The sequence below is a fragment of the Balaenoptera borealis genome (assembly GCF_965194805.1).
Source record: "Balaenoptera borealis genome assembly, chromosome: 7".
Classification (NCBI taxonomy): Eukaryota; Metazoa; Chordata; class Mammalia; order Artiodactyla; family Balaenopteridae; genus Balaenoptera; species Balaenoptera borealis.
In genome coordinates, this window is record NC_138864.1 from 104,154,764 (window position 1) to 104,226,852 (window position 72,089).

General features: G+C 34.6%; 1 long non-coding RNA gene across 1 annotated transcript; it reads right to left on the bottom strand.

The window, feature by feature from the left end:
* Window positions 1-9,795: 9,795 nt before the first annotated feature.
* Window positions 9,796-41,879, bottom strand: LOC309632537. The gene is made up of 2 exons (XR_014246962.1): window positions 21,704-41,879; window positions 9,796-21,603 (listed from the first exon to the last, which is right to left on the bottom strand). It is a non-coding gene; the product is annotated as an uncharacterized lncRNA (long non-coding RNA).
* Between the last annotated feature and the right edge of the window lie 30,210 nt (window positions 41,880-72,089).

Genomic DNA, 72,089 nt, shown 5'->3' on the forward strand with positions numbered 1-72,089 from the left:
ACATATTATAGTGATAATAATCAAGTATTATATTGCCTTTTAGACTCATAGCTGCTAACATCTTAGATTCCCTAGCCTTATTTGCTTTTTCTGTGTAATGTGTATTCCTTTTGAATTGATCTTTATTAAAAAGTTTAACAATAAATAAAATATTCAGAAGGTATAAACTGCCACTCTTGCACCCCATTGCACTCTGATGTAAACATTAATAAATATCTGCTGTTATGCTTATGTGCCATTCTTCAAGTTCATATACACATTGAGTCATTCATTTAAAAATATTTGAATTATCTAGATATACATAACTGTGTTTTTGTTTTTTAAAAACTGGGATCACATTATACATATTACTCTATCACTTGTATTTTTCACTAAGATACACACAATATGTGTATGTATGTATATATGTATATGTATGTGTATATAGTGCATTTCTCCACTGCCAAATAATCTGTCCTGGCATTTCTGTATTTATTATATCATCAGCTAATGATTTTCTCCTTCTAGATCGCCTATGTTCAGTTTATACTCTTTGAACTCTTTATGTTTTCTCTTATCTTTTTCATTCTTAATCTCTAACTTATTATGTGTTGATTATGTCTTCATTAACAAACCTTTCCATGGGTACTGTTTTAGGTGCTTAAAATATAGAAAGGTATGTAGATGTGTACTTGCCTTCTTGGAACTTATATTCTTGTTGTCAGATAATATTTCCATTTGATCTTTCAGAATATTAATTCAGATTTTAGTGGTGGCATTCTGTTTTTCAGTTTGTTTATTCAGTCTGTTCGTGTAAAAGTCATGTTTTCATTTTCCTTTTTTAATGCTGGCAAGCTTTTTGCACTGTAATTTTATGTCACTGGGAGTTTTTATTATAGTTTCCCTAAAACGTGTTTTTGTTTTTTCCATTCATTATAGTTCTATAGGAGCCAATAATTTTGTATTTTCAGCTGGATTTTCCTCCCTCAGGTTACTGATCCTCCTTCAGTGAGCTGATTTATATTATTTTTCTTTAATTAGAGTTTATTTTGTATTCTTTCATTAGCTCTACAAGGCAGGCTTATGGGATCACTTGGATAATAACAAACCTGTAAAAGTAGATGCTGGAACAATATCTGCCTGAGTTAAAACTAGCTGGTCAGGTATTACCCAGTAGCTGAGATGCAGAGAGAGGCTGACTAACTCTCCTGGGGCTTCAGGGTAGAATATATGGCTTTCTTCTCTTGATACCGTTTCCCTAGCTCTTGCCTAGTGCCCAGAGGATGAATCTATTCACTTGCCTTCTCCACTGGAGATCTTGGTTGAAATCATGGTCATAAGGTATACTCTAGGCTCTCTGAGTTGTTCTTTTTTTTTTTTTTAATCTTATTTCATTTTATTTATTTTTAATTTTTATTAGAGTATAGTTGCTTTACAATGTTGTGTTAGTTTCTGCTGTGCAGCAAAGTGAATCAGTTATACATATATTCACTCTTTTTTAGATTTCCTTCCCATTTAGGTCACCACAAATCAAAAAATGATCTCATTTCATTTAAAAATGAAATCCATTCATGCTTATCTCAAGTTCAACTGAGAATTAAATATTTGTGCAGCAAAAAAAAAAATCTAACACAGATTAGACATTAAAGAAATAAATTTTACGCCTGGAATGAACACAAAACACAACGTTGTAAATGAACTACAATTTAAAAAATTTAAAAAAAAAAAAAGAAAAATTTTTCTCCATTTGTGATTTCAAAAATAACACTTCCATACACACACACACACAAAAAAGCAATCATGTATATAATAATTTTGTTACTGTTGCATTTGTGTTTGAGCCAGATCATGGCACTCAGTAAGAAAATATCTTTTAATTCTTGTATAAGTTTGTATCTTTTTTTTTTTTTAACATCTTTATTGGAGTATAATTGCTTTACAATGTAGTGTTAGTTTCTGCTGTATAACAAAGTGAGTTGTTCTTTTAATCCAGAGAGACGGGTGCAGGGTTAGTATTTCAGGGACATAAGTTCACTATTTTCCCATAATTCCGTCTTTTGCATCTTTCTTTACCCCATCCTGCTCTTTCTTCTCTGTGCAAAAGAAACTTGATCTGAGCTAGCAAAATAATTGGATATATTTTAACCACAGTGGTCTGAAATATATGATTTGATTAGATTGATAATTTTCATCTAATAGATCCACTGATTATGGTTTAGTATTTTCCCCCCATTGTACATATATATAAGACTTTTACTTTAAAAATATATAAAAAAGCATCAGAGAACAAAGTCAGGCTTACTAGCTGATGCACAGGAGCCATATCTTCAATAACATAATTTGTGAAGGTGTATCTCTGCATATTTGTGAGAGCAGCCTTGCATGTGTACAGCTTAGGGGGAGGTGCCAACCAATACTTCAATGTATTCTTTTCACATTAGCACAGATCACAGCTGGCAGAAATGTATTGGCTTTTTAGATTTATGTTTTTTGAGGTCCTCACATCGGTTAGGTAATAAAATGGGCAGATATTAAAGAACCAGGTTGGGTTATAGAAACTGAAAGCAAAATGTCATTTCATGATGAATGAGAAAATACGGCTGAAACTTCCTTCCTTTAGGGGTTTGTTCTAGTAAGGACAGAGCACAACTAAATAGTATTTGTTGCTCAAAGGAATATTTTCATATACAGTAAGCAGCATCATTCTCCCTGCTAGTGTTGCTTGTGTTTTCCAAAGCCGTTGTATTTTATGTTCTTAAATATTAAAATAAAATATGCTAAAATTTGCTCTAAATTTCATAGACCAAAATCCTCTATTTTCTACTTTTAATTTCTTTTTCTTGTGTGTGAAATGCACTCTATATGCCCTTTACTCAAAGAGGGAACTCCTTCTCTACATGAAATAAGAGTTTTACAGTTTTATAATTGAATCACATCAATTTTGAATAAACTCGATAACCTTATAGTTGTATATGAAATATATTCTATATTCCAGTATGAGTTTGCTCTATTTCAAATACTGCTCTATAATTTAATTTATAGTTTTAAGGGCCAGAAGGAAACAGTAGGGCTTTTAAAAATTAAATATGTGAACTAAGCAATATAATCTAGATAATGAAGTCTTATGCCACAGAGAGTTAATATTTTGTTTCAAACCTGAGTGCCTATGCAAATCAAGGGAGGGAGTATGGAGAAATGTACCAGATGTTTGGTTCATTCACTTTGTATGCATCTGGAGGAAATTGTTTTACATGTAGATATTTATTTAATATTTGCATGCAGTGGTAATTACAGGCTTGCTATGTAGTTCTTTGCTATGTCCAGTCCGTTTAAGTTATATTGCAAACAATTAACAATAACTGCTGGGTTTTAAAATTTTCTGTGAAGTAAAATTAATATGTCATTACAAATGGTTATTACTTAATTTATATCCATATTTATATATCTTGTATTTTTATATATTTATATCTTATTTTTGATTGGAGATCTGACAAGATGCAAAATTCAGCCATTTTACTCTCAGAGAGTCTGAGCTACATGCAAATACACACACACACACACACACACACACACACACACGTCACAGCAAAAGAAACAAAATATTAAAAATAATATGAACACTTAAATTGCACTCTGCTTCCTTTATTTATCTTCACGTACTTTTGCCTGAGCCTTTTGGTTATCTACCAAATGGAAAAGTATTTACTTCCTATACATGCTGTAAAAAATACAAACTGTTTCACACACCATAAAATACATTTGCAACAAATGTTTTTCACACCCTCCTGAGAGGCTACCTGCCTTTATACATAGTAATTGAATTACACTCAACTTAACTAGTTTTATTGGGGCTGATGGGAGTGATCAGACTGGCCTAAAGCTACAAATGAACCGTGAATCTTTCCTAACATTTTAACTTTTGATTTAAAAACTGTGCTCTATCGGTTCTATTAGTTTTCCTCCATTTTAGAAACCACATAATCATTTGAGTTTACAACTGCAACTGTTCCCAGCTGTGTTGTAGGAATGCATTAAATGAGAATGAGAAATATAAAAACGAAACTCATCTCATTCAGTGCTATCAAATAAACCAATAACAAAATGAAACCGTATCACTGTCAAAGGTGTGGAAAACAAAGACTTTCAGTGTGAATAGATTCAATCCAAATCTGGACTACCATAATTTCAATTATTTCACCTAAAGTGTGATAGATTATAGTGTACAATACATGATTTGTTCTTGTTTAGGACCCCCAAACTTTACCTTCCCATTTAACAGGTATGCACAGTGACAGGTTTAATAGACATATATAGTATACCATTATATAACAATATGATATAACAAAATATTTTATAAATGACTAAATCCATTGGGGAAAATAATGAAGTAAGATTTTTTTGAGATAACACGCTAATTGGTTACCACTCAGCTATTTGTGATAAACAGTTCTCTACAGAAACCCAAGTGCAAGATATATGTTTTAAATGTCTTAATGCTTGAGGGATCAACTAAGAATAGCAGAACTCTCATAATGATTGAAATGAATGGTAATGGTAAATACCATTTTGAGGTCTGGATAAATAGGTAAACATTGATTTGACATAAAGCCTTCCATTTAAAATTATGTGCAGTAGAAAATATATATTTCATGTAATATTTCTATGTTTGACTTAATTTGACATGCCTAAATTGTGAATCCCGTATTTTCATTCATCATATTACATAGTTAACAAAATATGTGATTTGGTTCTATTAGAAATCAGTTTGACAAAAGTAATAAGAAAGCAATGCTTGCTAATATGCAATTTTCATATACATAATGCAATTTTAAAGTCTAGTTTTAAGTGTGAAAACTAAAATTTTCTCATATACTTAATCATGGCTATTAATGTATTCATCAGTTCAAAAACGTAACTGAGCTAGCTCTTGTGTATAAATGTGTGTTCAGAAAAAAAGGATGAAGAGAGAATTAGCACTTATTGATTTCCCGCTATTGCCAGACCCTAAAGTTATAAACTAAATGTGTTCTTTACAAATAGTACCTCCAATTCTTATAAGAAACATAAAATAGATACTATTTTAGTCCCTTAAATAAAATTGTTGAAGAAATTGAAGCTCCTTTATCCAGTAAGTCAGTCAACATTTATTGAGCATCTGCTATACACCAAGTAATATTCTTGGTACTGACAATTCTTGTTTCATGAGTAAGCAAGCATGAATTTGTTCTTCACAAGTGCAGTCTAGGTTTCTTACAGCCCTACTGTCACTTCCACTGGTTTTCAAGCCAGCTAAGGGGATTCATCCCCCTGGTGTCAAACCTACAGGGCTAGGGCACCCCGTATGTGGATGGAATAGCTAGTGTAATCCCCTTCCTCTTCTGTGTCACTTCCCAGGGGCACAGGTCCCTACCTGGTCACTTCTTTTCCCTTCCTACATGTGGATCTTTCTTACAGGCTTGGTTGTAGAAGAGTCTTTCTGCCAGTCTTCAGTTTGTTTTCAGTGAGAATTGCTCTACATGTAGATGTAATTTTGATGTGCTTGTTGGGGGAGGTGAGCTCTGCAGCCTCCTACTCCACCATCTTGATCTCCCCTCCAATACCACTTTTCTGATTGAGGTTGAGTGTTGCATGTTGAATTTTCAGCTCGTGTCACATTTCTTATAGTTCCTTTTAAAATACACACCATAATGAGAGCATTTGCCAATTTTGGGTTCCTCTATATCTAAATACACTTCCTAGTTTGGGGTAGTTATCCACCATGTGGATGGTCGTGGGAGGTGAAATCCACATCCCCAGCCAGAAGTCAAACTCACTGTCTTTCTAACCTAAAATCTACTGCCACCTTTGGAAATTAGGACAGAGATAAATTAGCTGAGTTCCCAAAGACTTTGAAGTGAGGGCTAGTGATTTGGTCAGACTTTTACTTTTAGCATAAAGTGGGTTAACTATCCTAAAATACCTCCATCTGAATCTAGAAAAGGTACTTTTTGTCAGACTACCTCGCCTGTCTGTAGTGGTAGTTGAAAAATTTGTGCTCATCAACCCACAATATGTGTCATGTTCAAACTTAAAACTAACCATGTGCATACAAAATATTTAGCCAATTGTATATAGCGTGGAACAGAGAAAGTATAATAAACACAGACGAGATAAAAGCCAAACTCTTTATTGGCAACTGAGCTAACAAAGCAGTAGTATTGCTTAATGTTTATTGTAAATCCTTGATTCTGAGCGTGGCCTAAAAGTCTCTAAATACTCTGTCTCTATTTAACTACAGGCCCTCAAATCCTCCTAGACATACTGAAGGAATTCCCTAAGTTCAGTCTAATTTACTGGCCCTCTCAGAGAGCATCAGGAATATCTCATGTCATGCATAGAGTGGACCACTTTCAGCTCGATTCTTGAGTCACCCCCACCACGCCAGGCCCCATCATACAGTGGTGCTTGGAAGCTGCCCACCATTATACTCTTAATTTGCTCCTCTCAGGAGGCAGGCTTACTTTGTGGTATCTCCTTCTTCACATACCCTTGAAATATGGCCTTTAGCTGAGTAGCTATCATTGGAAGGAATTGGGGAAAGGTGATAATTCTCAGTATGTCATTAAGCTTTCCTTTTTCAAAAAAGAAACACATGAAATATTTTACATAGCACATTTTGGTTTTCTGAACCAACCTACCAAGAACTGGTATATTTTGCTCCTTTACAGAATCAGAAATAAATAAATAAACAAGCAAATAAATAACCCCTCTTTTCATTTCCATTACCTAGACCTTCTAAATCTGGAATTCTGGTCTTCTGGGGAATAATTAGGTTTTTTTGAAAGCAGTATAGGTGATTACTATTAGGTTTTTGAATCCCTAATAAACAATCCCATTTAATTTCTTGCCTGATGGGTGGAAATGGTTTTTTTTTCCTATGCAAAGTGTCTCAAAGCCTCAGAGTGCAGAGTTCTTCCTTCCTCCATCCATAATGATGCCTCATGTATTAGCTGCAAGATTCATCTAATGTTTAATGTTTATGCTTAAAGTCTTAAGAAATATTAAAAATCTCTCTGACCTATGCAGAATGTCATTTGTACTGGTCCTGCCTCAACTATAGGCAAAATATAAGATCAAGTTGTATATGATATAAAAATCAATTTGAGGAGGGAATGGAATTCAAGAAAATACATATGGACAAATTAGAGAGTAAAACACAGATAGGTAGAGATACATGGATAAAGATATACAGAGAGAGATTGTTCATAATCAGGAAAGATTATTAGAATCACTAATGAAAAAGTTGGTTTCCAGAAGAGAGAGAGAGAGCTTGACATAGAAGAGAATGTGTTAATTAAACTCAGTTGGAGCAAATAATACACTATCAAATTTTTAAATAGACTAAAATCATGAGATTAAAATAATTTTGCAAGGCGGAGAGAAATTGTAATGATTTTTTAAGTTTACCAAACCAAAGAGTAGCTTAATAAGAATGAAGATCTCATAAAGTTCTTTTTTCCCCCCTCAAAAAGTAAAATATCAATAAAATTGTAAACCACTTTAAAACAGTATGCAGGAATGGAAAATCTTCAGTTAATATCGTGTCCTCAAAAGAGACGGTACGTTAAAGGAATATAGTCATATAAGTGCTATTTCCGTTGTGTATATCTTGATATTTAGAGGGATGATAACATTTAAAAGATTCAGTTACAGTGGAAATAATAAATGTAGTTTTTATTTCAAGACACCTTGGCAAATAAATAATTAAGCATACATGAACCTTCTCAAAACAGCAACAACACAAAAACACCCGAAAATCTTGAAAACTGGGCAGAGCTGCCTTGCGTGTGCCTTAGCCAGTCTTATTCAGCTTTGTGCTAGAGTAGATAAAAGCCACCTCGTTTCTCTGGAATCGTTCCATGTCTCCTTCCATCTGGCCTGCTGTGCTTCTCTTTGGCTCATGTGCCCCTGGTTTTCAGTTTCACAATTTGGCTCCTTTTCTCCTTCATGTCCACTGGATGTTTCCCCAGATTTAGAGTTACTTTCTTCAGCTTTCATCCCACGTACAACTACTAATTTTATTCACTTTAAATAAGATTGACAGAGACCTGTGCACCATGCGTCCTGGCCTTCATCCCAGCAGGCAAGAGAAACAGCTCAGATGATCAGAATCTAGGTAATACTTTGGACAGTCTGTTCGGCATACAGTGTGATACCTTCTTAATAGAACTATGTAGTTTAGAGGAACCTTCTGCACTTGGATATTAAATAGGACAGTACAACTTGACTGAGATTCCTGGCTGAGGCTGATCAATTGAAAACATAGGCATCAAAGTTCAAATGGGAGACGTTTAACTATTTGCATTAGAGGTCTCAAAACAAATCAGTGATACTTCCACAGTCATCAGTGTTTAGCCTATGTCTTTGAAAAGACAGGAGGTTAATCAGAGAGAGTGAGTGAGAATTCCTTTGAAGAGAGTTTCCAGACTGATTTATGTATCATTATTATACCTCTGTGGGAAAGACAAGTGAGGTGCTTCAAGGGAGCAACCCCCTTGAAGTGTGAGGGTGTCTACCAGGGGTGTAGAATGACATCTTATCCCCTGAAACGATTATTGCTGATCTGTAAAATAACTTAATCCCACTTGCATTGCTGCAAAAGTGGAATGGATGAAAACGTTCTTGAATTAGATTGCTCTAGGTCTCCTGAACTTAGAAGGCATAAAGATTCCATTTTTGAATCTTATCTGGAAAAGCCAAAAAAGTGAGAGTCTGGCTAAAGCTGTTTGTGATACCAGAGAAAGGTTAGAGATGCAGTAGGAACATTCTACATGTCTAGAATTGGGCAAAGAGGTGACTGAAGGTCAGACTGAAGCTAGAGCCATTTTCAAATACCTGTTCCAGACAGGGCCAGCCACTGGGGTGGAGAGACCAAAACAGCAGAAGGCAATGTATGGTGAACTACACAACTGAGACCTCTCTGTGCCCTACCTCATCTCCCTTCATCAGACCACGTGTGGAGGGATTTATAATAGCATGATGAGCAGAGGGGTAAAGTACAAAGCAAGACGAAAACGGGAAAAGAGCAGACTGCACCTGGTTTCTTCTTGCAAATTTCTCTGACTGGTCTGAGCTGAATAGAGGGAAGTTAAATTGGAAATTTAAATTGGAAATGAGCTTGAAGTATGGATTCAGATTACTGGGATTATGAATACATGATAAGGGAATTGTTCTAATGCTCAGTTCTGCCTGGAAAACTGTAGGATTTGCCTTTGATATCATCCAGGTGTGGAAAGGGAATATTTTTCAATGTAGTATTAAAGGTAGTAATGAGAAAGAATGAAGTTGTATTCTGCATGTAATTAAGGAGTCCCACCCATTTTTATAATCTATTTACACTTGCTCCTTTTGGTTCAGGAAGTTTTGTAAAAAAAAGTCTCATGGGTAGATCAAAATTCTAGTATCAAAAAGTAAAATCAACTGAAAAAAGTTCACAAATTGATGGAAAATGTTAAAAATGTAGAAGAGTATGGGATTTTTAAAATATTGTTTAACTTCTAGTAACAGAAAAGTAGTGTTTCTCAAAATGTGATATGTGATATACTTGGAATCACAGGGGTGGGGAGAGTAAAAGATGTAAATACCTGTATCACATCCTAGACCTGTTGAATCAGAACCTGTATGTGCTGAGCCCAGCAAAATTTCACATGGTCCTTACATGGTGCTTATCCAACCAAAATTTGAGACTCTTTTGGACAAAATAATAAGGGGAAAAGGTAACATAAAGACAATAAAATCAATTTGAGGCTAATAAAAGACAAATATTGTTTTGCTGAGTTACCTTTTTTTTTTTTGACATATGGTCAGTTGATTTTTTTTTTTTTTTTTTGGCTATGTTGGGTCTTCGTTTCTGTGCGAGGGCTTTCTCTAGTTGTGGCGAGCGGGGGCCACTCTTCATCGCGGTGCACGGGCCTCTCACTGTCGCGGCCTCTCTTGTTGCGGAGCACAGGCTCCAGATGCGCAGGCTCAGTAGTTGTGGCTCACGGGCCTAGTTGCTCTGTGGCATGTGGGATCTTCCCAGACCAGGGCTCGAACCCGTGTCTCCTGCATTGGCAGGCAGATTCTCAACCACTGCGCCACCAGGGAAGCCCTGCTGAGTTATCTTTAGCCAGATATTACTGCTATCCAATATCTTTCATTTATATACTTCATGCACAGTATTGTCATAATAACTTTCACACTAAAAGGGGACAGAAAAGCAAATATTCAGGATATTTGGAATGGTCCCTTTTGCTCTGCCTGCTTTCAACTTGAGGTTTTAATTCTGTCTAATCAGTAAAACAGCAAATTGCTTAATTTGCTATTCTGAATTGCATTGACTATTAAAAACTTAATTATCACCTAAATGGGTTAAAATGTAGATTGGCAGAGAGACCACAAGTTGTTGAACTTCCTCAGTTCAGTAATTTTGGCTTTACATAATTGATTATATGCCCTGTTTTATTTAAAATTACGTACTCTGAAATATTTTACAGTTTTTCCTGGTGTTATGAGTTGAATTGTGTCCCCTGTAAAAGATATGTTGAAGTCCTAATCCTTGGGGCCTCAGAACGTGGCCTTATTTGGAAATAGCGTTGTTGCAAATGTAATTAGCTGAGATGAGAGCATCTTAAGGGTGGGCCCTTAATTCATTCTGACTCCTGTACTTATAAGAAGAGACAAGACACAGTCACAGAGGCTTGAAAAGAAAATACGGTAGAGGCAGAGACTAGAGTGATTCATCTACAAATGATTACCAGGGGTTGCCAGCAAAACCCGTAAGTTAACAGAGGAAAGGGAGGATTCTTTCCTACAGGTTTCAGAGAGAGCATAGCCCTACTGAAACTTTGATTTTGAACTGCTAGCCTCCAGGACTGTGAGACAAAAAAATTTCTGTTGTTTTGAACCACCCTAGGAAATGGGTATGTCTTATGTAAGTACAAATAGTAATAAATAAAATAAGTGGGCTATTTCAATAAAAATGGAAATTTACAAATTCATTTTCAAAGGACGAAAATGTATTTTTAGTGTTTTAATTCACATAAGTGTTAACTATTTTAAACATATTAGGACAATAAGTAACAGAGACCTCTCTATATTCTGTGTGAGCTTATTAAATATAACTTTGAACTACTGTAAATAAGCTCAATATGACAATATTAGAGAAATAATATAAAATTTTTGTAACATTGAAAAGAATATTTATAGATACATTGATCAAGGTAATAGAAAATATCTTAGAGATTGAAATGACTTATCTGAATAGAACTGTGTACGATATATAAACTTTGGTTTCCCTAAGTTACGCAGGCTTTGGATATTTTTATTTCATTTGTTCATATTGTAAAGTGTTGGGAAGGGACTTACCTTGTATCTTTACTACAATTCCATTAATATAACTGTAAAAAAAATAAAATACAAAAAGTTACTGCATAAAAGTTCTAAGGAAAGGCTCATTTGGTGTTCATCAGGACACCATAGTTTTAATGAAATAACTAAGTAAATGATAAAGGAATGTGAAACAAAGCTGAAGAGAGACAAAATCTTCAGATTTTAAAGTGTAGCTTAGTGTATAATAGGATCTATGAAAGAAAACAATCTCTGCTATCTATAACCACACACTTTCTGATAAAATTAATGAATCAGGCAAAAAAATAAAAGTGTATAAGATCTTCTAGATCTTCTAGAGAGGAAAAGAAGAGGCATTCTAGATTCATGGAAACAGATGTCAGAGACTACAGCATTCTAACTTCTGACACAGAAATGCTGTTGACACTTGAATCTTGTGTACCAGTAAAGCTCTCAATTATATGTTAGTGCAGTTCAAGATAATTTTAGGCAAAGGAGATCTTAATTAATTTTCTGACCATGCATTCTGATGTCACTACACTTTTTTTTTTTCTTTTAAACATCTTTACTGGAGTATAATTGCTTTACAATGGTGTGTTAGTTTCTGCTTTATAACAAAGTGAATCAGTTATACATATGTCCCCATATCTCTTCCCTCTTGCATCTCCCTCCCTCCCACCCTCCCTATCCCACCCCTCTATGTGGTCACAAAGCACCCAGCTGATCTCCCTCTGCTATGCGGCTGCTTCCCACTAGCTGTCTATTTTACATTTGGTAGTGCATATATGTCCATGCCACTCTCTCACTTTGTCCCAGCTTACCCTTCCCCCTCCCCGTATCCTCAGGTCCATTCTCTAGTAGGTCTGTGTCTTTATTCCCGTCTTGCCCCTAGGTTCTTCATGACCATTTTTAATTTTTTTTTAGATTTCGTATATATGTGTTAGCATACGGTGTTTGTTTTTCTCTTTCTGACTTACTTCACTCTGTATGACGGACTCTAGGTCCATCCACCTCACTACAAATAACTCAATTTCGTTTCTTTTTATGGCTAAGTAATATTCCATTGTATATATGCACCACATCTTCTTTTTCCATTCATCTGTTAATGGACACTTAGGTTGCTTCCATGTCCTGGCTATTGTAAATAGAGCTGCAATGAACATTTTGGTACATGACTCTTTTTGAATTATGGTTTTCTCCGGGTATATGCTCAGTAGTGGGATTGCTGGGTCGTATGGTAGTTCTATTTTTAGTTTTCTAAACACCATCCATACTGTTCTCCATAGTGGCTGTATCAATTTACATTCCCACCAGCAGCGCAAGAGGGTTCCCTTTTCTCCACACCCTCTCCAGCACTTATTTTTTCTAGATTTTTTGATGATGGCCATTCTGACCAGTGTGAGATGGTATCTCATTGTTGTTTTGATTTGCATTTCTCTAATGATTAATGATGTTGAGCATTCTTTCATGTGTTTGTTGGCAATCTGTATATCTTCTTTGGAGAAATGTCCATTTAGGTCTTCTGGCCATTTTTGGATTGGGTTGTTTGTTTTTTTGATATTGAGCTGCATGAGCTGCTTGTAAATTTTGGAGATTAATCCTTTGTCAGTTGCTTCATTTGCAAATATTTTCTCCCATTCTGAGGGTTGTCTTTTCGTCTTGTTTATGGTTTCCTTTGCTGTGCAAAAGCTTTTAAGTTTCATTAGGTCCAATTTGTTTATTTTTGTTTTCATTTCCATTTCTCTAGGAGGTGGGTCAAAAAGGATCTTGCTGTGATTTATGTGATAGAGTGTTCTGCCTATATTCTCCTCTAAGAGTTTGATAGTGTCTGGCCGTACATTTAGGTCTCTAATCCATTTTGAGTTTATTTTTGTGTGTGGTGTTAGGGAGTTTTCTTTTACGTGTAGCTGTCCAGCTTTTCCAGCACCACTTATTGAAGAGGCTGTCTTTTCTCCATTGTATATTCTTGCCTCCTTTATCAAAGATAAGGTGACTATATGTGTGTGGGTTTATCTCTGGGCTTTCTATCCTGTTCCATTGATCTATATTTCTGTTTTTGTGCCAGTACCATACTGTCTTGATTACTGTAGCTTTGTAGTATAGTCTGAAGTCCAGGAGCCTGATTCCTCCAGCTCCATTTTTCTTTCTCAAGATTGCTTTGGCTATTTGGGGTCTTTTGTGTTTCCATACAGATTGTGAAATTTTTTGTTCTAGTTCTGTGAAAAATGCCAGTGGTAGTTTGATAGGGATTGCATTGAATCTGTAGATTGCTTTCGGTAGTGTAGTCATTTTCACAATGTTGATTCTTCCAATCCAAGAACATGGTATATCTCTCCATCTGTTTGTATCATTTTTAATTTCTTTCATCAGTGTCTTATAATATTCTGCATACAGGTCTTTTGTCTCCTTAGGTAGGTTTATTCATAGATATTTTATTCTTTTTGTTGCAGTGGTAAATGGGAGTGTTTCCTTAATTTCACTTTCAGATTTTTCATCATGTAACTACACTTTACATTTGTAAAATTACTTTAGCAAAAGAAACGAAAAAAAATCACAAGAAGGAGAAAGATACGGATTTCAAGAAGAAAATAGAACTAACCTAAAATGAAATAATAAGAATCTGTAGAGTGAAGCTGTACATTTGACCCAAAAAGCAATCTATCAAAATTAGAATAGCAATGGTTAGATTTCTAAAGCAAGTAAATCTACACATACACAAAGGGGAATTCTAATGCAGAAATATTTGGTTAAAGACTAAGAAAACTTTGATGATAAGATTAAAAATACTTGAAAATAGTTATTACAACCCAAGAAAATATCTATAAAAAATAAAAAATCAGGGCATCCCTGGTGGCGCAGTGGTTGAGAATCTGCCTGCCAATGCAGGAGACACGGGTTCGAGCCCTGGTCTGGGAAGGTCCCACATGCCGCGGAGCAACTAGGCCCGTGAGCCACAACTACTGAGCCTGCGCATCTGGAGCCTGTGCTCCGCAACAAGAGAGGCCGCGATAGTGAGAGGCCCGCGCACCACGATGAAGAGTGGCCCCCGCTTGCCACAACTAGAGAAAGCCCTTGCACAGAAACAAAGACCCAACACAGCCATAAATAAAAAAATAAATTAAAAAAAATTATTAAAAAAAAAAAATCACAATCCAAAAATTTGACATGATTTTGAAAATTTCATAAGTTATAAGAATAAAGTCCATTTGATTTTAATGTTTGAACCATTCTCTCTTAAACATTACAAATTGAGGATCATTGAAATTAATATAATATTATTTTCTATTTTTCAGTGAATAATAGTTTCATGATAATAACATCAATTTTAAAGTGCATCTAAATGTTACTAAGGTAATGAGAATATTATTGGCCAAGATCCTATTAAGAAAAGACAACCTCTGTGGTAAGCCCAACATTTTAAGCTGTTTTTCCTATAAAACTGTTTACCAATTCACAAGGAATATATGGCACACAGTTCAGAAGCTGAGAAGAAGATTACAGAGAGAAGGAGTTAAGAAACCTTTTGGTAATTTCCTGGGATGGGGGAGAAAATGATTTAGAGTTCTGACATGCCAAGGTAGCCATGACTTAAAGAATCAGGATCCCTAAGATAAATGAAGCATAGAGAAGTAACCTTCATACACTGCACTGTTTCTCTCCTTGAGTCATTTGCATATGTATACATGCCACAGGGTAAAAGGCTAAAAAAGCATGAGGAAATCTTTGGCTGAGCACAGTTTTGGTAGTTTCATGTTTCTAGAGATACAAATATTTGAGTTCAGGATCTCCCAAGTATGTAGAGCTCTTGTCAACATTCCAGATCCTCAGCTGGTACAACTGAAAAGATACAGCTAAGGATTAAGAGCAAATCAGAAAAAGGCCTGGACACACAGCTGTGATTCAATTTCTGATTGAATTTAAGGTAATCTGCATTAAATTTACTGACAGTCATAAACTGAAACGAATTATTTCCATTTGTGCATAAGATTACCTAGAAATTTTAAAATTTTACAAATTATTTGGTATTTAGTGAAAAAATCACCATACATACAAACAGAATTGACAGAAACAAAAAATAGGAAGAGATCTACAGGTTATTCACATCTAGTTTATAAAAATACAAACTTAAACTGCAATTATATTCAGCAAAATAGGTGACTCCAGAGAACTAGAATTCCAGAGAACTGGATATCTGTAATAAAAATACAATGGTAATTCTAGAGCTAAACAATAAAATAATTGTAATTAAGAGCTCAGTAGATGAGTTTAGCACTAGAAAGGACAGAGCCAAGGACGTAAATAGTAAACTGGATAATAGGTCAGTAGAAAACACCTAATCTGGAGAACAGAGAGCCATACAAATGGAAGATACAGAAAATAGAACAACAGACATAGGTGATAGTTGAAAAATTTTAACCTAAGTGTAATCAGAGTTCTAAAAGCTATAGAGACAATGGGACATGCAGCCAAAATCAGAAAACACTAAGAACTCCAATAATGTAAAGTAAGCAAAGAAAACCTACCTAAGTGCTTTATAGTTAGGGTGACTGTGTGTCATAGTTTATCATAGTTTGCATAAACAATCTAGGTTATGTATTTTTTTCTGGTGTGATATTTGATGCTACCCTTTTTTCCCTCCTAAAAGTTTCCAAGTTTTGAAAATCCATTTACAGTTAAATGAATAATAGTCAACCTGATTAGGGACAGTAAAGCTCACTGTTGACTTCTCGAAAGAAACAAAGAGAGCCAAAAGAAAATAGAATGTCACCTTTGAAGATCTGAAAGAAAATAACTGCTAACCCTGAAATTCAAACCCAGTAAATACATGTTTCAAAAATGAGGACAAAGCAAACATATTTTCAGGTAGTCAAAAACTGAGAGAATCTGCCACCAAAGTAGCTTTTGTGCAGGCATAGACAGATTAATGAAAGATTATAGGAAATCCATAAAAAGAATTACAAATATGTGGCCTTGATTTACGATGGAGGTGAGACTTCAGTGCAGTGAAGAAAAAGAAAATTGAATGGTATTGGAGGAATTGAATATCCTCCTGGAAAAAAGAAATCTTAGATCATAAAATTAAAAATTCTACATTCTAGATGCTTTAAAGATCTAAAAACAAAACAAAACAAAAAACACCAAAAACTCTCTAGAAGATAACAAATGCAGGAGAACAACTTCTTGACCTTGTGATAGGCCAAAGATTTCTTAAAGAACATATAAAGAACATTAACCATAAAAAATATGATAGAAAGAACTACATTAAATAGTTCTGTTCATTAAAAGACAACATTGAAAGCTTTAATGGCAGGTGAAATATGGACAAAGTGTACAATATATGTAGATAACAAATTACGTATATTTTCAATATATTAAGAACTCTCATAATCAATAAGAAAAAGACAGTTGAAACAGTAAAAACATGGTCAAAGCTGATGAACAAGGGTCCCATACAAAAGAAAGTGCAATTAATTAAAAAGCATTTGAAAAGATGCTCAATCTCATACCCAAAAGAAAAATTAAATTTAAAGCTCTATCACCATAGGCAAAAGAGAATGGCTAAAGTGAAGAAAAGACACATGGCTAGAATAAAGACTGGAATTACCTAGTTTGGGCCTGGATGTGGAGAAAATGGGGCTCCCATATGTGGCTGCATTGCTGCTGGTGTTTGGAAAACTGGTTGGCAGTATACACTAAGCTGAACTTACACATACCTTTTGACCCATGTAGAACTAGTTAGTAGAGACAGAGTGCTCTTTACATTTTGAGGTAAGGAGGGTTCAGAGGAAGAATGAGAGTGGATTCTGGGTGCTAATGATGTTCTAGTTCCTGATCTGGGAGTGGTTATGTAGGTCTACTCCTTTTGAGAAAATCCATGAAGGTGTATAATTATGATTTTGTGCTTTCTGGCATTATGTCATACTTCAAAGGAGGTTGCTTATAAAAACCAAATGACAAACTAGAAAATATATTTTCAACGTATATTGAAGAAAGTGATTAACACCTGTGTTAGGGTTCTAGGGCTGTCACAAAAAAAATACCATAGACTGGGTGGCTCAAATGGCAGAAATATATTTTCTAAGAATTCTGGAGAGTGGAAATCCAAAAATCACAGTGTTTTCAGGGTTGGTTTCATCTGAGGCCTCTCTCTTTGGCTTGTAGATGGCTGTCTTCTCCCTGTGTCTTCACATGGTTTTACCTTTGTTCACGTCTGTGTCCCAATCTCCTCTTCTTAAAAGAATGCCAGTCATATTGGATTAAGGCCCACATTAATGGCTTCGTTTTAACATAACCATCCTTTTAAAAGACCTTATCTCCAAATATAGTCATATTCAGAGGTGCCGGGGATTAGAACTTCAACATATGAATTGCGGGGGGCAGGGGGCACAATTCTCTTCATAAAAACATCATTAATACAAATTAGAATAAGATCACATAAAGCTGTTAACTGATATAAAAGTGGGCAACTGGGAGAAATATGCCTTTCACAAAATTAAAAAAAATACAAATTGCTGGTAACATAATGATAATTTTAGTTACAATTTCAAAAGAATGCATACTTAAAGTATTTATATTATTCCTTTCGTGTTGGGTAAAATGAGAGGAACACAGAGAGAAGGAACAGGAGGAGAAAGAAAAGGAGAAGGAGAAGGGGAGGAAGAAGAGTGAGAATAATAATTAATGAGAGTGAAATGAATAAGGCCATTTTAATAGTCCTTTGAGCACATAAAATGGTACGTTTATTTTAGAGTGTAAATTGACAATGTTGGAGTGTTTGTGTGTATTCTCACACATATATAGTGTTTGCATATATAAATATACACATAGATTTTAAAAGAGAAATATGAAGGCATTATAAGATGTATATGTACATATAGATACATGTATGTGTGTGTCCATATATACATACATATGTATATATGTAGTATAGGATAATGCACAGAATTATATTAAAATCTTAAGATATGTAAATGTTCATTGCTGTACAATTTATATTTTTTAAAAATGGCATTCTGAATATTTCTCTTTGTATTTTTACTCATAATTTTCAATAATAATTATATATTATTCTTATAATAAGAAACAAAAATAATCCTCCAAAACATTAACAGTATTTTCCTCTCATTCCTTTTGAGATTAACAAATGATTTTCAACCATGACAGGGATTTAGGAAAAGAATTTACACGCTGATTGAAGTGAAATACCATGGATTTCTTGAGGGGAAAACACTAAAGGAGTCTATGAGAGCTTTAAAATTTCCATCAGTATATTGCTGGTTTTGATAGCTGTAGGTCTATCTTCTTAATAGAAGTACCACCACGCAGCTGAGGAGCAAATGAGAAGCAGGCTGCCTGGGAAGTTGAGAAGGAAAGCCCCAGGGAATAAAACTCTCAGGTGTTAGAGTTGGACCTTCGGGGCAGTAAAGGAATCATAAATCAGTCTCACCAGAGGACCATAGAAGATGTGAAAAATAATATATCTATAATCACTTCTTGGTGGAAAGTAATGAAAAGAATTAAAATTGTTTCTAAGGAAAAGGAGACAAACAGAAGATGGGTGGCTACCTAGATCTGTATAATATATACAGGCATTATGTACAGATACAGACATTTTTTTATAATTGTTTTTACCTGAACAATACAAAAATATGTAATGTAAAATATATCTTTACTACCAAGGACCCCGAATTAACGAATGTAGATAATTTAGTGAATATATTTCTAATGATATTTCTAATCATTGTATAACAAAATATCAAAAAATCATCATAATAATAACCAACATTTTAGCACTTCCTATGTGCCCGGCACTGTGAAAAGTATTTTACATATATTATCTCCTGACATTTTAGTAACAACCCTATGAGATAATTACTTCTGTTTTCTCAATGTTATAGATGAATTAATTAAACCATGGAGAAGTTAAATAAGTTCCCCTATATTACACAGCTACACACTGCCTGTATCAAGATTTGAACCCAAGCATCCCCAGATGACCGGTTCTTAACCATTAGAATAGGTGGTTTGTTAATTTATTCAGTAAACTAATGCTGAACAGTATCATGAAGACTTCAGTAAGAAGTGAAAATGTAATAAAGACCTATAAGAATTGAGGAAATAAAACAAGCTGTTGTAATGGGAAAGAGTATTCCAGGCAGAGAGAATAGCAAGTGTGAGAGACCTGAGGAAAGACTGGCAAGGTGGTCAGTGTGTTTGCAACAGAAGGAATAATATGGACCATAGTAGGGGATGATACAAGGATGGGTAATGCTGGATCCTGAACACCTGCCCACTGTATGAAAATTGTCTTTACTATTAATGAGTTGAGAAGTGATGGGAATGTTTTGAGTAGAGAAGTAAGATGCTATGAATTCCATTTTTAACAAGAACACTCTGATAAATCATTTTTGCTAGCTTTTGAGTTTCCTTGTGGTAATTGGTATATTGAGGTTTTCTCAGATAAATTCAATGTGTGTGTTTTCCTAGAAAATCATTCTGGGATGAGAATGCCATGTATTTTTGTTTTGTAGAGTTTTTAGTCATTTTGTTATTTTTAAACCTATTTTCAGTTGTTCAGGGTTCAGGGTGGAATAGAATATAGTTAATGTTTGTTCCATCTGCCATCTTGGTTGCATCTTATATTTAATAACATATGCATTTGAGCATATTAAATTGTAAAATAAATTTTTTAAAATTATGGTGTTACATCATTCTAAATCCATCATTTTTCTTTTAAGAAAAGTTAAAATTGAAAAAGAGCAAAAGAACTCTTAGTATGTATCCATTTATATTCTTTAAGCTTTAAGCAATATAATGGGTAAGTAAAAGTTATTTTAACAATAAGAATATTTAATTATTTCATTTGTCATAAAGTCTAGAAGCAGGCCACACAGCGTTGGTAAATTCAGTAAGGACTCTAGGTCAACTTTTCTAGGTCAACTTTTCTATCTTGTGGCTATCTTGTGATGAAAAAAAAAAAAAAAAAGCTACAGAACCTCCTAGTATGTGCCATGTCTTCAGGTATTAACATACAAGTCAGAATAAAAAGGCCCTGTATTTTTATCAGGGAGGAAGACTTTATGCAAAAGACTCTCAAAAGACTTCTCAGATGTCTCACTGGCAACAAGTTCATCACAAGCCTGCCACTAAAGCAAATACTTGCACAAGTGAATAGGGTAACATGATTGGGCTAGACCAAAGTTCTCTATCTAGTCAGGTAAAGTACGCCTTTTTCCTAGCCTTTCTAAAGAAACATACAGCTATTTTCCAAAGTGTCTGCACCCTAAGAATGAGGACATATTTAGACTTTGTGGAGATGACTGCACTCTTGCTCTGAACTTACACGAATCCCATGTGCAGCACATGTTCGTCTTTCAGAGTGGGAGCATACAAAGATCAATTGATAAGTTGAAATTTGACTAGATTTACTCACAATATGGACACGTGAATCTGTGACCCACTATAGGCTTATTTCCCCAGTTTCTGACTGCATGTTGGAATGGACACATTCCATTCAACCTTGCAAAACCCACTTCAGCCTCACGACCTGGAATAAGGACCATTAATATAGTAAGTGGTAAATGAAACCTTTATATTGCTCCATTATATATATATTTATATAGCAGTTCATTTTTACATGATTGGAGAAAAGCCCTCAGGCTGCCCCAACATTAACTATTTTTGAAAAGGGAAGAGGGGAGAATTTCTTTATATTTAGTAGCAATATTACCTGATATATTGTTTTTTTTGTTGGTGGTGTATATATGTGCTTCTTAAAATAAAAAATTATGGAACTGAAAGAAATTGAAAATACATCAAAATATTTGGGATGCAAATAACGCAGTACTGAGAGGGACATTTGTGGGACGGTATGCTAACGATAGAAAAGAGGAAAGGTCTCAAATCAATAATCTATGTTCCTACCATAAGAAAACAGAAAAAGGAGAGAAAAATAAACCCAAAGTAAGCAGAAAGAAGGAAATAAAGTAACAATTCTATAAAATTGAAAGCAGGAAGACAGTAGTGAAAATGAACAAAACCAAAAGCTACTCCTTTGAAATAATAAATAAAATTAATGAACCTCTTACTGGACTAACCAACAGATATTTACATCTATATCTATCATCTAGAACACAGATAATGTCAGAAATGAAAGAGACATCACCACTACTGAGCCCATGGACATTAAAATTAAAATGATAAAATGAGCAGCTCTATGCCCAGAAATTTGATAATTTAGATGAAATAGGCCAATTCCTTCTAGTTGTACCTCAAGCAGATTGCAATTCTCTGAATTCTTTCCTAGAATTGTACAGAATCTACAATTATCTCAAAATAAAGTTTAAAAATACCTAACAAAAATAAACACAATCTACTGAAATTCATGCAATGAGAAATAGATAATAAGAATCAGTCTACATGTATTAATAAAGAATTGAATCAGTAATTAGTAACTTTGCAAAAAAGAAAGTGCTAAGCCAAGTGGTTTCACTAGTGAATTTTACCAAACGTTTGAGGAAGTAATTATGCCAATTTTCTACATTCTTTTCCAGCAGAAATTGTAACTCATTTCATGAGGCCAGTATTACTGTAATACCAAAATGAGGTAAAGAAATTATAAGAAAGGAAAATTAAAAACAAATATCTGTCCTGAACATAGATTCAAGAATCATCAACAAAATATTAAATCCAGCAAGTTATGAAAAGAATTATACACCATGACCAAATGGGATTCATTATAGTTAGGCAAGTCTGGTTCAGCATTTGAAAATCAATCAGTAAAACCCCCAGTATCAATAGGCTAAATAAGAAAAATTATTTGATCATCAGTAGATGCTGAATAAGTATTTGATCAAATCCAACACTAATTCATGACTAAAAACTCTGAACACTAGGGATAGAGGGGGACTTTCTAAACTTGAAAAAGGACACATACAAAAACCTGCAGCAACATCATGTTTAACTGTTAAAGACTGAATGAATACTTTCCCTCTAGGATTGGGAACAAAATAATAATGTCTGTTCTCACCATACTTATTCAACATAGTGCTAGAAATTCTAGCCAGCACAAAAAGGCAAGGGAAGAAAAAGCATAAAAGACATAGAGATTGCAAAGAGAAATATTTTGTTATTTGCAGAAGATATGATAACTACATAGAAAACTCTGAGTAGTATACAAAAGAATTCCTGTAACTAATAAGTCAGTTCAGCAAGGTCTCAGGGTACAAGATTAACACAAACAAAATCAATCTCATTTCTACATACTAACAATAAATATGTGGATACCAAAATTAAGAACAAAATATCATTTGTAATTGATTGAATGAAAATTGAAGTACTTGGGTAATCTCACAAAACATGTATAGGATCTCTATGTGGAATATTACAAAGTCTTGATGACGGAAATCAAAGAAGACCTAAATAAATGGAGTGAAATGTTATGTTCATGGATTGGAAGATTCAACATAGTAAACTGTCCGTTCTCTCCAAATTGGTCTATAGATTTAAGGCAATTCCTATCAAAATTTCAGCAAGTTCTTTGTAGACATATTAAGCATATCCTAAAAATAACATGGAAAAGAACAAGAACTTAGTATAGATATAACAATTTTGAATAAGAATAATAGAGTGAGATTAATCACTCTTACCATTTTAAGGAATGCTACATAGAGTAATCAAGGCATTTTGCTACTGGAAGAGGGACAGATTGGTCAGTGGAATAGATCAATGGAACAAGATTGAAAATCCAGAAATAGTTCCACACAGATACGCAATAATGAGTTTTGACAAAGATGAAAAAGCAATCCAATGGAGGAACGATAGCACTTTCAGTGAAGAATGCTGGAACAATTGGCCATCTGTAGACCGAAAAAAAAAAAAGAAAGAAAAGAATCTTTTACTAAACTTCACACTTTATACCAAAAGTCACTCAAAATTGATCGTGGACTTACGAGTAAAACATGAAAATATAAAACATTTACAAAAAGTAAAATAGAAGAAAATTTAGGGCTAGGCAGAAAGTTCTTAGACTTGACCCAAAATGGAAATGAAAAATTGATAAATTGTTCCTTTCTGAAATTAAAATTTTTTTTCTGTGAATAATTCTATTAAGAGAATGAATTGACAAACTACAGACTGGGAGAAAATGTTTGCAAACCACATTTCTGACAAAGGACTTGTACTAGAATATAGCAAGAACTCCCAAAACTCAACAATAGAAACTACCCCCAAAAAACTCAATTAGAAAATCAGCAAAATACACGAACAGACATTTAACTGAAAAGGATATACAGATGGTAGATATGTACGTGAAAATATGTGCAACATCATTAACCACTAGGGAAAAGCAAATTAAAACCAAAATGAGATATCACTACATGCATATCAGAATGGCTAAAATAAAGAATAATAATAGCAAATGCTGGTGAGGATGCAGAGAAACTGGATAACTTACACATTATTGTTGAGAATGTGAAATAGTATAGCCATTCTGGAAGACTATAGTAGTTTCTTTAAAAATTAAACATACAATTGCCGTGCAGCCTTGTAATTTCAATCCTGGGCATTTATCCCAGAGAAATGAAAATCTAAGTCTATAGTAAAACCTATAAACAAATGCTCGTAGTAGCTTTATTTATAGTACCTCCAAAATAAAGCAACCTATATGTCCTTGGACAGGTGAATGGTAAACAATCTGTGGTACATCTACACCATGGAATACTACTCAATGCAAAAACAAAGTAAAACAAAGACCTATTGCTAAACAAAACTTGGTTGAATCTCAAGAGAATTATGCTGAATGAAAAAAAAAAAGCCAATCTCAAAATATAGAATATAACTGATTAAATTTACACAGCATTATAGAAATGATAGAATTACAGAGTTGTAGACATACACATTTAATGCATTTAAAGTTGGTGAAATGCAAACATGATTGGTGGATTGTATCAATGTTAATTTTCTGATTGTGATATCTTAGTAAAGGTATGCAAGATGTATTATTCTCTGAATTCTTTCCTAGAATTGTACAGAATCTACAATTATCTCAAAATAAAGTTCAAAAATACCTAACAAAAATAAAAAGAATAGCTTTTATAATTTAAAAACTTTTAATATCTTTAAAAACAAAATGAAGACTATAAAATAATCTGCATTAGAGCATAGATAATTACATATTATACAAATTACACTAACCTTCCATTTCTAATATCTTAATTACTAAGCTATTAAGCAAGCTGTATTTTATATTGTAAATGAAGGAAATAATTGAAGAGAATTTTCATATATCTGAATTATTTTACATATCTACCAGAAATATTCAAGATGTGACATTTTTGTTCCTAAGAGGGCCATCTAGTTGTACCTCAAGCAGATTGCAAACATGTGAAAATCCCTCCAATTGAATTAGTTTATTAGGGGTATATTATGAAAATTTAAATCATGCCAGCAACATTTGGTAAAAATGTGTTTTCCCATTTTTAGGTTGTTTACTCTTATTCAACAGCATATCAAACCAAACTTACCACAGACAGTAACTTGAATAATTACTTGTTGTTTTTTTTTTTTAATTTTTATTTATTTATGGCTGTGTTGGGTCTTCGTTTCTGTGTGTGGGCTTTCTCTAGTTGTGGCAAGCGGGGGCCACTCTTCATCACGGTGCACGGGCCTCTCACTATCGCGGCCTCTCTTGTTGCGGAGCACAGGCTCCAGACGCGCAGGCTCAGTAGTTGTGGCTCACGGGCCCAGCTGCTGCGCGGCGTGGGATCTTCCCAGACCAGGGCTCGAACCCGTGTCCCCTGCATTGGCAGGCAGACTCTCAACCACTACGCCACCAGGGAAGCCCCAATTACTTGTTTTTGAAGACCATATTTTTGTTTGCTGTTTTATATTCATAAATGTCTTGATGCTAGCTCTAGTAATTTTTCATTAGAAAGTATATCTCTTACATAACCTACTAAACACAACAGTCTGTGGTTTCTTTGATGTACTTGCTAGCTATATGTGGTTCTGTTTATTTTGTAAGCATCTAACACATAATCATATTCAGCTATATTGCCAGTGGCAAGAAAAATGCACTTAGGATTTACACGCTAAATACTGTCCCTGTTATCTTGTGGCTCAGTCAGAAGAGAAAAAACCAAGAGTCATTCAAATTTACTTCAGTGCACTCAAAGTACAAAATAATTATTAGAATACTAATATATTCAGAAGAATCAAAACCAAAATAAAGCCAAGCCCAATAGACAATTCAGAGTTGAAAAACAAATGAGTCAGGATAATTTGTTTTCCAAAACAACAAAAGTTTAGACTCTCTTGAATAGGAACTCCTCAATGTGAATTAGGTGATAATTTATCATTTCTTTCTGGCAGAACTTAGTAACCTAAAAGTGCTTATAAAACATCACTTTGCACTTTTCAAAGCATTTTCATTTTAATAAATGTTTTCCCTTTAAGGATCTCTGTCACAGTGATATGTTTAGAAGGTTTATTATCTCCGGTTTACAGAGTAGGAAACTGAGGCTGAGAGAGGGAAGAAAGCAAACAGTTAGTGAGTCTAATATGCTGTTATGTTTTGTCTTCCCAACAACTCTCACCTAGATATTTGCTGTGCTCATTTTATAGAAGAGAACATTGGTGCTCAGAGGTTCAGTAATGTGTCTCTGGTCAGTTTATAACAGGCAAGATTCCAAACCCCACACATCACTACTCCATTATGAATGTTTTCCTTAGGGAATCTGAATTCTTATTTGACTTTTAACCTTTTTTTAAAAAAATGGTGGTGGGAGTGGTATTTCAGTACATTACTCACTTATAAAAGATACATACTGTAGTAGGTTATAGAGATAGTGAAGGGCTTTCGAGTTGGCCAGATTTCAGTCCAAATGCCAGGTAAGCCATCCTCTAGCTTTGCTGACCATGGATACACTGTTTTATTTATTGAAGCTTCAGGTCCTCAACTATAAAATGGAGACCCTGGTAGTTCCTCCATCAGGTTGAAGAAATTAAATGGAATAAAACCTACAAAGCACTTAACATAATGCCTCGTACATACAACTCATTCAATAAACAGCAGCTATTATATGTGAGCGTTCATTTTACGAACTTTCCACTTCTGATAACAAATTTAAAAAAAAGAAAAGAAAAAAAGAATGCTAATATAAATATATTTAGTGGTAAATCATTAAAAGAGCAATACTTTTGGGATAAATATGGCTGTAGGAAAGCATTATAGGTATTGGAATATAATCTATTCAGTTAATTATTAACCTATTTCTAAATATCTCATGTCAAATTTATGCAGTAGAGTATATTCATGTGTGTGATCCTTCTACTGTTTCAGTGGTCCATCGAGTCCTAGGAGAGTGAAATAAGAAGACTGGAAGCAAAGACTGTTTAGCTTGTAGCATCACAGAATACTTAATTATACTCAGGTTATCCTCAAAGCTATAGGAGTCAGGCAAGGCTTATATTCCATAAATTCAAAATATCAATAACATCCCAAAGTAGCCTTCCAGTATTGCCACTTCTTCCTCACAAAAAAAAGCCCTTAAACACCAACATCTGTTTGACAGGAATAGGGGATAATTTGGTTATGTCAACTTTGTACTATGTGTCTGATCTTGTCCCATCTGATCTTGTCCTCTTGCCCACTTGAGTGCTAAATATTTCACTGCTTTACTGTTAATGCAGAAAAGCTCATGCTTTGCTGTACATGGTGCACTATTCCAAACATCTAAGCTCCATTAAGTGTTTATAAGTTAGGGGAAACAGAAATGCTTCAACTCTTTGAGCATTAAATTGAGAGGTTCTTTAACAGAATTCAAGGTGTGGAGATCAAATGAGTTATACTCCTCTAGGAGACAATGAGTGAAGAAGAAAAGTTTGCAAAATATCTGGCCTATTCATTGTAATTAACTTTTATTTTTGATGATCTTCCCTCCCAGTTCCTGCATATCATATTTTATGAAAACATTTTGCTTCTATGTAAGGATTGCAGGTGCTTTGAGCACAAAAGTGAGGAAGAAGGGCTTGGAGAATACGATTTCTATAGACTGAATGTTTATGTCTTCCCATAATTCATATATTGAGCTTGTAATTCACTTTTAATACTATGCCTTTTGTTATTTTAAGCTAAATCCACATAAGCCAATAGTACATTGAACCCCACATTATGACTTTAATATTAGGACCATAGGATGTTATGTGGGTGAGTATAGTTACTCTTCAATATAATCACCTGAAAGTATTAGAAAATCTTTGTATGACAGTCATAATTTCCCATTATGTAGCATATTAAGAGATTAACATTTATGAATTTATATGAAATATATTTGTATTTTCCAGCAAACAAATTTACAAGTCTCTTGGGAAATAAAAGGAACTCCCTATTTTTGCAAAATGGGGTGTACAGTGCGGGTTCTTTTATTTGTTTTAATATATCACCTAATGTGGCCCACAGCCACTCAAGAAGGCAGATACTTGAAACTGAAATGAAAGTGGGGCTAGGGTAAATACTTTGTGAAAATTTCGAGATGAAAAACTGGACGCTCAAGAAATTGTTATTCTTGGTAAAGTTTTCACTTGCATATCTTTCATTTAACCCTGTACTCTGACATTCTCCTTCCGTAGCCTTCCTTTTCTGCTACACCTCTACCTCCCCATCCTTCCTAGGATGCTCCTACCTTATGCTGTTTCTCCTAACTTTGGTTCAGTAAGTCCTGCTCCCGATAGATGTGTGTGCTCTCAACAGTTTTCCAAATACTTCCCATATAACCACTTACATTTCACAAAGGTTGTAGGATCAGGGATACTGTTTCTTTCCATTTCTTTTCAGTAATTTTGTGTTTTGTAGAAATCCACATTATAATGGTGGTAAAAGAGAATGGAACACAATAATCCATGTGTTTCAAAGAAGCACTCCTGAATTCCTCTGTTTTATGACTTGTTAGTACATTCAGTCTCTGGCAAAGTCAAGATCATTAGGAAGGAAATTTTAAATAATTTTTCTATTTGAAGAATGTCGGGACTTCCCTGGTGGCACAGTGGTTAAGAATCCACCTGCCAATGCAGGGGACATGGGTTCAAGCCCTGGTCTGGGAAGATCCCACATGCCGCGGAGCAACTAAGCCTGTGCACCACAACTATTGAGCCTGCGCTCTAGAGCCCATGAGCCACAACTGCTGAGCCCATGTGCTGCAACTACTGAAGCCCATGTGCCTAAAGCCCGTGCTCTGCAACAAGAGAAGCCACTGCAATAAGAAGCCTGCGCATCGCAATGAAGAGTAGACCCCGCTTGCCACAGTAGAGAAAGCCCATGCGCAGCAACGAAGACCCAACACAGCCAAAAATAAATAAAATAAAATAAAGAAAAAGAAAAGAATGTATAGTCTCTTTATGTAATAGCTGTTATAACTTCACCAATAAACAGAATTAAGTGTCCCTTTCATGCCAAATACCATATTAGTGTTACTGGGAACTTCTAAAAGAATCACTAAAACTTTAAATAACTTTCTGGAGATGAAAACAGAAAAATATTTTAACCTAAACAAACTGAAAAATAATTGGAGGAAGTTAATGTTAACAAAATGGTAATTGACATAGGATTCTGGTGAGTTCAGTGAATAAACTTAAAATATATTGAAAAATAAAATATGAATGTATTAAATTTGTTCATCACAAAATAAAATATTAATATTTGAGGTACACATTAAAGAAAGTATGAATTCTAAAGATTTAAGCCAAGTTTGTTAAAAAAACAGACTTTCTTTCAAGCTCTTGTAGTTGTGTCTCAGGTGTCAAGAGTATACACCGTTGATATATTCACGTAGAATGACTTGTGATGATCATGTGCAGATCCCAACCTCATCAATCCATATTTCAACTCCTTTCCCTCTGAATTTTCCTTCTTATTTTGTTGAGAAGGTCAGAACCTCAGCTCACCATTAAATCCCTGATAGCCATTGTGGAGTACTGATGTCAAGCTTAAAAACATTTTTTCTAGCTTTAGCCTTTGCTTATTGGTAGAGCCCCCAGGAAGCTGTGCTGGAAGATTTTAAATCGTCCTTGGGCCTGTCATACAATTTATCTTCCAGAAGCCAGGATAGAATGGTTCTTTCCTTTCACTCACTTTCTTTTATCTTTATGATTTTCCCTAAGTTTTCTTCTCTTTATGTAGAGGAACATGCAAATCACCTTCAATGGCAAAGACCTTTTTTATTGATCAAACTTTTAATTTGGCTTTACTAACGAATGTGAGATCTCTCTCCCTCCTCAGATCACCCACTCTTCCTTTCAACTGCTTTATAAAGAATGAAAAATAGAGTATTCTCCACGTAATTCATTTATTTTTTCCTAGATTTCTGCAGTATTGCAGTGTATAACCTAAGAAAGATAATTTGTACCGACACTGCTGTTGAATCATTTTTGGAATGTTATTGAGACAAAGTGAAGTTTCCAATTCATTGTGTTTACTTCAACGAAGGTAGATACACTTGAGTTTGTGATAGTCTTTTCTTAAAAGATATTGTCTAGGGTTCAGCAAAATAGATTAGTTATCCAAATTGTTATAAATACATATATGTGCCGAAACATTAACTTGCATAAAAGTGGTGTACTGTTTACTACTAAAATGCAAATATGTGAAATTTAATGTTAATAAGTTTAATTAATAATTTTTAAAATAGTGTAAAAGTTTTATTGCATTAGTCTCCATACACAGTTTTTAAATTACAAGACTGTATTTCACAACTTTGAATATGAAAATGGAAGTGCTTCATAGAAATTTTAATGGTCCATGGACTTTTATTTTACTTCCTCTGTTTAACATCTCATATTGTCCTAAGCTAGGGATATCTTTTTTTTTTTTTCTTCATCCTAGCAGCCCCAGACTTCTCTTCAGCAAATCTTATGTGCTAGATGAATTCCACATTAGGCAGAAATTGCTGCTGACCATTCATCTTCTCTTAAAATATAACTTTTTTAGAGCCTTGTATGTGGTATCTTTTTTCCATTTAGAAGGTTCTAAATTTTTTCTTTGAATTTTTAAGCAATCACAAACTTAGAAAAACAAGGAGACAGAGTACAGAAAAATTATTTCTGAACTATTTGACAGTAAGTTGTTAATCTTGTGCCCTGGATACTTTAGTGTGTATTTTCATAAGGCAATCCTCCTACATAACCACAGTAGGACTGATATAATAAGGGAATTTACATTGATATATTACTATCATCTAATCTTTAGAGCCCATTCCGTCCTACCAATGACCTCAGTAATGGTCTTCATAGAGAAAGTATCCACTTCCGAATCACATATTGAATTTAGTTGTCATATCGCTTTAATTTCCTTCATTCTGGAGCAGTTTCTCAGCCTTTCCTTGACTTTTAGGAGCTTAATACTTTTGAAAATTGCAGGCTAATTATTTTAAAGAATGTCTCTAAATATGAATTTGTTTAATATTCCCTATGATTAGATTCAGGCTACACTTTTTGACGAGAATGTCACAGAAGTGTGCTGCATGATCTTCTTTGCATCTTATCAAGTAGCACAAAATTTCCATTTGTGCCATTATTGATGATATTCACTTTGACCGTTTGATTAATGTTTTGTCTGCCAGACTTCCACACTGAAAAGTTATTTTTTGCTTTTTTATAAATGTGTTTTAGAGAGAGGCACTTTGAAAACATATAAATATTGTTACTCATCAAATTTTAATTTATTTACTCATACCTGTATGATGGGTGACAAAAACATCCAGATTTGCCCAGGATTGAGGGGTTTCTCAGCACTTTGGACTTTCAGATGTGCAACTGGTACAGTATTAGGTATATGTACAAGAATATATCTTTATGTTGGCAGATGTTTCCATTTGAGTAAATACATAAAAATGAAATAGCTGGGAATTATGGCAAGTATATGTTTAATATTTTAGGAGACTTCCAAATATTTTTCCAAAGTAGTTGTACCATTTTAACTTCCTACCAGCAGTGTATTATAGCTCTAGCAGCATCACATCCACTTCAAATTATTCATTTCTCCAAAATTATCTGTAGTAATTTTGATAGTTATTGTCTTGAATCCATAAGATGATTGATTTTCCCCCAAATATAGCAAGCTTTATTGTATTAGTGTTCTTTAATTTGAGTCAGCAATACTTTGTAGTTTTCAGTGTAGAGATATTACATGACTTTTGTGAATTTATTCCTGAGTATTTTATTTATCTTTTTATATGTGAGTGAAACGTAAAAATTTTATTTTTCAGTTTTTCTCTGCTAGTTTAAAAAGCATATACTTCCTTTTTTACAAACAGAATATAGCTACAGTAACTGTTTTAATGTCTTTTTTATTAATTATATAATCTGTATCATAACTGGGTCAGTTTTTTTTTCTTATTATAATCATGTCATATTGTCTGCTTCTTTGTCTGCCTGATAATTTTTAACAGGATGCCAGAAAATGTGGATTTATGGGTGCCAGATATTTCTGCATGCTATAAATATTCTTGAGTTTGTTCTGGGATGCTATTAATTTACTTGGAAACAACGTGATACATTTAGGTCCTGCTTTTAAGCTTTTAAGATGGGACCAGTGCATTATTTTGTCTATGAGTTGTTTGCCCTCACATCTGAGACAAGACTCTTCTGAGTACTTTAGCCAATGTCCCATGAAATAGGAAGTTTTCTAACCTGACTGTGGTGAACAGACACTATTCTTGGTAGTTTGTGAGCTGGATTTTTTTTTTCCCCTTTAATCCTTTGAGATCACTCTAATTCTATTATCTGAAAATGTCTTTACTTCATTCTTGAAAAATATTATCACTAAATGTAGAATTCTGAATTGACACAGTTATTTTCTTTTTATTTCAGCACTGCAAAGATGATGTTCCTCTTTCGACCTCCCTGATATCTGATAAGAGGTAAGTGATCATTCCCATTATGTTTTACATTTATGTAATTTATAAATGTAATTTATATGAATGCTTTTTAAATTGCTTATGAATTCATAATTTATATGAGTGCTTTTTAAATTGCTCTCCCTTTCCTAAAATCTTCTGCTTTTGTTCACTCTTTTTAGCTCTCGTTTAAGGTTCCTCCCAAAGTTTTATAACTGGTATTTGCTGCAAGATCAATTTATTAAGAATTTGCATCCCATTAGAGGTACCTCCTTTTCTGTTTAGGTAGGGAGAGAACAGAGACGGCATATTCAAAGTATTGGGTTGGCCAAAAAGTTCCTTCAGGTTTTAAAGTAAAAATATTCAATGTTTTTTAAAAAGATTATCAATCAAGAATTTTATTACACTAAAACTGTCATTCAAAAGGATAATTAAAACATTAACTGATTTATACAAAAGCTAAGAAAATCCATTGCAAGCATCTCTGCCCTAAAGAAAGTATATACTGTCTTCTCTTCACATTTCAGACTTCTTTTTTTTTTGCTTTGTATTTAATCCCGAGAATTTTTAGTTGTTAATGGTAAATTAAGTGTTAAAAATAAAATAGTTTAAAGTATGTCTCTTACATTTTCCTGGAAACATACACCTCCCTTAGTTTTTAAATATATCATTAAAACCATTTATTGATTTTATTATTTTGGATTTGTTATTATCAGAGAATTTTATCAGTGTCATGTTTTGTCAGTGTCAATTTTGTCATGTTTGGGACTTCTAAATTTTTGGCCTTAAACGTGTTCATTTTTTGTAAATGATTCATGTGTGATTGACAAAACTGGTTACTAGCTGTAATGTTTAGAGGATCTCTCTATGTATTAGGTAAAGTTTCTTAACTAGTTTGCTGAAATCTTCTATATTTTTACAATTAAAAAGGTTTTTTTATCTAATGATTAGAGAGTTGTTGCATTACAGTGTCATTATCAGATTCTGGGTGAGTTTGTTTCTCCTTGGTATTCTGCTCTTAACTTTTCTTTATAGATTTCAAACTGTACTATTAGGTTAATGCAACATCTTAGTTTTTATCTTTAGTTTTGAAAAATTGTTCCTTTTCATTATATAGTATGTCATAGTGTTACTCCCATTACTATTTACCCCCATGAGTATATTACTCTCATTAGTATTTCTACCTGAATATTTTTTCCTGATAGCAATATTTCTTTTACAAATTTTATTTTGGTTAGTATTTATCTGTTATATATTTACCCATTCTTTTATTCTTGGCTTTTTGAGTCATTTAATTTTAAGGAGTACTTGTACTTTTTCATCCTATTTGATTTTGTACATTTTGGGTGAATTTAATCCATATAGGGAAAATTGATATATTTAAATTGATTTGTACCATGCTTGTTTTTTTCTATTTGTCATAAATTGCTTTAACTTTATATTTTTCCATTTCTGACCTTCTGTTCATGTCACAAAGTAGTTTTATTTTTAATTAATTAATTTTATTGAACTATATTTGACTTACACTATTATATTAGTTTCAGGTGTACAAAATAGTTATTCGATATTTTTATAGAATATTCTCCATACAAAGTTATTATAGAATATTGACTATATTTCCTGTGCTGTATATCACATTCTTGTAACTTATTTCATACCTAACAAGTTTCACAGCTTGTACCTCTTAACCTCCTTCACCTATTTTGCCCATTCCCCCCACAGTGTATGGGGGGATACATATAGTTTCTTTCTAGGTATTAGTTAAATTTTGCATAGTGTCTATTTTTTATAGGAAATATTGATTTACATACATTAATGTATGCATTTTATTTTACTAATTTAGTTTTTGGACTCCATTTATGACAGCCTAAGCACCATTGTATTCTGAAGCCCCCTAGGTGCTTTGTCATACATGGAGCGACACAGAGCTTATCCACCCGAACACTGAACATATGGCTTCTGCTGGATTTAGTTCTGGATCTCAGTAAATCTGTAAACAGTATGAAACACCACCACCCATACTACCTCTCCAAACATGTGTTCTGATCTGTTTTCTGTTTTAGCTTCGTCATTTGTTTCTTGTATTTTTCAGTTTGGCTTTGTGTTCTTATCATGTGCACAGTAATGCTTTTTCCTGTCTTGGGCCTGTGATTGATGGGGTTTCTTTCTGAAATCTCATCACGGTCAAAGGGAGTTTGAGCATTTCATTGTTACTGTGCCACCATTTTCCTTTTGACTAGTGTTTCTTCAATTACCTGGTAGACCTGGCAGAGCCTAGGATCCTGCACTTGTAATGAGCTCCCAGGTGGGAGCCCATGCTTCTGGTCCATGGACCACACTTTGAATAATAAGGCTTTAAATATTAACACTGTTTTCTCATGGTGATAAGATTGGTTATTGCAAGATTCTGCTTATTTTGACCAGGTTTGACCAGGAGCTCATTATAAGTTCTTCATTCTTTGGGACTGGTCAAGTTTGCCCCTGCCTTAGAATCAGCCCCTTTAGGAAAGAGAGTGGGCTTTTGTTCATCTAAAAATTAATTTTGAGGCAGTTGATGGCAGGTACATATCCATCTGTGTTCTCCTTTGCAGTCTAAACCAAATTAAAATCACTAAATGACAAAATGTGTCATTTTACTACTTGTAACATATGTATATAAATTATCTTGGATAATCAACTGGAAATTGAGGTTTGTGGATAAAATATATGTATTAGTTCATGACCTATAACAAAGCGTTTCTTTATTTTTCCGTTTTCAACTTCACAAATACATCATTGTCAGTAACGCCCTCTTAAGGGAAATAGTTTACTTCTGTTTATTTCTGTAGATTTACAACAGAAATTTGTATACAAAAGCATAACTAATTCTAAGATTTGTGAGACTTTGAGTAATATATTTTTGCTAACTTTGCAATAATGCAATAATGAAACCAATGCCTTCCATTCACATAAAACCCTTTAAAAAACCATTAATGTTTTAAAGCAGAAGTCCCTCTTGTCTTCTTCTGAATGCCAAAGAAGATGATTTTCACTTGTGGATATTTGATGATATTCTACTCATTCCTTAAATAACCCAAGTCTATGCTACCTTTTTATTTGCCTTATTTGTCCCATGAGGTTGTAACAATGAAGTTCTTATTAAAGCAACTAAATTTTAATTGCCAAAATGAATGGAAATAGAGGAATGTTGTGACTGCTTACATATCATGCGCATTGCATTCTGGAAAAAATTGCTGCCAGCTTGCTAGTAAATGGTGAGTTTACCTCGTAAGTTCATGATAAAAACTAAAATACATTAATTCCTGAGTAAGAGTAACAATTTTTAGTGTATTTTACTTTTGTGTTAGAAAGAGTCCAGTTTTTCTTAAGGAGTAATATTTTACATAATAAAATGGCCTTGAGGAATTCCACCAATGTCATTTAAAGACACAAACAAGTCTTCCTTCTTCAGCATTAGTCATAAGTGTGACACTGAAAACTCTTTGGCTTATATAAACATATTCATTGTATTCATTAAAGTAAAATTCCATTCCCTCTTGCTCTCAGTTCCATATGTCCCTACTCCACTACCGAATCAGTGATGCAGCACAAGAATCTTGCCCCAAACACACATTTGCTTATTTTGGATCCTTTCTTGCACTGTGTCACAGAGCAGCTGGTCAAGTAGAGCTACCTTCTGTGGCTGTAATTCTGTTGCTTGGGGATATTTCCTCCTATTTTTTACATAAAAAATGAATATTATTTCCCTTTAGACTCCTAGAATAATCTTGTATCATTAAATTATTACTATAAAATAATTAGATTATGAGAATTAGAAAAACATTGCTAGAACAGGCTATTAAAATAGATAAATTTATGACAGTATTGAAAATGTTTTAACATCTGCTCAGCATTAATATTTGTCAGCTATCATTTTTAAAATACCAAGCTGAAAATCCCACTTCCTAATTTTTTAAATAATCAGGATTATTTAATTATTAATACTGTATGTGCTATTGATTCAGAAGGTAATGCATTAGAATTTCAGTATCTGTGTGTAAGAAAAATATAGACAGACTGGAGGTGAGGAGTAAAAGAAAGACAAATATGTTACTTGCGAATAGCTGGGCCTATTTAAATGTTTAATAAAGTCTATTTTAGAATTTTTCTAGTGTTTTTCTTGGTATGCTTCTTAGCAAAATATAATTGCTAGTTGGATAATTTTGTTAGAGGTAATTTTGAGTTTGTTGTGCATGGACCAAAAAGAGCATTTCTCTTACTATCTTGGAAGCTAATTTCTTTGAGTCTCACATTTCTGTTGCCTAAATAAAGTATGTTTTATTTACACTAAAATTGTGACTTTCCAAAAACCAGCAATAAAATTCTGGGGGGCCAAACCCAGAATGAATGCAGATAGCACTAGCCTAAAATCATTCACATTTCAATTTTATGCCCCCCAGGATTTGTATTTTCTTTTCAAAGCTTTGATATTTCAAAATATATGCCATTTTTAGTATTCTATTTACTGTTTACAGGGCTACAACAACAGATAATTGCTACAGTTTACATTAAATAGGCCAACTGAAGTGATGGTTACCAGCCCTTTAAAGTACAGGACACTTAACCATGCCTGGGTTTTTTGTCTTTTCGTAATATTTTTGAAAACTGGGCTGTTTTGAAAAGAGATGCATAATCCATTGCTGTGCTTGGCGTAGCTTGCTAAACCTAATTTAATGGCAAGAGAAGGAAGAGGAGTAGAGATAGTGAAAGACCAGACCACATCAGCCAAAATTCTGTAAAACTCTTGTGATGCCCCTGGAATAAATTGAGTGTGGGAAACCTATCATCAAGCACCCTGAGGAAACAGGGTTGATTAATGACCATACAGTATAGACATAAAATAACTGAAGTACCATTATAGAACATAGATAAATGAGAGTAGGAATTGTTGTATACCAATATTTCTTGGAAAGAATTAGGATTAGAGTACTGCAAACAGTATTTATTGGAAAGAATCAGGGTTAGAGTACCGCAAACAATCCAACATACTAACTATAAAAAATTTAAGTTGAATCAGAAAGCATCAGAGCAGGCAGCACCATAAGCTCATTCCTTTCGTTTGAAGGTATAGGTTTGGGCAACTTCTTTGAAAATTCTTGAGTAAGAGAATTCTAAAAGTATGTTTCTGGATACAGTCTTTCAAACCACATTTAGAATATCAGTAAACTTTTTATAGAAGTTATGCATGAGTAAGTATTTCTTTCAGTGAAGAACAGTTTCCCCTAGCATTAGATGTGAAAATTGGAAATGCAGTATTTGAATCCCCAAATTCAGGACTCTTTTATTCTCTTTTCATTTAGTTATTTGGAGGAGACAAAGAAGGCAAATAATTTGAGAGGCTAAAACAGAAAAAAAAAAAAAAAAAAAAAAGAGGAAGGCATGAAAGGTAGTAGTTTTCCTGTTGACAGTGGGAAAGTGGAATCAAAGCCACCAGGGATATAACTCCATGTCAAGCCATCAATCTTAGTAAAATGAGACTTAAGATAGGTTTCCAGCAATATATGTCAACTTTTGAAAAAAAAATTATAAATTTATCTACTCAAATAAGTATTTTAATGATCTTTCCTCTAAAATAAACAAAATTAATATCTTCTCTTTCGTTCTAAAGGTGTGTTGTCCAATATGGTAGCCACTAGCCATAAGTCATGTTTGAGAACTTTAAATGTAACTGGTTTGAACTGAGATATTCTGTAATTATAAAATACACACCCCATTTCAAGGACTTAGCATAAAAAATGTAAAATAACTTATTAACATTTTATGTTAATTACATGGCAAAATTATATTTTGGATATATTGGTTTAAATGAAATATGTTATTTAAATTAATTTTACTAATTCCTTTTACTTCTATATTGTGATAATGGAAAGTTTATAGTTACACATATGGCTAGCATTTGTGGCTCCAGTTATATTTGTATTGGATGTTCTTGGCATTGTGACTAAGATCATCATATACATAAGTGGGATCCATACTCCAAATCTTTCCTGATAAAATTCAGTCCCTTTTTATAGACCTTATCACATAATTATAGACATATGTACGTTCATCTCTCAGGGGCAAGGAGAATTCCTTTTTCAAACCAATTAAAATTTTAACAGCTGAATTTATATACCTTCTCAGAGTGAAGAAAGCACCATTAATCAGTTGGGTTAGTAGGGGACAAAAGAAAGATACAGACCTTCCAGTCATGAAGTGTATATTTTAGAGGAGGAGAAAGAAATCAACCAACATTACATAAATCAGCTGAGTTGGGTGCTACAGAGAAGTTCAGGGTTTTATGTTCTAGATATGGGGGGAACCTAACTTAGTCAGTATGTCTCTCCTGTTATCAAGTAAATCACTGTGAATACAAAAGACACTATATTTTTAAATGGCAGTAATATCATCAGAAAAGTATGTATGTTTAGCCAGTTAGTTACATTTTTAATTTAATATATCAGGTTTCATGAATTTAAAAAGCATATGAGGGATAATAAAGCAAATACTTCAGACTAGTTAGTGCATTTTAATTATTTTTAAAATATTTGTATAGTATGCTTATTTGGGAGACATCTCCAGCAAGGATGTGATTTTGAGAGAACAAAATAATCTTCAGTAAGAAAGAACATTATGATTGTATGCATTTGATTTTTAAAATAGACGCTTGATTAATATTAAATAAGTAACGTTCATCATTATTTGCGGCATTTGCTTTCACACAAAGTATCTCATTTAATCATCTCAATAACCCTATACGTTATCTTTTTTCTCTCATTTTATAAGTTTACGTGGAATAATTTATGTGATATATATTTATTGAAAGACTGTGATTCAGTAAGATTAAGTACTTACCCATAGTTATACAACCAGTAACTACCACCAGAGTTTACTGTGACTGAGTCAGAAGGCTACATGAACAAGGAATTGGCTTTTGATAATGTTGACATTGAAAATAAATATATGCTAAGACAAATTATATCTCAAAGACCTGCAGATTACCAGACCTTTTGATGTTTTACTGACACTCTTCCATGGCATAATCTCAATGTTTTGTCTGGGGAAAGTATCTCAGGTACAATCATTAAAACTCTAATGCTTGGGAACCTCAGCCATGCAACTAAGCTGTGCTATATTCATGTAACAATGTGCAATTTTTAAGGCCGTACCTATATTTAGGCTGTCTCTTATCTCAAGTTAAACCATTGTATCCAGTTAGTAAACAAGTTGATTCTTATTTTCACTACATGCACTTTTCTGCATCATCATTGTGATGCCCCTAAATGGCTTCTTTGCCTTGAGCAAATCCCCCAACTCTCAGCTGTCCCAAAGAGGCAGCCACTTATTGAAGTATGGATGCCAGAAATCAGAGTGAATTCAGCTCTTTATCCCTGGACTTGCTTATTTTAGGCCGCAGTGTGATGCAGAAGAAAGGCTGCCGCTATAGTGCCTAATCGTCACACTAAAATTCTGTTTGTCCCCTGTCCCTTCAGTCTCAACCTTTGAAGTAGCTGTCCTTGCATTGTCTACACTTCTCCTGGGTTCTTAAATAAGTGAAAACTCTCATACTGCTCCAAGTTCTTCAGTTATATAGTGTGCCTCTTTTGCAGTATTCCTTTGGTGCTGTTGTGATTTCTCAGTGGCAACTTTTACTTTGTCGACAAGAGAAGATTAAAATTACTTAGCAGCTTTGTCATGGTTGAAGTGTCTCATATAGAATTTTAATACTTTGGTGCCTTTACACAATTAATGTTTTTGTTTGTTTTCTTTTTTTAAACATAATTTGGGATTAGTTAAGAAGTAACATTATGGAGTAAAACATTGTTTCAGAGGAAAATATTACATATGCCTGATGATGTCATAAATGTTAATTCCAGTTTTACGTACCACATCAGAACTTTTAATAGATTCTCAACTTTATCTTGCTTGGCCTTGATTGTGAAAGTGTGAATATTTGTGGCAAGGCATTTAAAGCTCAAGAGATCTGATCGTAGATTGAGAGGGTAAACCCCCTAGTAATGCTGCCATTACTATTACCTGACTTTTACCAAGATCATCATTTCAGATTCTGAAGTGTTTTGAACTCCCTGCCTGACTGATTGCATTTGAATATAGTGACCCTGAAATTATTGTACACTAGTTAGAAACATGTTCCGTGGTTTAAATTGGCACATTGCTGTGTATTATTAACTGTCGCTCTGTTTGTTATATAAATACTTCAGGTTGCTACCTTGTACAGTGCTTAGATTTATAAAGGAACGAGTAATTTACTTTCAAGGCAGATGGCTGCCACTATCCAAGTTAACGCCACTTTCTATCTAAAAGTATCGATATATCTTTACTTATTCCTTGAGTTCTTCTTTGACCTTGTCAGCACTTTCTTACGTAAGCATTTTGGTTAATTCTTATGTTAATTTGTATCTACAAAAGTAAAGAATGTTATTCTCCCTGAAAAAAAAAAATTGAAAGTGTACATGAAATTGGGAGTCCAAGGGAGGATATAAAAGGCTTGTTTCTTGGCCTTGTGTTCATATGGTATTTTCTTATATATTCTCTTATCTGTATCTTTTTTCTTACTGTGTGTGAAACTTTTACTTCTGTTGTCTTATTCATGAGCTGACTAATTTGACTTACGTGATAACACAAATATTTGATGTTATAAAGATACTTCCTTGACAACTTGATTAATGCATCCCTGTTCCACCAGCTTATTCTCTCTTCTACATGGAACTGATATTTGTAACCAAGAGCTATCAGTCATGAAAACAATGTGGGTTTTTTGGTATTGATTAAAGCTGAACATATACCTGTACTATGACACAGCCATTCCAATTCTAGGAATATAGCTAACAGAAATGTTCATTTGTTCATCAAAAGACATAAACAAGTATGTTTATAGTAGCACTATTCAAAATGTCTAAAAATTGGAAACTATCCAAATGTACACGTACAATAGAAATATACACATGAATTGTGGTAGAAATTCCACAAAGTGGAGTACTATATGGCAATGAAAGTGAATAAACTAAAACTACATACAGCAAATTATATAAACCACATGCACATGGTGCTGAACGAAAGATGCCAGGCATAAATGATACATGCTTTATAATTTCATACATAGAAAGTTCAAAAATAGAAACGCATCTTCTGTGACAGAAGTCAGATAGTTGGTACCTTGAAGAGGTAGGAATTAAATGGCTTGAAATGGGCATGAAAAGAGCTTCTGGAGTGCTGGAATGCTGTTTATTGGTCAGAGTGCTTGGTACACAGGTGTGTTCAGTTTAGGAAAGCTCACTGTGCTACATATGTGTGTTTGGTCCCATTTCATTTTAGATATTATGATTCCGTCAAAGAGTCCTCCCCCCCCTCTGAAAAAAGAATAATTGATAGACCAGAAAACTAGCAATAGTCATTGTGGGAGGTTTTAACAACTCTAGACTCTCACAAGATGATTGAATAAGACAGAAATTGATTCATGATATGAAGATGTGATGGCATAATTAACCCAATTTGACCTAATTTATATCTGTCTGTATCTGTCTATCTGTCTATCTATCTATCTATTCTTGGGTTTTTTTAGAGAAACAGAACCAGTAGGTTATATACATACATACATTATATATACACATAATATATATATATATATACACACACACATGCATACATGTAGACATATACATACACACACAAATATATTTATTATAAAGAGTTGACTCATGCTATTATGGAATCTGAGAAACCCTCTCCACCGCTGCCCCCCACCCCCACCCCCATCTGCTGTCTGTAAGCCGGAGATCAGGAAAGACACTGGTGTTAAGTTCCAGGCCGGGTCTGGAGGCCTGAGAACCAGGAGAGCCAATGGCGTAAGTTCTAGTCCAGTTCCAAAGGCTGAGACCTGGGAGTGCTGATGGTGTAAGTCCCAGTCTGAGGACAGAAGACCAGTGAACCAGCTCAGTCAGTCAGGCAGAGAGAACAGATTATTATATGTAATATATATTGTATATATTTTCGCTTTACCCAATAATGATATGTTTCACTCCTGGTAAATTTTTTCAGACATATCTTTTTATTCACCAGTTCACTGTTCAGCAACGTCAAGTCTGTTACTTCTTTCCCTGCAATGAGTTTCTTATTTTAATTATTATATATTAAAATCTTAGATATTCTGTCTTTAAAAAGACCACCTTGCTTAATTTTTATAGATCATTGCTCCTTCATTATGATTTCAATATCTCCTTTATATTTTAAGCACTGTAAATAAACTAATATTCTTTAACTGATAATTATAATTTATTTTATCTTTTAGCATTCTGGCTCATTTATTAAAATGTTTAGTGACTTAAGTATTATGTCTCATAGTCTTTGATTTTTTTTTTTCTTAGGATTTTCTTGAGGTTGCCATTTGAAATTCATTTTTTCAGTTTGTTTGTTTCTGTCAGGCACCTCAGAGCACTACTGATTTGGGACAACACTAAAATAAAATATTAACTAGTGTGCTTTGAACTATACGGGTAATATGAATTCATGGACCAAATTCAGATTCATATGGGCATACAGTTAAGCATTCTTAAGGGATGCTTATCTCATCTTGTCTGTTATGCTCTAAGTAGAATTTGAGAAAGGCATATATATTCCCTCTCTCTATAGCGTGATTTTTTTCTGCAAAGTGTTGTCTTTTGGGGGTCCAAGTTTCCTTAGGGGTAGAAGTGGATTGTCTCTCTAATATAGCCTTAACATATTGGCAGTATTCAAGCTCTGTCTTTTGTATTCTGAGCCAGACACCTGTTAAAACCCAGGCTTTATCTTATCAGATACCTCAGGGAAAATGCCAGTGACAGAGCTCACTTCTCTTTCCGGAATAAAGCTTTCTAAATATTTGTGTAATTGACTTTCCTGCCATTATAAACATGGAATTAAAAAACAAAACAAAACGTGCAACCTATTTCACGGAGAAATATTTAGTGTGTTGGGTTGGGAGTGTTTCCTCTGAAAATTTTGTCAGCATTTGCTACAAATTTAAACAGGCAATCTTTCTAAATTTTAAATGTGATTAGTTTAGTGGGTAAAATGTTTCAATGGATCACTTTTATTTTAGGATAAATTACCAAGTACTGAGCCTGATGTCTAAACCAGTTTCTGCTGCTTAATCTCATCACATCCCGACTCATGTTCTGTGTATCAGCAAGTTTGACTTGTGTACTTGCATTGGTCTAAGTATGCCCGGGTTTCCCTGCTTTGAAATGCTACATAACAAATGACTCTAAAATACTGGTAGCTTAAGACATATGTATTTTTTTGCATGGATCTGTACATCACCTTCAGTTTTGGTAGGTGTTTTGGTGATGGCCTAGTTGCTTCTATTTTTCTTAGCTTCTAGTAACATGTTTTATTAAATATAATTGCTGGGTTAAACCAAAATATAAAACCAAAATAATACAATATATATCAAGATCAAGTTCTGGATATTTACTGAAGCAACCTCAATACTATACAATTACAGTATATTTAATTGGATTTCATAGGTACTAATATATAATTGCGTTGGCAATATTAGTTTAATATCTGCCAGTTAAAAGAAAGTTATTGCATTTGCAATGAACTAAATGTTTGTGTCTCCCCCAAACTCATACGTTAAGCCCTAATCCCCAGTGTAATGGTATTTGGAGGTGGGACCTTTGGGGGGTGTAATTAGGTCATGTGGGCAAAGCCCTCATGAATGGGATTAGTGCCTTTACAAGAAGAGACGTGAGAGATATGTCTGCCATATGAGGATATAACAAGAAGATAGCCATGGGCAAACCAGGAAGAAGACTCTCTCCAGAACCTGACCATGCTGGCACACTGATCTTGGACTTCTTAGAATCCAGGATTGTGAGAAATGTTTGTTGTTTAAGTCACCCAGCCTGTAGCATTTTGTTAAAGCAGTGTGAACTATGATGTTATTTTATAAGAACAGAAACCTAAAATTTATTTCAAGATAAGCAGAAATGATCAGAATTAAATACATATAAGTCACATGAGAGGTAATTGTTCTATTTCAACATTCAATCACTAAGTCAATTTAGGCAACTACTGATTTAACTGATTAGTTGTTTAATTTGAACTAATTTGTTATTCAACTAAAACTACCACTCAACTTGAATAAGTTTCTGTATATAGACATAAACTGAGAGACATTTTTTTGCTAAGAGAATTACAGGACATACTGATCTTACACAGTATAATTTATTCACTCTACAACATGTGTATCTACTTGTGATCTCTTCATCTTATCTGAGAAAAACTATTTTCATCATAAAAATACTACTGAAATAGTATAATGAAAAATGTAGGCTATAATCTGCTAAAACATTTGGACTTTTTTTTTCCAATGAACCTCAGACTGCATTAAGCACCAAAAAATACATCCATGTTTAATATGTATTGTGAATTATGAAGGTAACTTCAATGACAGTAATATAATTTCTTCATAAGATAGGGTCATTTTAGATTCAGAGGTAGTATAGCATTATAGTCCTACCCTACTGGCAGTTTTATGTATCTATGTTGCATTCTCTTTCACAAACTATAGCTAATCTTTTCCTAAACTCTTTCTTGTGTTCTTAAAATGTGGTTCAGAGAAATATGAGTAGATACTTCTGAGAAAGTCTTAAAGGAAATAAAGAAAATCAGGACATTCTCTTTTCCCCCCCATTTCTTTCTTTACAAAGATACCAAGATGCACTATAAAAAAACATGAAATTCTCAAGTGTCTATTTGTTGAAATTGTCAAAAATCTATCAGTTGGGGTTTGGTGGTCTGATCTTAACAGATTGTGTCTCCTCAGAACCAGTTAATATAAAATAAATAATAATTACGCAAACTCTTACCATATATCTAGAGCAATATTTACACCTGGCATGCTGTCTTCCAAATAAAGATCACCATAATGGTTACCCCTGGTTTTAGCCCAGAGACTACTGTAAAAAAATTGTAGTCTATGTTTTTTATAAATGTCTGAATGAGTATTTCCCAAATGAATATATCCAAATAATGTAGTACCTAAGGAAATGTATTTAATAATTACAGATTTTTCTCCTAGATTGAGAGTCTTAATCATCTTTTTTCAATTGCCTGTTGATTAAATACATACTGATTTTTAGCATTGCTGAAATTATTTCTTAAATAATTATAATGTTCATAGTTATGCAAAAGAATCTGTTAGCTGCCTGAATAGCTTTACAGTTAAAGTTGTAATGACAAAATAAATTAAATATTAAGAATAAGGGTATAAAAATATGTATCAAAATTAAATATTAAGAATAAGGGTATAAAAATATCTATAAAATATGTATAGAGAAATACAAAACATATATACTTATCCACACATATACTTACACATACATCACAGCCAAAATGCTAAAAATTAAAGATAAAATCACATTCTTAAAAGGATAAATCAGAAAGAAAATGCCTCTTAGATACAGGAGAAAGAAATGATACTAATAAAGATTGACTTCTCACCAGAAATAATAGATAATATTAGAATATTTTTATGCTGAGAGAGAAAATATAACTCTCAAATTAGAATTCTAAATCTAGTGAAATAATCTTTACAAAAAGTCTCAGACAGAAAAAACTAAAAGATTTTGTCTCTAGTAGATCTTTACTCTAAGAAATGTGGAAATATTCCTAGCTGAAGTAAATTATGAAATTCCAAATGTATGAAGATGAATGAAGTGCACGGGACATGGAAAATGTCCATGAAGAGCACAGGACTGGTAATATGCAAACATACTTGCTTTCCTTAATTTCTTTAAAAGATTAATAAGTGATTAAAGCAGCAGTATTAACAATGTAATATAGTATTTATGCCATACATAAAAAACTAATAAAATAATAGCATAAAAGCTTAAGTTTTTTTACATTGCTTTATGAAGTAGTACAATATTGTTCAAAGCTATAGTGTTATTACATAGAAATGCATGTGGTAGTGTCTATGGAAACTATTAAAAATAATAAAAGGAGATATAGCTAAAGTGTCAATATAGGGTATAAAATCCAGTACTTCAATATATACAGTTGACTCAACAGAAGGTGATAAAGAAGGAGCAAAGAACAAATTGCTAAATATCAGACAAATGTAAAAATATGAAATTCATTTTATGAGGCTGTTTGTATCTCCCCCAAATTCATATGTTGAAATTCTAACCCTCACGCAATACTATTAGGAGGTGGGGCCTATGAGAGGTACTTAGGTCATGAGGGTGGAGCCCTCATGAATGGGATTAATGCTCTTATAAGAGACCACACAGAGCTGTCTAGCCACTTCCACTGTGTGATGACACAGTGAGTTTGGCAGTCTCCAACCCATAAGAAGGTCCTCACCTGACCCTGCTAGCACGATCATCTTGGACTTACAGCCTCCAGAACCGTAAGAAATAAAAGTTTAAAAGTAACCCAATCTGTGGTATTGTGTTATAGCAGCCTGAGTGGACTAAGATGGAGGCCAACATAATGCCTGTATCTAAACATGAAAAATATTACTAGGAAAAAAATTAAAGAATACTATCCCTCCAGAACAGAAATACAAAATTTCTTAACAAAATATTGACAAAACAAAATCAACACTGTATAAAACAAATAATAAATAACTTGTGTTATCCCCAGAAATTTAACTTTGGTTTAATTATCAAAAATTAAATAACTCAAATAAAATAAATGAGAAATTATCTCTCAAAAACTGCCAAAATTTTTGAAAAAATAATACAACAGTATAATTGACAGCAAACCTAGGATACAAGAGAAACCCCTCAATCTGATGATGGGTGTCTATAAAAAAACCTACAGTAAACACACTTTTCTCCTAAGTGCAGGGACATGGCATGATGTCTGCTGTTGCCGCTTCTATTTAACATTTTCCTGCAGGCTGTTAACCAGTGCCGCAAGACAAGATAAAGAAGCAAAACTCATACATATTAGAAAATGAGACAACTCTTTTCATTTACAGAAGATATTATTGTTAGTATTTAAAATAAAAATTTTACTTGTCATAAGTTACCTTTATTATGTCAAGGTATGTTCCTGTTTTACCAACTTTGTTGAGAGTTTTTATCATGAATGGATGTTCAGTGTTGTAAAATGCTTTTTCTGCATTCTGTTGAGATGATCATTGGATTTTTATCCTTTTTTTTTTTTAAATAGATCTTTGAGTATAATTGCTTCACAATACCATTTTAGTTTCTGTTGCACAACAAAGTGAATCAGCCGTATGCATACACATGTCCCCATATCCCTTCCCTCTTGAGCCTCCCTCCCATCCTCCCTATCCCACCCCTCTAGGTCATCGTAAAGCACTGAGCCAATCTCCCTGTGCTATGCTGCTGCTTCCCATCAGTCAACTATTTTTACATTCGGTAGTGTATATATGTCGATGCTACTCTTACTTCACCCCAGCTCCGCCCTCCCACCGCATGTCATCAAGTCCATTCTCTATGTCTACCTCTTTATTCCTGCCCTGCAACTAGGTTCATCGGTACCAGCTTTTTTTTTTTTAGATTCCACATATATGCGTTAGCATACGGTATTTGTTTTTCTCTTTCTGACTTACTTCACTCTGTATGACAGACTCTAGGTCCATCCACCTCACTACAAATACCTCAATTTCATTTCTTTTTATGGCTGAGTAATATTCCATTGTATATATGTGCCACATCTTCTTTACCCATTCATCTGTCGATGGACATTTAGATTGTTTCCATGTCCTGGCTATTGTAAATAGTGCTGCAATGAACATTGTAGTGCACGTCTCTTTTTGAATTATGGTTTTCTCAGGGTATATGCCCAGTAGTGGGATTGCTGGGTCATATGGTAGTTCTATTTTTCGTTTTTTAAGGAAACTCCATACTGTTCTCCATAGTGGCTGTATCAATTTACATTCCCACCAACAGTGCAAGAGGGTTCTCTTTTCACCACATGCTTTCCAGCCTTTATTGTTTCTAGCTTTTTTGATAATGGCCATTCTGACTGGTGTGAGGGGATACCTCATTGTAGTTTTGATTTACATTTCTCTAATAATTAGTGATGTTGAACATCTTTTCATGTGCCTCTTGGCCATCTGTATGTCTTCCTTGGTGAAATGTCTATTTAGGTCTTCCACCCACTTTTTAACTGGATTGTTTGTTTTTTTGATATTGACCTCCATGAGCTGTTTATATATCTTGGAGGTTAATCCTTTGTCTGTTGTTTCATTTGCCAATATTTTATCCCATTCTGAGGGTTGTCTTTTTGTCTTCTTTATAGTTTTCCTTTGCTGTGCAAAAGCTTTTAAGTTTAATTAAGTCCCATTTGTTTACTTTTGTTTTTTATTTCTATTACTCTAGGAGGTGGGTCAAAAAAGATCTTGCTGTGGTTTATGTCAAAGTGTGTTTTCCCTATGTTTTCCTCTAAAAGTTTTATAGTGGCTGGTCTTACATTTAAATCTTTAATCCTTTTGGACTTTATTTTTGTGTATGGTGTTAGATAATGTTCTAATTTCATTCTTTTACATGTAGCTGTCCAGTTTTCCTAGCACCACTTATTGAAGAGGCTGACTTTTCTCCATTGTATGTTCTTGCCTCCTCTGTCGTAAATTAGGTGCCCATATGTGTTTGGGTTTATCTTTAGGCATTCTATCCTGTACCATTGATCTATATTTCTGTTTTTGTGCCAGTACCATACTATCTTGATTACTGTAGCTTTGTGGTATAGTTTGAAGTCAGGGAGCCTGATTCCTCCAACTCCGTTTTTCTTTCTCAAGATTGCTTTGGCTATTCGGGGTCTTTGTGTTTCCATACAAATTGTAAGATTTTTTGTTCTAATTCTGTGAAGAATGCCATTGGTAGTTTGAAAGGGATTGCATTGAATCTGTAGATTGCTTTGAGTAGTATAGTCATTTTCACAATATTGATTCTTCCAATCCAAGAACATGGTATATTTCTCCATCTGTTTATGTCATCTTTGGTTTCTTTCATCAGTGTTTTATAATTTTCTGAGGACAAGTCTTTCTCCTCCTCAGGCAGGTTTATTCCTATGTATTTTATTCTTTTTGTTGCAGTGGTAAATGGGAGTGTTTCCTTAATTTCTTTTTCTGATTTTTTGTTGTTGGTGTATAGGAATGCCAGAGATTTCTGTGCATTAATTTTGTATCCTACAACCTTACCATATTCATTGATTAGTTCTAGTAGTTTTCTGGTGGCATCTTTAGGATTTTCTACAGATAGTATCATGTCATTGGCAAACAGTGACAGCTTTACTTCTTCTTTTCCAATTTGTATTCCTTTTATTTTTTTTTCTTCTCTGAATGCTGTGGCTAAGACTTCCCAAACTATGTTGAATAGGAAGGGCGAGAGTGGACATCCTTGTCTTGTTCCTGATCCTAGTGGAAATGCTTTCAGTTTTTCACCGTTGAGTATGATGCTTGCTGTGGGTTTGTCATATATGGCCTTTATTATGTTGAGGTAGGTTTCCTCTGTGCCCATTTTCCAGGGAGTTTTTATCATAAGTGGGTGTTGAATTTTGTCAAAAGCTTTTTCTGCATCTATTGAGATGATCATATGGTTTTTATCCTTCAATTTGTTAATATGGTGTATCACATTGATTGATTTGTGTATACTGAAGAATCCTTGCATCCCTGGGATAAATCCCACTTGATCATGGTGTATGATCCTTTTAATATGCTGTTGGATTCTGTTTGCTAGTATTTTGTTCAGGATTTTTGCATCTATGTTCATCAGTGATATTGATCTATAATTTTCTTTTTTGTTGATATCTTTTTCTGTTTTTGGTATCAGGGTGATGATGGCTTCATAGAATGAATTTGGGAGTGTTTCTCCCTCTGCAATTTTTTGGAAGAGTTTGAGAAGGATGGGTGTTAGCTCTTCTCTAAATGTTAGATAGAATTCACCTGTGAAGCCATCTGGTCCTGGACTTTGGTTTGTTGGAAGATTTTTAATTACAGTTCCATTTCATTACTTGTGATAGGTCTGTTTATATTTTCTAATTCTTCGTGGTTCAGTCTTGGAAAATTGTACCTTTCTATGAATTTGTCCCTTTCTTCGTGGTTGTCCGTTTTATTGGCATACAGTTGCTTGTAGTAGTCTTTTATAATCCTTTGTAATTCTGCAGTGTCAGTTTTGATTTCTCCTTTTTCATTTCTAATTTTATTGATTGTGTCCTCTCCCTTTTTTTCTTGATGAGTCTGGCTAAGGGTTTATCAATTTTGTTTATCTTCTGGAAGAACCAGCTTTTAGTTTTATTGATCTTTGCTATTGTTTTCTTCGTTTCTATTTCATTTATTTTTGCTCTGATCTTTATGATTTCTTTCCTTCTACTGACTTTGTGGTTTCTTTGTTCTTCTTTCTCTCGTTGTTTTAAGTGTAGGGTTAGATTGTTTATTTGAGATTTTTCTTGTTTCTTGAGGTGAGATTGAATTGCTGTAAACTTCCCTCTTAGAACTGCTTTTGCTGCATCCCATAGGTTTTGGGTTGTCGTGTTTTCATTGTCATTTGTTTCTATGTATTTTTAAATTTCTTCTTTGATTTCTTCAGTGGTCTCTTGGTTATTTAGTAGCACACTGTTTAGCCTCCATGTGTTTGTGTTTTTTACAGTTTTTTCCCTGTAATTGATTTCCAGTCTCATAGCGTGTGATCAGAAAAGATGCTTGATACGATTTCAATTTTCTTAAATTTTCCGAGGCTTGATTTGTGACCCAAGATGTGATCTATCCTGGAGAATGTTCCGTGTGCACTTGAGAAGAAAATGTATTCTGCCACTTTTGGGTGGAATATTCTATATATATCAATTAGATCTCTCTGGTCTATTGTGTCATTTAAAGCTTGTGTTTCCTTATTTATTTTCTGTTTGGATGATCTGTCCATTGGTGTAATTGGGGTGTTAAAGTCCCCTGCTATTATTGTGTTACTGTCTATTGATTTCTCCTTCCATGGTTGTTAGCATTTGCCTTATTTATTGAGGTGCTCCTATGTTGGGTGCATAAACATTTATAATTGTTGTATCTTCTTCTTGGATTGATCCTTTGATCATTATGTGGTGTCCCTCCTTATCTCTTTTAACAGTCTTTATTTTAAAGTCTATTTTTTCTGATACGAGTATTGCTACTTCAGCTTTCTTTTGATTTCCATTCGCACAGAATATCTTTTTCCATCCCTTTACTTTCAGTCTGTATGTGTCCCTAGGTCTGAAGTGGGTCTCTTGTAGACAGCATATATATGGGTCTTGTTTTTGTATCCGTTCAGCCAGTCTGTGTCTTTTGGTTGGGGCATTTAATCCGTTTACATTTAAGGTAATTATCAAAATGTATGTTCCTATTACCATTTTCTTAATTGTTTTTGTGCGTCTTTTTCTTCTCTTGTGTTTCCTGCTTAGAGAAGTTTCTTTAGCATTTGTTGTAAAGCTGGTTTGGTGGTGCTGAATTCTCTTACCTTTTGCTTGTCTGAAAAGCTTTTGAATTCTCCATTGAATCTGAATGAGATCTTTGCAGGGTAGAGTAATCTTGGTTTTAGGTTTTTCTCTTCCATCACTTTAAGTATATCCTGCCACTCCTTTCTGGCCTGCAGAGTTTCCACTGAAAAATCAGCTGATAACCTTATGGGGATTCCTTTCTATGTTACTTTTTGTTTTGCCCTTGTTGCTTTTAATATTTTTTCTTTGAATTTAATTTTTGTTAGTTTGATTAATATGTGTCTTGGTGTGTTTTTCCTAGGGTTTATTTTGTATGGGACTCTCTGTGCTTCCTGGACTTGAGTGACTATTTCCTTTCCCATGTTAGGGAAGTTTTCCACTATAATCTCTTCAAATATTTTCTCAGACCCTTTCTTTTTCTCTTTTTCTTCTGGGACCCCTATAATTCGAATATTGGTGCGTTTAGTGTTGTCCAAGAGGTCTCTGTATCCTTCTTTTATTAATGTTGATTGATTTGTGGATATTGATGTATCCTTGCATCCTTGGAATAAATCCCACTTGATCTTGATGTCTCCTTTTAAAATATTCTTGAATTCAGTTTGCTAGTATTTTGTTGAGGATTTTTGCATGTATGTTCATTAGACATATTTGCCTGTAATTTTCATTTTTTTTTAGTGTCTTTGTTTTGGTATCAGTGTAATTCTGACCTTGTAGAATGCACTTGGACATGTTCTCTTCTCTTAAATTTTTTGGAATAGTTTGAGAAGGATAGGTATTAACTCCTCTTCAAATGTTGGTAGAATTCCCCTTATGAAGCCCTCTGGTCCTGGATCATTGTTTTTGGGGACTTTTTTGATTATTGATTCAAATCCAATACCAGTATTTGGTCTGTTCAGATTTTCTGTTTCTCCCTGACTTGGTCTTGGACGTTTGTATATTTCTGGGAATTTATCCATTTCTTGTAGGTTGTGCAGTTTTTTTTGGTGTATAATTGTTCAAAGTAATTTCTTATGATTTTTTTTTTTTTAATGTGGTGTCAGTTGTAACTTCTCTTTCATTTCTGAATTTATTTATTTGGGCCCTCTCTTTTTTCCTGATGAGTCTGCTTAAAGGTTTATCAATTTTGTTCATCTTTTCAAAGAATTAGCTCTTAGTTTCATGATCTTTTCTATTTTTTAAGGCTGTATTTCATTTATTTCCACTGTGATCTTTATTGATTTTCTTTGTTTACTATGGAGTTTTTTTCTCTAGTTCCTTTGGCATAAGAATAGATTGTTTGAGATTTTTCTTGTTTCCTGTGCAGGCTTATAGCACTATAAACTTCCTTCTTAGAACTGCTTTTGCTCCATCCCTTAGATTTTGGAATGTTGTATTTCCATTTTCATTTGTCTCATTATTTTTTAATTTCCTCTTTAATTTTTTTTGTTGACCCATTTTTTTTTTTTTTAGGAGCATGTTGCTTAGTATCTGTGTGTTTGTGGGGTTTTCTTCCAGTTTTCTTCCTGTAATTGATTTCTAGTTTCATACCTTTATGGTCAGAAAGGATACTTGATATACTTGAGACTTCTTTTGTGGTCCAGCATGTGATCTATCCTGGAAAAAGTTTTGTGTGTACTTGAAAAGAATGTGTATTCTACAGTTTTTGGATTGAATGTTCTATAGATATCTATTAAGTCCATTTAATCTAAAGTGTCATTTAAGGCCACTGTTTCCTTATTGATTTTCTGTTTGGATCATCTATCCATTGATGAAAGTGGGGTATTAAAGTTCCTTACTATTACTGTATTACAGTCAGTTTCTCTCTTTATGTCTGCTAATATTTACTTCATATATATAGGTGCTCCTATATTAGGTGCATATATGTTTATGAATGTTGTATATTTTTTCTAGGATGGACCTCTTTATTATTATTATATAATGCCCTTTAGTATCTTTTGTTGTAGAATCTAGTTTAAATTCTACTTTGTGTGATATGAGTATTGCTACCTTAATAGCTTTCTTAATTGCTTCCATTTGCATGAAATATCTTTTTCTATCCTCTGACTTTTAATCTGTGTGTGTCTTTAGCTGTGAAGTGAGTTACTTGTAAGCACCATATAAATAGGTCTTGTTTTTTATCTAATCAGCTACCATATGTCTTTTGATTAGAGCATTTAGAGAATTTATTTTTAAAGTGATTTCTGATAGGTATGTACTTATTTTCATTTTTTAAACTTGTTTTCTGATTTTTTTTACTCCTTTGTTCTTTTCTTCTTCTTTTAGTCACTTCCCTTGTAGTTTGATTATTTTCTTTAGTTTTATGTTGGGGTTCCTTTTTCTTTGAATTCTGTGTATGTACTGTAGGTTTTTGAATTTGTGGTTACCATGAGGTTCAGATATATTGACCTATATCTACTTATTTTGAACTGATAGTCATTTAATTTCAAACACATTCTGAAAGCTCTACATTTTTTACTCCTCCCCCACATTTTATGTTTTTGATGTCATATTTTACATCTTCATGTCTATCCCTTAACTGTTTATCATAGTTATAGTTTATTCTGCAATTTTTGTCTTTTAACCTTTTTACTAGCTTAAGTGGTTGATCCATTCGCTTTACAATATATTTATCTTTACCAGTGAAATTTTCCCCTTCATATATGTTTTAATTTTTTGTTATAGCCTTTTCTCTTTTGCTTAAAAAAAAAACCCTTTAACATTTCTTGCAAGGCCAGTTTAATGGTGATGAACTCTTTCAGTTTTTGCTTGTCTGGGAAACTGTCTCTCTCCTCCAATTCTGAATGATAATCTGCTGGGTAGAGTATTCTAGATTGTAGTTTTATGTTTTTGTTTTTCCTTTCAGCACTTTAAATATATCATGCTGCTTCCTGCTAGCCTGCAACGTTTCTGCTGAAAAATCACTGAGAGCTTTATAGGGTTCCTTTGTATGTGACTCTGTTTTTCTCTTGTTGCCTTTAAAATTCTCTATCTTTAACTTTGCCATTTTAATTATGACATATCTTGGTGTGGGTTTTTGGGGGTTTATCTTGTTTGGGACTCCCTACATTTCCAGGACCTGGATATCTGTTTCATTCTTCAGCTTAGGGAAGGTTTCAACTATAATTTCATCAAATACAATTTCTGCCTCTTTGTCTCTCTTCTTCTTTTGGGACCCCCATAATGTGAATGTCAGTACACTAGATGTTGTCTCAGAAGTTTCTTAAACTGCCCTCATTTACCAAAAAGCAAAAAAAACAAGGAAAATACTACTATGCTTTTCTGATGGGTGATTTCCACTATTCTGTTTTCCAGATTGCTTATGCATTCTTCAGTATCACCTAACCTGCTGTTAATTCTTTCTAGTATATTTTTTCATTTCAGTTACTATGTTTTTCTGTTCTTATTGGTTCTTTTATATTTTCTAGTTCTTTGTTGAAGTTCTCACTGTGTTCCTCTATTCTTTTTCTGAGTTCAGTAAGCATTTTATTACTATTACTTTGAACTCTTTATCAGGTAAATTATTTATTTCCATTTCATTAGGCTTTATTCTTGTAAATAGGCATTTTATCTTGTTCTTTTGCTTGGAATGTACTCCTCTGCCTTCTCATTTTGTTTAAAATTCGCTACCTTGGTGGAGCATAGGGCTAGAGTTAGAGGGGCTAGAGCCAGAGCCAGGTAGGAGTTGGGGCTTTTCCTGGGTTCATTGACAGTTGTGCCCTGATGGGGAGCTGGTCCAGGGCCCAAGGTGCTAGAGCAGGAGCCCTGAGGGAGCTATGTTTCTCCCCAGGATCATGGCAGTCTTCAAGTTGTTTGAGGGCAGGGCCAGGGCTTGAGGTGCTGGAGTGGCAAATCTGAGCTACCTCCATTTCTTCCCAGCACAGCTGTTGTCTCTGCTTTGGTCAGGGGTGTGGTTGCATTGGGATGGGGCCAGAGGGGCTGGAAGCCACAGTTCTGAGCTTCTCCCTGGCACAGTAGTAGTCTCTTCCTTGGTTGGGGTTGGGCCTGGGGCTGGAGAGGCTCAGCTGCAAATCTGTGCTAGCTCAGCTTCTCCCCAGTACACGTGATGGCAGTCTCCACCTTGGCTGGGAATGGTACGGAATCAAGAAGGACTGGAGCAGGAGCATGGTGCATACTGGGGCACACTGGGGTGGTCCTGGCAGGCCGGCCTGAGCACCAGAAAGTTTTCAATCTTCTGTGCTGGGGCTGGGAACAAGCAAATGTGTCTTCCTGCTCTTCAAGAGCATAGTCTTGGTTTTTAATAGCCCTCCAGTAAGCCTCACTGGTTTTCAAACCAGCAAAGGGGGCTCATTTCCTTGGTGCCAGACCCAAGGCTAGGGTGCCCCATATGGGGCTTGAGTTCCTCACTCCTTAGAGAGGATCCCCATGCTTGTGATATCTTCCACCTCTTCTGGATCACCCACCAGCAGTGTGGGTCCTGACTAGACCACTTCTTCCCTCCTACCAGACTCTGTGTGGTTCTTTCTTTATAAGCTTGGTTGTAGAAGAGCCATTCAGCTAGTCTTCAGTTCATTCTCAGAATTTCTCTATATGTGGTTCTAGTTTTGTGTGTTCATGGGGGGAGGTGATCTCAGGGTCTTCCTACTCCACTCTCTTGATCTCACCTTCCCTGTGCATTTCTTTTAGCAATAATTAATAAATACATTTGAATTTCTGAATACATAAAAGCTGTAACAATATAAAGATGTATACAAGCAATAGGAAAATTTCACACTGCTTGGTCACTGCTTACTTACTGGATGGAATGTCAACAAAAATAAGAAATATGCCTTGAAAAATCAATTTTCTTATATGATAGAAAAATATCACAGCGTACTGAAAGGTTTTTTTGAATCAAGCAATGATAAAGACAGTTTCTCTACTGACTTGTCCTTGAGACAAATATTTGTAAAATATTTCTCAACATATTTATTTACTTGTTGTTTGAATAAAACATTATTTATTTATTTATTTATTTATTTTTGGCTGTGTTGGGTCTTTGTTGCTGCCTGCAGGCTTTCTCTAGTTGTGGTGATCAAGGGCTACTCTTTGTTGTGGTGCACGGGCTCTAGGTGCATGGGCTTCAGTAGTTGTGGCACACAGGCTCAGTGGTTGTGGTGCACGGGCTCTAGAGCACAGGCTCTGTAGCTGTGGTGCACGGGCTTAGTTACTCTGCAGCATGTGGGATCTTCCCGGACCAGGGATCAAACCCATATCCCCTGCATTGGCAGGCAGATTCTTAACCACTGCGCCACCAGGGAAGTCATTGAATAAAACATTTTAAAAAAGTAAATACATTTATATATATATATATCAAATTTATAAGGTTAGTTAACCTTGTAAGTCAATAAAGATTCTTTTCAGCTGTTAACTAGGAGGGTGTGGAAAATGAAACTCCACTGCTTATTAATTGCACAGCAATGTGGTTTTCCCAACAGGGTGTCTCTTCTAAGTAGCACTCTACCATCTGCAACCCAGGCAATGAATTCTGAAGATAGATGTAACACCAGCTTGAAAACAGGACTTTTCAAACTGAGAGACATTATTATTCTTTTCAGTATTCTGGTATTTGTGTGGTAAAGTAAGACTGTGTATTTATTATGCCTTAATACCCTGGGACTAATACCTTAGTCCTGATGCTTGAAATCATAATGAACCGAAACCTGAGTTCCTGATAAAATTGCAGACCAAACTATTGTGCTAACAGGTAGCTCAGTGGTTTTAAACTTTGACTGTCTGTTATAATAAGCTGGGGTTAAAAAACTATAGCCATGCCTGGGTCGCATCCCAGAATAATTTAATTGTAATCTTACGAAGTCATGCTAAGGCATCAGTAATTTTTAAAATCGTACCAGTTGATTTTAATGTGCAGCCAGGCTGTAGAATTGCTGATAACAAATATTAAATGTTGACGCCTGGGCATATCATCAGAGGAAACAAGTGGGGGCAGACAGGTGGGCATGAAAGCTGAATTATCACTAAACCGTGCACACCTGGGAGCAATAATCAGCTGACAGCTATGGAAAAATATGGGTTACCTTGATCTGTAAGAGGGTGGAAACTGAAGAAAGTTATAGCGGTCTGTGATTTTATGTACAAAACTGTTTTATTAATGATTTTACTTTTCTGCCCAAAGATTTAGAGCATGAAAAATGCCTAAAAGTAGTGGTTCTCATGGGCATAAGATTCACCTCTCTAGGGGCTTCCCTGGTGGCGCAGTGGCTGGGAGTCTGTCTGCCTGCTAATGCAGGGGACACGGGTTCGAGCCCTGGTCTGGGAAGATCCCACATGCCGCGGAGCAACTGGGCCCGTGAGCCACAATTGCTGAGCCTGCGCGTCTGGAGCCTGTGCTCCGCAACAAGAGAGGCCGCGATAGTGAGAGGCCCGCGCGCCGCGATGAAGAGTGGCCCCCGCTTGCCACAACTAGAGAAAGCCCTTGCACAGAAACGAAGACCCAACACAGCGAAAAATAAATAATTAAAAAAAAAAAAAAGAATCACCTCTCATACAAATTATTAAAGGGGTCCTACTCTAGAGGTTCCTTGATGTTATTCTTTGATAGGGCTCTTAAATCTGCTTCTTAAACCAGCTTATTCTGATGTAGGTGGACCACAGCTTACACTTATATAAACAGTGGTATACATGATGAAGATGCCCTAGCAGAATAAATTATGTGATCTGAAAAGGAAGTGAAACAATATCAAGAAAATGAAAATGTGACACAGAGAAGACAGGAAATAAGAAACCCTGTCATTTGATCATGCCTAGTCTTTTTGTGGGGGAAAAAAACCCAGTTATCTTTACTACAGAGAAATAAAGAAGACTCACAGGCAATGTCAACTATAATCAGTAAGAAGGTGAACAAGATTACATCCAACAAGAGCTACAGCACTAACATTATGTTTTGGTAATGTTTAGATGATGTGTAGGATTAGCCATATATTTAGGAAAAGTGTTTCCTGTTTGTTTATAGGTGAGGAACAATTGATTAATTCTGACTCCATGTAATTTTTAATTCAAGTCTTGCCTCAACTGAATATTTTGTCTGGTTTCTGTGTCGCTAGTGATCAAATGTGATTACGATTGGAATTACCTGGGGAAGTTTTGAAAACAGACTGATACTTAGGTCTCATGTCTAGAGAAATGCAAGGGCAGAGCTTGGACACTGAGAAGTTTTTAGAGCCCTTCAGCTGATTATAAATGTGCAACAAGTTTCGAGAATTCACTGCCATAGGTTAATACTGGCTTATTAACATTATTGTTCAACTAATTGAGAATTATACGTTAAGAATTGTTTTCAAGCATAGGAACTACTAAATGAGTCTCAGCTTTATAACATTATCAAATCACTGTCATGTGGATAACCTGAATCTTTCCTAGAGAAAAAAAAACCTGTTGGGATAATTTTAGATAATATGGAATTTTAGGCATACCTTGTTTTATTGTGCTTCACTTTATTCTGCTTCACAGATATTGTTGTTGTTTTTTTTTAATTGAAAGTTTGTGTCAACCCTGCATCCAGCAAGTCTGTCAGTGCCATTTTTTTAAAATAAGCATTTGCTCACTTCATGTCTCTGTGTCACATTTTGGTAATTCTTTCAAACTTTTTCATTATTTTTCTACTTGTTATGGTGATCTATGATTTGTTATCAGTGATCTTTGTTGTTGCTGTTGTTATGATTTGGGGTGCCATGAACCTCACCCAGACACACAGTGAACTTAATAAATGTTGTGTGTGTTCTGATTGCTCCAACTACCAGACCTGTCTCTTTACATCTCCTCGGGCTACCCTATTCCCTGAGACATAACAATATTGAAATTAGGCCAATTAATAACCCTACAGTGGCCTCTATAAGTTTCAAGTGAAAGGAAGAGTCTCACATTTCTGACTTCAAATCAAAAGCTAGAAATGACTAGTGAGGAAGGCAGTGTAAAGCTGAGATAGGATGAAAGCTGGGCCTCTTGCACCAGTGAGCTTGTGAATACAAAGGAAAAGTTCTTAAAGGAAATTAAAAGTGCTACTGCAGTGAACACGTGAGTGATAAGAAAGTGAAATTGCCTTATTGCTAACATAGAGAAAGTTTTAGTGGTCCAGGTAGAAGATCAAACCAACCACAACTTTCCCTTTAGGCCAAAGCAAGAGCAAGGCCCTAAGTCTCTTTAATTCTGTTAAGTCTGAGAGAGGTGCACAGTCTGTAGAAGAAAAGTTTGAAGCCAGCAGAGATTGGTTCATGAAGTTTAAGGAAAGATGCTAACTCCATAACATAAAAGTGCAAGGTGAGGCAGCAAGCGCTGATGCAGAAGCTGCAGCAAGTTGTCGAGAAGATCCGGCTAAGATAATCAATGAAGACGGCTGCACTGAACAACAGATTTGTAGTGTAGATGAAACAGCCTTACACTGGAAGATGCATCTCAGACTTACATAGCTAGAGAGGAGAAGCCAATTGCTGATTTCAAAGCTTCAGAGGACAGATTGACTCTCTTGTTAGGGGATAATGCAGCTGGTGCTTCAGAGTTGAAGCCACTGTTCATTTATCATTCTGAAAATCCTATGTCCCTTAAGAATTATGCTGAATCCACTCTCTATGTGATTTATAAATGGCACAACAAAGCCTGGATGACAGAACATCTCTTTACAATATTGGTCATTGACTATTTTAAGCCCACTGTTGAAACCTACTGCTCAGAAAAAAAGATATTTTTCAAATTATTACTGCTCATTGACAATGTACCTGGTCACCCAAGAGCTCTGTGAAGATGTATAATAAGATTAGTGTTGCTTTCTTGCCTGTTAACACAACGTCCATTCTGCAGCCTATGGATCAAGTAGTAATTTTGACTTTCAAGTCTAATTATTTAAGAAATACATTTCATTAAGGCTATAGCTGCAATAGGTAGTAATTCCTCCGATGGATCTAGGCCAAGTCCATTGAAAACCTTCTGGAAATAATTCAGTATTCTAGATGCCATTAAGAACATTTGTGATTCATGGGAATAGGTCAAAATATCAACATTAATAAGAGCATGGAAGAAGTTAATTCCAACCCTTGTGGATTGCTTGGAAGGGCTCAAGCCTTCAGTGGAAGAAGTAAACTGAAAATGTGATAGAAATAGCAAGAGCAGTGGAATTAGAAGTGGAGCCTGAAGGTGTGACTGAATTGCTGCAATCTCAGATAAAGCTTTAATGGATGAGGAGTTGCTTCTTATGGATGTGCTAAGAAAGTGATTTCTTGACATGGAATCTACTGCTGGTGAAGATGGCTATGAAGATTGTTGAAATGACAAAAGTTTTTGAACATCACATAAATTTAGTTGATAAAGTAGTGGCAGGGTATGAGAGGATTAACTCCAATTTTGAAAGAAGTACTGTGGGTAATGCTATCAAACAGCATCGCATGCTGTAGAGAAATCGTTTATGAAAGGAAGACTCAATCTGTGTGGCAGACTTCATTGTTGTCTTATTTTAAGAAATTTCCACAGCCACCCAACCTTCAGCAACCACCGCCCTGGTCAGTCAGCAGCCGTGAACATCAAGGCAACAGTCCACCAGCAAAAAGATTATGACTTGCTGGAGGCTCAGAAGATGGTTAGCATTTTTAGCAATAAAGTACTTTTTAATTAGGGTATGTACATTGTTTTTTTAGACATAATGCTAGTGCACACTTGGCAGACTACAGTATAATGTAAACATAACGTCTGCACGCACTGGGAAACCAAAAAATCCATGTGACACTTTATTGAGATATTCGCTTAATTGTGGTGGTCTGCAACCAAACCCACAGTATCTGTGAAATACGCCTGTATAGTTGGAATTTTGCACATTTCACCCTGCTTCCCTGTTTTTCCCTGGTCAGCAAAATGAGTCTTTCTGAAGCCAATACGAGAGCATATGTTTGTTTCATTTTTCAAAAGAAATATTTATACTGGCCCACCTTGAACTTCTTTATAAGAAGTTTATAATAAAATCGTTGAAAGCCATTTACAGAACTAAAATTACATGTCAGTGATAAATAATAATCACCCTTTGCGTTTGACTCCCTCCTCATTGATCATATTGCAGGAGTATTAGGATCCTTCAACTCCAGTTCCTATTTACTTGCCAAATATTTAAACGAAAGGCATTTCTAAGGAAGGGTAACTGCACATAATTATGCTATTTCATTTTAGGACTATGGCCATAAAAAATATTTTGCTCCTGCAAAATGATAGAAATAATAGTCCTATTAATCTAAATAAAAAGGTAATATATTTTCTCTGGCTTTGTGATGTTTTAAAATAAAAACTAGAATATTTCTTTTAATCACTTTTATAAAGAATTTTAATGTTACTTTGCACTCAACCTTTGATATGACATGGATACTATATAATTTTAGGTTATATAGTATTTTGCCACATTTTAAAGATTGATATAGTATTTTTAAAATAATGGTATGAATTATTACAAATATCAAAAAAAATCAAAGTAAAATGCCAGTAAAATCCAAACAAAAACCCAAAGTGCCTAACATATTTATCCATTCGTAAATAAAAGCTCAGGAAAGGCAAAATTCTTAATATGACCCTGTAAAGTAATTGACAGTTTTTAATTATTAAAATTGTGGGTTTTGCATTTATATTCTTAAAATATTTAAATGATATGCAACATGCATAAACAATGCAAGTATGATGAGATAGTAAGCTACATTATAAACTTGTAACAAGGCAGGAAATATCTTATTTTACCTGTGTGTCATAAGCAATAGGTTGATTATGATAGATACCATAAACCACCAAAATAACATAATAGCAACACTTCTTTCTACTCACTGAAAAAAAAAAATGTAGTACTGTCAGAAAAAGTCTTTTAAGGTACATATTTTAATAAGAAATACATTCAGTAAAGTATGATAATATTGAGAACCAAGGAATTTAGAAATTTAAAAAGTCAAGTTTTTTTCATTTCTTCCCTAAAATATTTCTACTAAATTTTCAAAATTTGTTCACAGGAAACACTGCTTACAAACAGCACACATTTACTTTCTCCCTAATAAACATCTTTGATAAATATCTAGAACATCCAGGCAAAACACAGTAAAGTATTGGTATTATTAAAAAAAATCGTGTTTTTGAGTGTCCAAAGAAGCAAAATAAAATTAAAATATCACAGTACAAATCATAATTATGTCAAAGCAAATGTGTGTGTAACAGGGAAACAAAGAAGTAGTACATTAAACTACAGCTAGGTTAATAGCATGTCCTACATAATTAATACACCATTTAAGAAAATAATTTAACTAAAATACAGAAAAGGAGTAAAATTTAACATTCATTTTTAATGTCATTCATTTAAGTGAAAACATCATTCTAATATTTTGTAAAATGTTGCAAATATTACGCTTCTTTTTTTATGAGTCTGTGACAAATACAATTTTTGGATTACATACAGTTTATGTTTTTTCTCTCCTTTTGATCTTAGATATTTTCACTATAGTACCAAGTTTTGGGTTTTGTTGCAGTCTCCACAGTATAGCTGAAAAGCTCTAAAAGGAATGTATAATACTGAGGCAGTGAGAGTGAGAGATGAGAAGAGAGAAGGAAGGAAGAGCAGTTCTGAATCTCATGAACCTCAGTGGCAAACTTCTAGGAGCTGTTTACTCTCCTTTTAAATGAATTTCTGGCTGTCTTGCACCTTGCTGGCATGGACACATCCTTACTTGTTGTCTTTTGTCAACTGTGAAAATGACTAAACTGAAAAAAACGTTCTCCAGGAGACGTTATAGCGTCTATTTCAAAGTGGACCACCCTCTCCACTAGCCTCCCTTGTGCTCACAGCAGGAGTATTAGGGAGGTCCAGCAGACTTTGATCATGGAGTTTCTAGAAGTGAAATAGATAGCCTAATAAATTCTTTATTTGATCTGTATAAGAAAAGGTTAGGTCAAGTGAACAAAAGTCTAACAGGAATCATAAAAACAGGGTCAGAGTTGCTCAATTAGTTAAATCTGAGTCAGTTTATAGACCCAGAAGCCCTTGAATAAAGAGAAGGCCAGATCTCCTTGAGGAAGGACTCTGGTATGCTGCCAGCAATTTATACTGTTAATTTTTCTCCTTTCCTTGCCCAGAGGAACCTATAGCCTTTTACCAGGGTAACTGTGCATTGAGGAAAAGGAAATAAACAGACCTTATGGGAACTGCTGGACATTGGCTTTGAACTGACACTAATACTGGAGACCCAGAATGTCAGTGCAATATACCAGTCAGAGTAGAGGCTTCAGTCGGTCAGTTAATCAGTGGAATTTTAGCTCAGGAGGTCCATCTCACCTTGGGTCCATTGTTCCTGAATGTATTATTTCCTCAATTCCTAAATGCCTAATTGGAAGAGACATTTTCAGCAGCTGACAGAATTCCCACATTGGTTCCCTGAGCTGTGCTGTTTGGACTGTTATGGTGGAAAAGGCTAATTGGAAGCCAATAGAACCATCTCTATCTAGGAAAATAGTAAACCAAAAATAATACCATATTCCTGGAGGGCTTACAGAGATTAGTGCCATCAAAAAGGACTTGAAGGATAGAGGGGTGGTGATTTCCACCACATCCCCCTTCAGTTCACCTATTTGGTCTGTACAGAAGACAGATGGCTCTTGAAGAGTTACAGTGGATTGTCATAGACTGAACCAGGTGGTGACTTCAGTCCAGCGGCTGTAACAGATGTGTTGTAATTGAGCAAATTAACACACCCCTGATTACCTGGTATGCAGCTCTTAAGCAGGCAAATGCCCTTTTCTCCCTTCCTATCACTAAGGTCCAGTAGTTTGTTTTCAGCTGGCAAAGCCAACCATATAGCTTCACTGGCTTGTCTCCGGAGTATATCAGCTCTCCAGCTCTATGTCATAATTTAGTTTGTAGGGATCTTGATCACTTTTCCTTCCATCAGATATCACATTGGTCCATTCCACTGATGTTATTATGCTGATTGGATCTAGTGAGCAAGAAGTAGGAACTACTGTAGACTCATTGGTAAGACGTTTGAAAGCTGGAGGATGGGAAATAAATCCAATAAAAATGTAAAGGGCTTTTTACCTCAGTGAAATTTCTAGGGGCCCAGTGGTATGGGGCATGCTGAGATATCTCTTCTAAGGTAAAGGATAAGTTGTTACATCAGGCCTCTTCTACAACTGAAAAAGAGATGCAAAGCCTAGGCCTCTTTAGATTTTGGAGACAACATATTTTTTATTTGGGTGTGATACTCCAGTAAATAATGAGTGTCTCAAAAAGCTGCTAGTTTTGAGTGTAGCCCAGAGTAGGAAAAGGTTCTGAAACAAGTCCAGGCTGTTGTACAAGCTGATCTGCTGCTTGGACCACTCTGCTAGCAGCAAAGACCGATACTGAGTCCCCAGTAAAGTACCATTCACTTGAGTGATCAGCCATCTACCTGGTGGTAGGTTGATTACATTGGACAGCTTCCATCATGGAGGTGACACTTTTTCTTACTGGAATAGATACTTACTGTGGATATGGATTTGCCTTCCCTGGATGTAATGCGTCTGCCCAAACTACTATCCATGGACTTACAAAATGCTTTATCCACTGTCATGGTATTCCACACAAAATTGCTTTATATATTGGAACTCCCTCCACAGCAAAAGAAGTGTGGCAATTAGCTCATGGAATTCACTGGTCTTGCTGTGTTCCCCACCATCCTGAAGCAACTGGCTTGATAGAATAGTGGAAAAGCCTTTTGAAGACTCATTACAATGCCAGGTAGATGGCAATAGATGATAAGTCTGGGGCAGTGCTCTCCACAAGGGCATATATTTTCTGAGTCATCATTCCATATATGTTGCTGTTTCTCACATAGCCAGTATTCACAGGTTTCTGTGTTCCTGTTCCTGTGACCTTGTGCTTTCCTCTCCTAGAGGTCTTACTTCCAAAGGGAGGAACACTTCCAAGGAGACACAGCAATGATTCCATTGAACTGGAAATTAAGACTGTTGCCCAGCCACTTTGGACTGCCCATTCCCTGAATCCACAGGCTTACTGTGCTGACTACCAAGGAGAACCTGGACTTGAACCCACAATAGGCATAAGGGGGAGTACATCTGGAGTATGGGCGATCCCATAGTGTCTCTTATGACCTATGCATAAGGTCAATGGAAACCACAACAACCTAATCCAGATGGGACTACTAATGGCCCAGAACCTTCAAGAATGAAGGTTTTGGTCACCCCACCAGGGGAAAAACTATAAACAGCTGAGGTGCTTGCTAAAGGCAATGGGAATATAGAATGAGTAGTTGAAAAAGGTTGTTACACATACCAGCTACAATCACATGACAAGTTACAGAAATAAGGACTGTAATTGTCATGAATATTTCTCCTTATTTTGTTACAAACATACTTGAATACATAAATGCTTATAAACTATCTTTTCTTCTTCCTACTCTGATCCTCTTATCATATAACGTAAGGTGTATTAACTTTATATCATAGTATTTAATATTGTTCATTTTACTTCATGGTATTTAAGTTATAGGCTATCAAGAAGAAGAGTAAACGTCACTCAAAATGTTTCCTCCTCTTCTTTCCTAGAAAGAAGAGGAGGAGAAGTATATTAGGTGAAACTATGACCTTATTATTGCCTTTATTTAGAGGTTAATATGGGTTAAGGATTGTTGTACCACATTGACAAGGTACAGACTTGTGATGGTTAATTATATATGTCGACTTCAGTGGGCCACAGGATGCCCAGATATCTGGATAAATATTATTTCTGAGTGTGTCTCTAAGAGAGTTTCCTGAAGAGTTTAGCATTTGAACTGGTAGATTGAGTAAAGTGGATAACCCTCCCCAATTCAGTCCATTGAGGGCCTGAATAGACAAAAAGGTGGAGGAAGAGAGGATTTGCACCCTCTTTCTCTCTCACCCTGCCTGATTATATAAGCTGGAACATCAAACTTTTCCTGCACTGCTCCTGGTTCTCAGGCCTTCAGACTCAGGTTGGAATTTACACCATTGGCTCCTGGTTCTCAGGCCTTTGAACTGTCCCACTGGCTTTCCTGGGTTTCCAGCTTGCAGAAGGCAGATCATGGAAATTCTCAGCCTCCATATGAGCCAGTTCCTTATAATAAACCTCATTTTAGATACATATCCAATTGTTCTGTTTCCTTGGAGAACCCTGACTAATATGGGTGTGTAAACATTCTTAACTCTTTGATCTTTGATCCTTTGAGTTATTTTCCTTATTAAACAGACCAATCCAAACATCCGCTTCCCACCAGCTCTTGACTTGAAGGAACCCCTGCCCCATGCTACTGCAGTAATATTAATTGTCTTGAAGCCAAGAATGTGCTGATTCCCACTAAGAAATGGGTGAAGAAGATATGCTCTCCTTTTGGGTTTTCAACGCATTGTTTCCTAATGCTGTATCAGACTAGTTATCAAATTCTCCCTATTTGTCTGATTTTTTGTTTGTTTGATTTTCACAAATGTGCAGTATTTTCAGATGATTTCTTTTTATAGTGTGTTTTCATGAACAGAGCATTCTGAACATCCTAATTATTTAAAAAACATTTTTGTGATAACATTTATATACATTTGCTTATGAAAAAATCATCAATTTCTAAGAAAACAAAATATTCCAAAAATGGAATAAATTTACCTCTCTCATTCCAGAGAGTTTGCTGTTGGTCTGCAATTTAAAGTTGATCTCCCTTACAATGCTGGGATGCAGACTCAACAGAACTATTATAAATGATGTAACTATTTCAGATAGTGATCTTTGAACACAAACATTGTTATTAATAGACAAGAAGCCACGGATAATTTTAAATGTGGGGTGGGTCACAGAAGACTCAGAAAAGTGTCAGTCATGAATGTCATCAAGACTTATCTTCTTACCAGGAGGTTGATGTCATTTATTTTTCTCATTTGTGTTTCAGTCTTCTACTGAACCGAGAAGATTTTTGTGACCTTCTCAAAACTAGTTTCTTTCATAAATCCAAATCTTATTTCAAAATTTCACTTTACTAATTTATTTCCTTTCCTTTTCCTGGCAAGTGAACCAGATCCACATAACTGCTAATGGAACTCTCTGGGGTCTCATAAGAATTGTGATGAATTTAGTTCAACTCCTGTAATAACAAAAGAAAAACCTGAGAAAATGCAGTTTATTGATCAAATGAAATGCAGCCTTCCCAAAAGTATATTGTAGATGCAAAAATAATTTAAGGATCAAAGTCATTCTCTTATTTTGGCAATGCTGGATGGCTAACTTTTCACCACATTTCTCAGTAAAGCATTGGCGTATAAAATGGATTTTATTTAAAACAATATTTAAATAATTAACGTGGTTGACAGGTTGGTGGATGTGTTTTCTTTACGAAGTTAGCATACAAGGAACTCTATCAATAGGGCACATGTTTTGGGCTTATTCAGTAAGATAAGATAACTTCTCTTAGTCATCTATAATTGCTCATGTATTTTACTCTAATAACAAATAAGAATACTTTAATAGGATTGTCTAGCTGGATCATCTCTGAAGCTTGTTAGATTTAATTTTGCATATATTTTATCCTTTGGTACATTTATACAAATTCTGTCTTTTACGTAAAATTAACATTTCCTCTGATCTTGAAAATGCATATGGTAATTTCTAAATAAATCTAAAATTCAATAAATCTATTATTTTATTTGTAATATACATTATAGAAACTTAGATATAATAAAGAGAGATTATTACTATATGGTATCAACTTCGCTTGTATACCTTGGGTAAGTTATGAATAGTTCTAATTAAGAACTCTTATTTCATTCTGTGTTATATATTAGTCAGGTCTTTCATGGCTCAGCTTAAGATCATCTGTCCCATGAAGCTTTACCCAACTAATCTCACCGTTTGTTTACTTTGATGATGCTGTGATGACTAACCCTATCACTGCTCTGATTTTCCTGAATATATTCTACATATTCAACATGAACTCTGGTTTACAAATTATTTTAGAATCTATCTATCTGGCTTCTGATACCTATATATATATACAAATTCTCCTAAATAAGTTAAACTTCCCCTTTCTTCTTTTTGTATACCATTCTCCCTTCTCATTTGATAAATGAATGCTTGATAAAGTTTTTCATTTATTTTTTAATTCAGCAAAACTTGCATTGAAGAATTATGTTCAAGACAGTTATAGAAGATAAAATGAAATGAGTGTAAGTCCAACTTATTCAGAGTTAACTACAGGATAAAATTGTTATTTTCATAGTTTAAATTTGAATCCTTCAAAATAATGCTATACTCCTCATTTCCCTTCCAGCGATAAAGACTGTTCTGAAAACTTATTTATTTGAAAGCCAGCACACTGAGGTTTACTTTACATTTAAGCATCTGAAAATTTTGGAGAACAGGACAATTGATGATGGGATAAAGGCTAGTTTGTAACACTGTCAATGAGTATATATCACCCTCCTTTAAACCATTAGTTACAAAGAGGTTTGGGGCATATTATAGAAGAATTATTATTATTATAGAAGGTGAATCACTTCCCATTGTAATGCTTTAAAAAAGCATTAATAGAGTAAGTATTGGTGGCATATTTTATAAAAGTTTGTTTTCTAATACATTGATTCATATTTGACATTTCCTCCAAAGAATCATATTTATATTAATTAAAAATGGACTAAAATGGGTTTTAATATGTCAGTGGATTTTTCTTCCGCCCTAGTCTAACTGTTTTATCCTTGGAAACTTCTAAAGATAATGAGTTAAATTATCCTCTGTGGCCCCTTAAAAATAAATCAGAGTTTTATAGATTTTAAAACTTACTTGAAATACATCAACTACCCTTGAAATCACATCCATATTGAGTTGGAGGCCTTTTAAAATTCCTTTTTAGAAAGGCTGGAACTTTAACCTCAGAGTCTCTGTATTTAAGAATATATATTATTTTTTTTTTCCTCTTCACCTAATTAAGAATGTGTTTAATTTAGGGTACTCATTCAAAGGGGAGATTAAAAGACAGTGCTTCACTGGGCAATTTCTTTTGGTCACTATCTCAGTTTGCTAGAGAAGGTTTCAGAAATTTAGAGAAGAAAAATAACCTCTGTTAAAGTAGTTCAGAAAATTAGTTAGAGGCTGCTGTTCTTTGGTGATTGTAAACCTGAATATGGGTTGAAAAATGAAATAAAACTTGAGTACATTTTCACATAGATTCTGATGTATTTAAAAGGAGGATATCTACAGATAGTTTAATTTCTTGGATGAAGATAATTTCTAAGTCTATAGTGACATAATAATCTTACTGAATCATATAAGCAGTGTTTTATTTCATCATCCAACCTGATGATTATTTTCAGCAAACATCAAACTCTGACAGATTGAATATCACCTGAATTAGCTAGTAGAAGAGACTACCAGAATCTGGTTAAATATAAAGATCATGCAGAGGTAGGCCAATTGTGTGCAGTAATGTGCATGAATATTGTGTGATATTGTCTCTGTCCTCAGGCAACTTAAAATCTATAAAGGCAAGTAAACTATTTATATTAAAAAGTATATTAAATTAAGATTAACTGCATGGTGGGAAATTTTGCGAACAATGTTACGGGATTCAAGGCTGTGTCTAAATCATGGGAAGTTTTATGGAGATGGTAGACTATTAATCAATCTTGACAGGTGTGTAGAACTTTGTCAGCGTAGTGGGGGAATGGCTGGTGAGGGATAGCAAAGCAATGGAAGATGCAGAGAGGCTTGAGAGCTGTTTTGTTACTGTTTTGTATTGTTTAGTGAGACTGGAACAGTGTTTTGATTTAGAAAAGTAGTGGATGATATATGTAGGAAAATAGAGGGCATCACATGATCTGCTTGGGAATCTTGTTGAGGAGTATAAAGGAGAGTTTAATCAGAATAAGTATATTGCTTTAATTAAAGACAAATTTGTCTTCAGTATGTCCAACAGATGTAAAATGATAGAAACTAGGGGTATAAAATGAAGGTGCTGGCTACTGTGATAGTCTAGAAGAGAGATCATGGGGACCTGTGGAAGAATGGTGATTATAGGGTTGAGAAGAACATAAGTATATGAGAAGTATTGTGGTTGTACAGTAAATAAATTTGGCCCAAGATAGATGCTGTCAAAGTAAGAGTTAAGGATGCCTCTGAGTCTGTAAACTTTGTAGACCACAAAAATCATGGAGTCATGGATAGAAGCAGAGAGTTCAGAAATGTAATTTGTTCAAGAAGGTAAAGGAATGAATTTTGTTTAACGATCCAGTTGGACAAATATTAAAGGCAAAGTACATCCAGAAGTTAGATTTTGGAGTTGGAGCATGAGGGAGAGTTTGAGAATGAAGATAAAAATTTGGAAATCCTCTGTTAAATATAATAATTATACTTTTCTAAAAAAAAGCTGTGAATCATCCAGAATAAGAAAAATGAAAGGAGAATGAGAAAAAGAAAGAAAATAAAATACTAAGAAATTTTCCACAGAGAAGAATTATATTTCAGGAGGAAAAAGAGGAAGAGAAATAGAAGGATGAGGAGGAATGGAAGGAAAAGAAAGAGGAAGAATCTTTCAGGGGCATCATTTATTTTTCAAACCAAAGTTGATATACTAGATCAGAATCACCTGGAGGTCTTGTTAGACCACAGATTATTGGGTCCACGACCAAAGTTTCTGATTTAGTAGGTCTTGGATGAGGTCACATGATGCTGATATGCTATTCTGAAGGTCACATTTTGAGAAACATGGCACTAGAGTGTGATGGAAAATAAGAGGAAGTTTTCAAGAAGATGAGATGGTCCGAATGTCAAATATAATTGCGTATTCAGGAATAATAAGTACTGAGAGCTGACATATTAGTTTTCTCTTCTAGTATATTCGAGTTCCTTAATTATCCTACGCATGAGTTAGACTTTAGTAACCTGAATTAATGATATTAACAGCATTAAAAGAAGTTGCAAGTATATGTGTATGGTTAGGAAATGAATGCAGTAAATACAAATTGATTAAAGGTTGATGGTGGAAAAGGCTTTGAAAGGATAGCTAAGGGTTTTTAGGGTCTCTTATTATGGGTCTCCTAAGAAAATGATCAAAATAATAATTTTTCCCATGCTAGGAGGTGAAAGTATGGAGTGAATGTTATCTTCCTAGTGCTGGTAGAAAAATTCCATTGTAAAGAGAGATGAGCTTTATAGGACTTGTAGGAAGCCTCAGGTTAGCTCCACAGTTCATGTAGGGGAATGTCCTCTAATAAAGGAACAAGAAGGAGGGAAAAAAGGGGCTAAAGAGGATTGTGAGGAGGGACTTCATGGCCTGAGTGCAGGAAAGGGGAATGTGGGAAAGGAGTCACTTCGACTGGGGAGTTTCCAGTAAAATTCTATGGAGTCATATTGGACTTCTTTCTTGTACCTCTTCATTATATAGCAGATATAACTGGGCTTCCCAT